Below are 72,089 nucleotides of genomic sequence, written 5' to 3'. Positions count from 1 at the left end.
TCTGTTTCTGTTCTGGTTGTTTGCTTAGTTTGTTTTTTTAAAATTTTTTTTTAGGTTCAGTTGTTGATAGTTGTGTTTGTTGTCATTTTACTGTTCATATTTTTGATCATCTTTTTCTTAAATAAGTCCCTTTAACTATTTCATATAATAAAGGCTTGGTGATGATGAACTACTTTAAATTTACCTTGTTTGGGAAGCATTTTATCTGCCCCTCCATTCTACATGATAGCTTTGCTGGATAGAGCAATCTTGGATGTAGGTCCTTGCTTTTCATGACTTGGAATACTTCTTTCCAGCCCCTTCTTGCCTGCAAGGTTTCTTTTGAGAAATCAGCTGACAGTCTTATGGGAACTCCTTTGTAGGTAACTGTCTCCTTTACTCTTGCTGCTTGTAGGATTCTCTCTTTATCTTTAACCCTTGGCATTTTATTTTATTTTATTTTATTTTATTTTATTTTATTTTATTTTATTTTATTTTATTTTATTTTATTTATTTTTAACAAATATCTTTTAAAATTGTTGTTCAAGTACAGTTTTCTAGATCCTCCCCCCATTCCATCCCTCCCTGCCTCCCACCCTCAAATGTACCCTCTTTGGCTTTGTCCATGTGTCCTTTATACATGTTCCTTGACGGCCCTTCCTCTATTTTCCTCCATTATCCTCCTCCCACCCCCACTACCCTCTGGTTTCTGTCAGTTTTTTCTTTATTTCAATATCTCTGGTTACATTTTGCTTGCTTGTTTGTTTTGTTGATTATATTTTATACTTATAGGAGAGATCATATGGTATTTGTCTTTCACCACCTGGTTTATTTCACTTAGCATAATGCTCTCCAGTTCCATCTATGCTGTTGCGAAGTATAGAAGCTCCTTCTTTCTTTCTGCTGCATAGCATTCCACTGTGTAAATGTCCCATAGTTTTTTATTTACTCATTTAATGATGAGTACTTAGGTTGCATCTAGCATTTGGCTACTGTAAATTGTGCTGCTATAAACTTTGGGGTGCATATGTTCTTTTGAATTGATGTTTCAGGGTTCTTAGGGTATAGCCCCAGCAGTGGAATTGTAGGGTCAAAACACAGTTCTACTTTTAGTTTTCTGAGGAAAATCCATACTGGTTTCCATAGTGGCTGCATTCCCATCAACAGTGCACTAGGGTTCCCTTTTCTCCTTCTGTATGTCCCCCTGGGAGAACTGTCTGTTCAGGTCCTTTGCCCATTTTTTAATTGGATTGTTTGTCTTCCTGGAGTGGAATCGTGTGAATTCTTTATATATATTTTGGAGATCAAACCCTTGTCTGAGGTATCATTTGCAAATATGTTTTCCCATACAGTTGCTTCCCTTCACTTTACTGCTGTTTTCTTTAGCCATGCAGAAGCTTTTTATTGTGATGAAATCCCATTTGTTTATTTTTTCCTTTATGCCCCTTGCTTTAGGGGACATATCATTGAAAATATTGCTGCTCAGAATATCTGATATTTTCCTGCCTATGTTCCCCTGAAGGACTTTTATGGTGTCATGACTTATATTTAAGTGTTTTATCCATCTTGAATTTTTTTTTGTGTATGGTGCAAGTTGGTGATCTAGTTTCATATTTTTGCATGTAGCTGTCCAGATCTCCCAACACCATTTGTTGAAAAGGCTATTTTTGCTCCATTTTATGCCCCTGCCTCCTTTATCAAATATTAATTGATCGTAAAGACCTGGGTTTATTTCTGGGCTCTTTGTTCTGTTCCATTGGTCTATGTGCCTGTTTTTATGCCAGTACCAGGCTGTTTTGATTACAGTGGCCTTGTAATATAGTTTGATATCAGGTATTATGATCTCTCCTACCTTTCTCAAAATTGCTGCAGCTATTTGGGGTCATTTATTGTTCCATATAAATTTTTGAAATGTTTGTTCTATATCTGTGAAATATGTCTTTGATATTTTAATAAGGATTGTGTTAAATCTATAAATCACTTTGGGTAGTATGGACATTTTCATGATGTTAATTATTCCAGCCCATGAACATGGTATATGCTTCCATTTATTTGTATCTTCCTTAATTTCTTTCTTCAGTGTTCTGTAGTTTTCTAAGTATGGGTGTTGGCCTTCTTGGTAAGGTTTATTCCTAGGTACTTTATTTTTCTCATTGCTATAACAAATGGGATTTTTTCCTGATTTCTGATTCTGATATTTCATTGTTGGTATATAAAAATGCCTTTAATTTCTGGATATTGATTTTGTATCCCACTGTTTTGCCAAATTCACTTATTAGGTCAAGTAGTTTTTTGGTGGCATCTGTAGGGTTTTCTATGTACACTATCATATCATCTGCAAACAGTGACAGTTTTACTTCCTCCTTTCCAATGTGGATGCCTTTTAATTCGTTTTCTTGTCTGATTGCTGTGGCTAGGACTCCCAATATTATGTTGAATAGAAGTGGTGAAAGCAGACGTCCTTGTCTTGTTCTGATCTTAGTGTGAAAACTTTTAATTTTACCCATTAAGTATGATGTTGGCTGTAGGTTTTTCATCTATGGCCTTTATTATGTTGAGGTATGCTCCTTCTATTCCCACTTCGCTGAGTGTTTTTTATCATAAACGGGTGCTGTACCTTATCAAATGCTTTCTGCATCTATTTATAAGATCATGTGATTTTTGTCTTTCCTTTTGTTTGTGTGATATGTTATTTTTATTGATTTGTGAATATTGTACCATCCTTGCATCCCTGAGATGAATCTCACTTGATCATGGTGTATGATCTTTTTGATGTACTGCTGGATGTGGTTTGCCAATATTTTGTTGAGGATTTTAGCGTCTATGTTCATCAGCAATCAATTGGCCTATAGTTTTTTTTCTTTGTCGTGTCTTTGTCTGGTTTGGGGATTAGGATGATGCTGGCTCATAAAAAGAATTTGGGAGTCTTCCCTCTTGGATTTTTTGAAATAGTCTGAGGATAGGGGTTAACTCTTCCTTAAATGTTTTGTAAAATTCTACTGTGAAACCATGTGGTCCAGAGATTTTGTTTTCTGGGAGTTTTTTGATTACTGCTTTGATTTCACCAGCAGTTATTAGTCTGTTCAGGCTTCCTGCTTCTTCATTCGGTTTTGGGAGATTGTATTTTTCTAGAAATGTGTTTATTTCACTCAAGTTTTCAAATTTCTTGGCAAATAGTTAGTTGTTCATAGTAATTTCTTACAATCCTTTGTATTTCTGTGGTATCAGTTGTAATCTCTCCTCTTTCATACCTGATTTTATTTATTTGGGTCCTTTCTCTTTTCTTCTTAATGACTCTTCTTAAAGGCTTGTCAATTTTGTTTATCTTTTCTAAGAACCAGCTTCTGGATTTATGGATCCTTTGGATTGTTCTTTTAGTCTCTGTCATTTAATTCTGCTCTGATCTTGGTTATTCCCTTCCTTCAACTTTCTCTGGGCTATCTTTGTTGTTGCTCCAGTTCTTATAGATGTAGGGTTAGGTTGTTTATATGAAATGTTTCTATCTTTTTTTAGGTAGGCCTGTATCACTATGAACTTCCCTCTCAGGACTGCCTTTGCTGTGTCCCATAAATTTTGGGTTGTTGTGTGTTCATTTTCATTTGTTTCCAGAAACTTTTTTATTTCTTTCTTGATCTAATTATTAACCCATTCATTGTTTAACAGCATACTATTCAATCTCCATGAATTTGAGTGTTTTTAAGTTTTTTCCTTGATGTTGGCTTCTAGTTTTAGGCCTTTGAGGTCCAAGAAAATGCTTGATATTTCAATTTTCTTGAATTTGTTGAGTCTTGTTTTGTGTACTATCATGTGGTCTATCTTTGAAAATGTTCCATGTGCATTTGAAAAGAATGTGTATTTTGCTTCTTTGGGATGAAAGGCTCTATATATATCAGTTAAGTCCATTTGATCCAGAGCATTGTTCAATGCTGCAATGTCCCTGTTGATTTTTTGTTTGGAAAATCTGTCCATTTTTGACAGTTGGGTATTTCTAAAGTGTTCATGATCCTTGATTGGTTTTGTTCCACTTAGCAGAATTTCTCTCTTCTCGCCCCAAGAGCAGAAATTTTCAGCAATGACTACTTCCCAAAACTGTTTGTGGTGAACAACACAGTCATATTTTACTGATGAGGAAACTATACAAAATAAGTAGCATTCAAGAAGTTAGTTGAGCTCTGGCTGGTGTGGCTCAGTTGATTGAGCATCATTCTATAACAGGAAAGGTCTCCAGTTCAATTCCCGATTGGGGTACATGCCTGGGTTGCAGGTATGGAATACAGCCAATCAATATTTCTCCATAACATCAATGTTTCTCCCCCTGTCTTTCTCCTTACCTTCCCCTCTTTTAAAATAAAATAAAATAAAATAAAATAAAAAAGTTAAAAATGTAGCACTATTTAACTCATGGCATTTGGTTTATACACTGTGCTGATTTTGTTGTTCCCCAATAGCTTAATAGTACTTTGTCTTGTAGAGAAAAAGTTACGTGTATTAGTGCATCAGTCCTCAAATTGTATCCCAAGTACCATATTTAGCTAATCTAAGTTCCCTGGGGATTTAAACCGTCTCAAAATTGTGTTCCTTGTTCTTTCCTTATATTTGCTCTATAGTTTGAGTATAGGAGATCTTAAGTATGGTAATAAGTAAAATGAAAATGAAGAAATAAAATAGAAATCCATGTTTAATACCCTTAATGTAGTAATTATGAAATTTTAATTTGAAAATGTTTTATTAAATTTTAATTTTTAATTTGAAAATGTCCTATGAATATTCTAGTGGGCCATTGGCTTGATGGAGTATTGAGGTCTGATATTTCCTCTGAGTGGGGAGATCAGCACAACGTGGAACTAATTTCTTAGTCTAAGCAATTATGAAGAAATGAACAATGGTAATCATTCTCCTGAAGTATTTTACTTCAGTTGTTCCTTAAGAGATGGTCCAGAGTTTCTCCTTTATTGGAGCATCATTCCCCACTTACATTTTATTGATCACAGATCTTGAAATGGAGTGTGTATGTGTGTATATGTAAAACTCACTTTAGGTGACAGAATAAATTTTTTGTGACTCAGTTGGGCCAGGTAAGTATTTCGGCATTGATGTGTGAAGGGGCTTTGGGACAAATACATCTGACAAGCCACTGAGAAAAAAAGAGCTTTGTTATTAGACGCAAGTGCTGCTACGTCAGACAAAAAACAAAAAACCTACCCTAAAAAAATAAAGAAAAAGAAAGAGAAAGGGGGAAAACACCACAGCTTAAATTATAGATTTGTAAATGTTCTGCTGTTTTATAATTTTTCAGTTGAAACTACAGTTCCTTTTTTCTTCTTTCTATTTTTACAGCCCAGAAGATAGACATTTGGCAAGCCATAATAGACTGCTCCTTTCCCAGGTATGTTCTGCTTGTTTCCTTTATCTGTGAATAGGAAATGGCTTAAAGGCACCTGTGTGATGAAGGTCCCAGGGGCAGCTGCCTGACCAGTGAATGCCTGATTATGTGTTAACATGCTTTGTCAGATATTGGCAGAATCTGTTCTCTTCTTTTGCCTTTTCAGCGAGGGTACCATTGACAGCCTGGCTACCCATTTATAGAAATGTTGTCCATCAAACTGTGAGGAAGGACAATAGTGTTTTTCTGTGGCCAGTGACTGTGGGAAACTTTCCTTTGGCTATTCAGGCAATTTTTAGAGCTTGCTCTGAAGAGGAGAGACTGATGAGTGCAAAAAGTACAATTAAGCAAAGCCAGACTTCAATTGAAGGCTCTCGTGTAGTCTGCTGTTCGCATTTTTTTTTTTAATTTAGAGGGGAAAAAACCCTATGGGTTTTCATGTTGCTGTGTGGCATTCAGCAGGGGGCTATTACAATCCTAAATTTTTTTTCTAGACCACCTAATTCTAAGTTAAAATTAAATGTAATGAGAGCCACTTGGAGTTCTGAATATTTTAAAGCATAATTCCCACAGAAGGGATTCGACCTAAACTGCAGTGAGCATCAGTCGGCTAATTATAGCTGCATTTTATATTACAGCAGGTGTCAGATGCAGTCATCTCAATAAAGTCCACATAATACTGTGGGAAATAACAAAGACTTTTCTTTGAATGTGGGTACTAATTTCTGCTAGGTGTCATATGAGCCTTGATACTCCTTATTGGCATTAACAAGAGCACTGCGGCACTCAGAAATGCTTTTTGCTTGGGATGAATTGATACTGTAAAGCACTTACCAGTCAGAGTTGGCAGATGTCAGTAGTTAATACTAATGTTGCAGAGGTCGGAATATAATGCAAAGAGTCTTATGTAAATACTCTTAGATGATGGGCTGGTTTTGAGAAGGCGCCTGAGCACCGCACCAACTCACTTAATGGAAGTTAAATAGATAGCAGTGGGGTATCTGCATTTACTTTGGCTCCTTCTTTATTGCAACTCCTCTAGAAGTGAAAGGCAGATGGTAAGGCAGTAAACTAGGTGAACAAAAATACACTGGACTTGGGTAAGGGCTCATTATGCTCACCATCCCTTCCTTGAACTTGTGTGGGTGATTTGAATTACTAAAGTGATAGGGCAAAAGCACGCCTGGGGATAAGGACTCCTGTTGGGTAACAGATAACAAAGAAATTGAATTTAGAAAATATGTCTGTAGTTGAAATACATTTGGATGATGGGCTAGGCAAAAGGCATGTCCCTCGAAAATCATGACAGCTGTTCTGCACTGCTCCATTCTTCTCAGAGATGCACCGTTCTCCCAACCTATTGCAGTCACATTGGGTTGTAGCAAATGCGATCAAAGTGGAGTGCCTATTAAAATCTTATTACAAAATACCAACTGAGATATGACAAATGTGAACTCTTTCACATTCCTCTCTGGGATCAACGCTGCTTATTTTACCAATTCAGGGTTAATAAAGCGAAGGTGGTGTCCTTAGTTATGCTCCCCCGAATCAGTTTTGGGTTCTCATTTTGGCAGGGTACGGTTTATGTATCTCATAGCAAACCCTGTACAGTGCCGTCAGCGATTAGGCAGGACTTCAAGGAGTTTAACATGCATTCAACCCTGGGTCAATCAGCGTTGGGCCGTGGCAGGGGCAAAACTCTGTTCAGCGCCGCGGGGAAATCTGAGATAGAAAGAGGACAATGTCTGTCCTCACGTGCTGACCACTTAGTCACAAAAGCAATGTCCCTCGCAGCTCTTTGGAAGATTTTTGTTAATTTTCACTGAGATCAGATACGTCTATGAATTCTGAAGTTTAGGACAAATTGTAAAATAGTGTACAAAGTCAGAAAAATCACCATAAAGGAGGACAGATAATCTGCAAATGGCAACTGAGTCCTCAATAATGTTCAAGTGTTTATAATACCTAAAGCCTCAACTGTGGGTATTTTATTTCTTATTTTTCTTAAGTGAATGAAATATTTCTTTATTATAGAAAATGTTTAAAACATATATAACATACAAAAAATCCACAATTCTACTACCTAGCTCAGATAGTATTAATACTCTGTTATATATAATGTTTATCCATTTTTCTTCATTTATATACATATAAAATATATATGTACATTAAAATAATGGGAAATATTATAATATACTTAGAATATCTTTATACTATTATATATTCTTCCACAGCATAATTTTTACTGATTAAATATTTAATGCATAGATATGCCATATTTTATTTTTTAATTTACTGTTACTGTATACTTAGCTTATTTCCATTTCTTGCTGCTAAAACCATACTTTAATGAACACTCTTACACCTAGATTTTTTTCTAAGTTCATAATAATTTGCTTATTCCTGGTAGTGGAAATGCTGGATCTAAGAATACCTGCAATTGTTAATTAAAGCTACAGGTTTTAAGGCAATTTTCATAGAGAAGAAAAATATCTTTAGTATGAAATTCTTCATTGTTTTCCACCTCAGTGTGAAATTTTAATTGTAGAAAGATTTTAAAGCAAAGGTCAGGAGTTTAGTTTCAAATACTAAATTGTGAATAAAATAAGATCTTCTGTCTAGGAAATTGACCAGCTATTATGTGATTAGTCAACAGGTGGCTTCTGTAGTTATGAGATTTCAGTAAAATAGGATCTACATACAGTGAACTATAACTATGCAGTGCCTGGCAGCACGGTATGAATGTCCAAGGTGCCAGGGTCATTATTTAGACCTTTATGGGGAAAGAACTCTGCTATATATTTAAACATTACATATGTAAAGAATTCTGGTGTACCTTGAAATATTATGTACCCGTGCATTAATTGGTCCCATGCCTTTAGTATTGTGAAATTCAATAAAGAGTGAAAAGGGTCCTGACCAGTGTGGTTCAGTGGGTTGGGCGTCATCCTGCAAACCAAAAGGTCACCGGTTCGATTCCTGGTCAGGCACAAGCTTGGGTTGTGAGCCAGGTCCCCAGTTGGGAACGTGAGAGAAACAATCAATCAATGTTTCTCTTGCACATTGATGTGTGTCTCCCTCTCTTTCTCCCTCCCTTCCCCCTCTCTAAAAACAAATAAATAAAATCTTTAAAAAAAAAAGAGTTACAAGGCCATTAGTTTTGGACTGCCTCTAATTTAAGCTATTCAGATTCCACCAGCCTGCATTGTGGCTCAGAAATCTTCCTGTGTGTCAATTCTAACCATGCTTTACGTAGTAATTATGCCAAGCCTCCTTCATTCTCCCCCAGGCTAATCCAAGAAAACTCATAAGAGCCAGAGAAAGCCACTAATTTCTATGCTTTGCATTGATAGCAAAACAATGTATGTTTTGATTTAATAGACTATTAGAGATATTAAGTGAGCTTGGAGATATTGTTGGGCTTTAACTGCTTTCCAAGTAGAGTGCTGTAACTATAATCATTGAACTTAAAGAATTTAATTAAAGAACTTGAAGATATTAATCCTACATCTAACCCTCACAGACAGCTGAGACGTTCGACTTTTGAATACTTTCAGTTAAGTGTCCATGTCCTATCTTAGCAATACATTTCAGAATTTAACACAGTCTCTTAAATCCCTGTAGTTATTTCATGCAGTAGACACATACTGAGAGAGCTGCCTGATATTTGGCACTCCTGCATGTAGCAGCCTGTCTGGGCTACCTGTCTACCTGCTTTTGGGGAAAATACTTCTCCTCTAATGCTAGATGTTAGTGGGTGTTAATGGCTGGGCGTGGTCTTGGAAAGAGTGACAGCACGTGCTGAGATACGCTCCCGGAGGAGCAGCATCAGAGGCCTAACACTGTGAGGGAATGTAGAATTCACTAAACTAATCCAACGAGTACAAATAGACAAACAACAATAACAAACCCCGAAGGGGAAGACCAGTACCTGTTTTACGTAATCCTCCTACCTACACAGGATGATTGATTCAGGGATGGGCAAAATACCCAAGCAGGGCCCAAGAAAGCCTTTCCTGGAATGTTTTCTAATGGAGATGTTGGCTGAGATCTCTCTCCTCCCTGTCTGAGAAGATCTGAGGATGTGAGCTTAGGGTTCCTGGCAGCCTCGGCTCCTGCCCTACTCAGAAACTGCCTGCAATGGCAGAGAACAAAGCGAACATGGAAGAGAGAAATAGGCAGAGAGAGAGAATGCAGGCAAGAAACAGCTGCCGGCAGACTGATCCATCTGATTCCACAGTCCCAAAGGCCAGCTTCAGCGCCTCTCTTCTTGTATTATGGCAATATATAAGCCACTTACATTCCTTTTTATTCTTTTACATTAACTGATTAGAATTGAAGTTCTGTTACCTTCAAACTTTAGAGTTCTGGCTAATAAACATACTCAATTGTTTCTTATTTGTGTACCCTCAGTAAAATCTCTAGAGTTTACAGTGAGAAATTAGAAGTGGGTCCTTCCTCCCAGAGCTCTTGGTAGGGAACCAAAGAAAAATACTGACAGGGTTCACATTTGAGAGTTCACACATGACAGTTCATAAGACTTCTAATTTTTGTTTTAGTGACTATGTAGTTCTTATTTTAATTTCAGTTTTTGGATTAAATAATTCTATCATTCATTCTATACTTATTTATTGATGTTTTCCTATGTGGAAGGGACAGTAATAAGTACTGCAGAGTGGTAAATAAAATAGCTCCCCTGCCTTGAAGAGACTTCCAACTTGGTAGTAATCATGATAGCAAATACATATCCAGGAATTGTTCTGAGTGCTTAACATATTTAACCCTCACCGCAACCCTATGAAATAGGAGTTATTATTGCCTGCATTTATGGATGGGGAGACTGAGCCACAAAGGTTATGAGTAGCTTGTCCGTGTTCCACAGCCAGGTGATGGAGCTGGGGTTTGAACCCGGGCTGTGTGGCTCCAGAGCCCAAGCTCTGAGCCGCTACTCGCTGCCTCCTCTGGTAGTAAAGACTAAACTATAACAGAAGTCTTCATATGAGAAAGTTCAAGTTGAGTCCTTTATGTAGTAAGTTTCAGAGTGGCAGATCTTAATTGTACCTGTATAAAATGATCTATAAGTTGTTCAACTATTTATACATGCAGACACATAACACGGAGATAAATGACTTTATTTACATGTTTAACAATTGAAGCTTCTCTTTGTGAATACAGGCTCCTTTAGTGTATTCTAACATTTAACCAACTTTTTCTGATTGCAAAAGGATACATTTATTTTGAATACATAGAAAATCTTGAAAGTCACCTGTAATTTCCCCATCACTATATACCCATTGATAATATTTATTATTTAGATCATGGTATTGTCTTACAATTTTTATTTTTGTTAGGTGGGACAGTAATAACAGTGATTCCTATTTCTGTATTTCACCAAGTATGAGAATATTGATTCTTTTTTGTGTGTCATTATTTTATTGTTGTTCAATTACAGTTGTCTGCATTTCCCCACCACCACCACTCCCCCACCCACCCCAGCCAAACCCACCTCCCTCCCTTGATTCCACCCTCCCTCTGGGTTTTGTCCATGTGTCCTTTATAGTAGTTCCTGAAAACCCTTCTCCCCACTGTCCCCTCCCCTCTCCCCTCTGGCTATTGTTAGATTGTTCTTAATTTCAATGTCTCTGGGTATATTTTGTTTGCTTTTTTCTTTTGTTGATTATGTTCCAGTTAAAGGAGAGATCATATGGTATTTGTCCCTCACCACCTGGCTTATTTCACTTAGCATAATGCTCTCCAGTTCCATTGATGCTGTTGCAAAGGGTAGGAGCTCCTTCTTTCTCTCGGCTACATAGTATTCCATTGTGTAAATGTACCACAGTTTTTTTATCCACTCATTTACTGATGGGCACTCAGGTTGCTTCTAGGACCTGGCTATTGTAAATTGTGCTGCTATGAACATTGGGGTGCATAGGTTCTTATGGATTGGTGTTTTGGGGCTCTTAGGATATAATCCCAGCAGTGAAATTGCTGGGTCAAAAAGCAGTTCCCTTTTTCATTTTCTGAGGAAATTCCATACTGTTTTCCACAGTGGCTGCACCAGTCTGCATTCCCACCAATAGTGCACTAGGGTTCCCTTTTCTCCACATCCTCTCCAACACTCATTTGTTGCTTTGTTTATGATGGCCATACTCACTGGTATGAAGTGGTATCTCATTGTGGTTTTAATTTGCATTTCTCTGATGGCCAGTGATGCTGAGCATCTTTTCATGTGTCTCTTGGCCCTCTGTATGTCCTCCTTAGAGAAGTGTCTGTTCAAGTGTTTTGCCCATTTTTTAATTGGGCTGTTTGTCTTCCTCGAGTGGTCATGTGAGTTCTTTATATATTTTGGAGATCAAACCTTTGTCCAAGGTATCATTGGCAAATATGTTTTCCCATATAGTTGGTTCTCTTTTCATTTTAATGCTGTTTTCTTTAGCCTTGCGGAAGCTTTTTAATTTGATGAGGTCCCGTTTGTTTATTCTTTCCTTTATGTCCCTTGCTCTAGGGGACATATCAGTGAAGATATTGCTGTATGAAATGTCTGAGATTTTCCTGCCTATGTCCTCCGCTAGGACTTTTATGGTGTCACAACTTATGTTTAAGTCTTTTATCCACCTTGAGTTTATTTTGGTGTATGGTGTAAGTTGGTGATCGAGATTCACTTTTTTGCAAGTAGCTGTCCAGATCTCCCAATGCCATTTGTTGAAGAGGCTATTTTTACTCCATTTTATGTGTCTTCCCCCTTTGTCAAATATTATTTCACCATAGAGACTTGGGTTTATTTCTGGGCTCTCTGTTCTGTTCCATTGGTCTATGTGCCTATTCTTATGCCAGTACCAGACTATTTTGATTACAGTGGCTTTGTAATATAGTTTAATATCAGGTATTGTGATCCCTCCTATTTTGTTCTTCTTTTTCAAAATTACTGCAGCTATTCAGGGTCATTTATGGTTCCATATAAATTTCTGAAATGTTTGTTCTATATCTGTGAAATATGTCATTGGTAGTTTAATAGGGATTGCATTGAATCCATAAATAGCTTTGGGTAGTATGGACATTTTGATGATGTTAATTCTTCTGATCCATGAACATGGTACATTTTTCCATTTGTTTGTGTCTTCCTTAATTTCTTTCTTCAATGTTGTATAGTTTTCTGAGTACAGGTTTTTTATCTCCTTGAGAATGTTGTTTCTAATACATCTTATAAAACTTCTATTCCAATTTAGTTTTTAAAAGATGCTTTTCAGAATTGGGTTTTTTTAGTATTTACATTGAGATTGGTTTATGTAATACCAATCTGCATTAACATAATTACTGAAAACTAAGGGTATGCACTAATGGTACATTTCACAGCTATTTCACCTCATTTAATTCAGTGCCTGTTTCCTGATACCCATAAGTAGAGCAAATAGGCCACTCCTTATTTGAGAAGCACCAATCAAATTACTTTTCTTCAAGAAATAATTCTGCATCCTGTTGGAAATATTTTTTTAATTGAAGGTGTTTTATTTTAAGATTTCATTATTAAAACATGAATATTATGGAATCTTAATAGTCCTAGCCACTATCAACCAACTTCTTTTTAGCATATTAACTGGAATTAGTTGAGTTAATTTTTTGGAAAAGAGACCAGTATCTAGAAATGAGGAGAATGAGAATGAATGGAAGTTTAGTCCACTAGTGAAGTGGCCTGGGTTAAAATCCTGCCTCTACTATGGCCTGATTGTATTCAACTTCTCTGTACTTCAGTTTCCATATCCAGAGAGTAGGAGACACCCCTTACCATCCTTGAAGTAAGCTGCCACAAGATAGGTGGCCATGTTGGAGAAGCTCACATGGCAAGGAACAGTGGACAGTCTCTAGCAGCTCAGGGGACCTCAATCCAGCAGCAGCAAGGAAGTGAATTCTGCAGACAACCTGGGGGAGGTTGGAAGCAGATATTTCCCCAATACAGCCTCTGATGAGCCCACAGCACTGGCTGACACATAGAATTCAGCTTGGTGAGACCCAGTTAAGCCAGTCTTGGACTCCTGATCCACAGAAACCTTGGAATTACGCATATGTGTTATTTTAAGCTGCTAAATTATGGCAATTGTTATTCAGTGTAGAAAACAGAATTATGAAAGTCAATTAAGGACTAAAAAACTGTTCCAGGTTAAAGGAGACTAAAGTGATAGACAACTAAATGCTTTGCATGATTCTGAATGGGATTGTTCAGACAACTGGGAAAACTTTAACGGGGTCTGAGAATTTAGCAGCAGTGTATCAATGTTATTTTCCTGACTTTGATGGTTATTTTGCAGTTAGGTAGGAGGAGATGTGGTAATAAATATTAAAGCAGTCAAGAATGAAAAAAAAGTAGTTAATGAAGGTGTGCTTTCTTCCCTTTGAAAGATTGATCATTTTTCTACCAAATTTAAGAAAGGAAGCATTGCTTTCTTCTACCTTTCTCCTAATGGTTAGGAAAGGGGATAAAATAGAGGAAATTAATATTTGGCGATCAATTACTATGTGCCACAAGTATAATGTCCATTTCACATGAATTATCTAAGTTAAACTTTACAACAGATGCTAAAGTAAATATTATTGTCCCTATTTTGTAGATCAAGTAGATTGGATTATTATTCCCTGTTCTTCACTGCCTCCCTCTGCCGTGAGTTTTCAACACCTCCCCAAAGAGTAAGCAGAGTACATCTCCTCAGCCCACTGCTGTGGAGATTAGTCATGCAACTTACTTTGACCAAGGGTCTGTGTGCAGAAGTGATGTGAACCAAGGATTAAATGTACTTGTGTGAACTGGTTTCTTTCTTGTGCTTCTGCTATTCATGGTGAAAAGAACCTGCCTGCATAGCTACCGTGCTGAGGAGAATAAAGAGAAACATAAGTAGACCTGAACCTAATTCAAATCCTGGAGCCAAGCCAAGCAAATCCTTGATAAGCCCATCAGAATCAAATCTACCGAAAGGCTTGGTGTACAAGAAATATATGCTCATAGGCATAAGCCATTGAAATCTTGGAGTTGTCACATATCTTTATTTCAGTGTATCTGACTGATACGCTGGCTCAAGTTCATATTCCCAGTTAGTGAGTTTGTGTGATTCTAAAACCTATCCTGTTTATCCTACCTTGTAGTACTACAACTCAGCTAGGACCATGTTCATGGAAACAAAATCCTACCAGTGCTAGGTGGAATATTTCTGAAGTGTCTTGTAAAGTTACTTGTGTTTCCTATACTACAAATTTATATTTTTAACCATTTTAAAAAGCATCCTCAGGCCTTTATCATAAAATCTAATAATCTTTGTATAGTCAAACTGGTAACTTTAGGACTAAGCTATCTTTGTATGGGCTATATTGGTCACATTTTTTAAATGGGAAGTTTTTAAATAATTAGGATCTATATTATTGAAGGTATGTTATCATGACTAGGATATGTATTTTGGTTACTTAGGATTTTTTAGGATATTGCCAAGGCGTTATGATCCAAAGAATTGAATCTCCAGGTGGCCCATGGGGAGATTTAAAAATTCTTCAGGTGAAATTCAGTTGGTATAAGAGAAGCCTCTGGCACCCCACTTTGCAACCCCCAGCCTGCCTATGATCACAGCCATGGCTGTGGTGGACAAGAGACGCATGTTCAGACTCAGGTTCATATTGTCCCACTTCAAACGTGCACTTGGATGTTTCATTTTTGTGCCCAGTGTCTACTGCAGAGATACAGGAGCTTGCTGGACCTACCTTCAAAGGCAGTCCAGAAGCAGATGGAGTTAATGCCACCAGGACGCTGTCAGCCAGCTGGGGAAAGGGCAGTGGATGAATACTCTGGCCTTCTGCCTTGGGGTGGGCAGCTCTGGAAGGCATTCTGCATATTTCTCGAGGACCCATGTGTAATGGAGCCACGGTTGCCCAGCAACCATCTTGATAACACACCTGTTATTGCTACCTCCCTCTTTCCCGTCCCACACTCATCATTCCTTTACTTCTGCTTGCTAGAATCATCTCCCAAGACAACTTCTGTACCCAAATTCTTAGTTGGGGGGAGCCCAAACTAAGAGGCATTTCCCAGAAACTGAGGTGCAAATACTCTTTCCCCAAACTAATATGAGTTTGAACATGGTAGGGGAAATAGTAATGGCAAGATTAGAGCTCATTGAGGGCACCTCCCTATTTTGTTACCTGGGTTACATTGTCAGATGGCCAGTTGGCAGCAGGAATGCACGGGTTTCTCACGCTGATCTTGAGAAGCTCCTGGACTGCATTAACAGTCACTGGTGCCTGCTTGCCTTTGCTTATGTCGTGGGCATGTAATATGCCGTGACTCCTTTGAGCGATGAGGAGGAATGACCTCTAGTGCTCAAATCTTCTCTCTGTGACTCACTAGATAACTTTGGGCCTACCGTTAAGCCTCAGTTTCCACATCTAAAAAGAGAGGATAAAAATTCTACTCTCATTAATTTCTTGCAAAGACAAAATGAAAATTTTGTAGAAGTGCTTTATTGATTGTAAAGACTTTACAAACATTGGAGCTGGCAGCGTGTGTGCATTAAGGGCCTCAGGAGGTAAACTGCCTTTGCCCAACTTACTGTTGTGTGACTTTGGGCAAATTACTTTTTGTGCCCCCGTTTCCTCATTTCTTAATAGGAATAATAACAATACCTAATTCAGAGGGTCCTTGAGAAGAAAAGTGAGGTAATGTATGTAAAGAATTTAAACAGCACTGGAAACATAGTACTTAATAAACACTAAATATTAGTATTATTACTAAATACTTGTATAATCAAATGAGTTTTGGAGTGCCTACAATAAGCCAACTCTGAGCAGGAAACAATACTGTATTATTGTAAGCAGCTAATGTTATTTATCCAAATGAATATAGCCATGTACTCACACATGTACAGTACCAAGCAGTATACACAGAATATTGGTAGAGGGTGGGAGTTGAGCTGAGCAGGAATTGAGAGATGGTTACTATTTTGATATATGAAGGTGGGAATTGAGTGTTTCAGTAGGTGAGAGGTGCATAAGCAAAGCCACAGACAGGGGAGTGTCCAGAGATTAGAGGTTAGCCAAATGTCTTGGGTCCAGGTTGTAGAGTCCAGAAAGGCAGGCCCTAGAGTCTGGATTCTCTCTGGAGAGCAGGAGAGAGCCACTGAAGGGCTTTTGAGCAAACTGAGCACCACATTAGGAAAATTAATCTGAGGGTGGTTCATGTAAAAGAATAGCAGATGGAAGATTTAGATACCAAGAGATCATTTGGAAGACATGTGCAGTAGATTTTAATGGTGAGGTAACTGATAAAGGACTGATCCAGAGTAGGGCAGTGGGACCAGAGCAATCAGGACAGATGTGAGAGGCGTTTTGCTGAACAAGTCAAGATGCTGATGAGTTCTTCACTCTTGACTCACAGAAAAGAGCTTACCTCCCTGGTTCACCTCAACACATAGCAACCAATTCCAAAAAAAATCATAGCGGGTCGGGGAGAGAGAGAGATTTGTACATGGCTAGATAATATATTCATTCTTATGGTATACTTTTGTGGGATTTTTCAAAAGGTAACCTTTCCACTATAAAACTTATGCTCTATTACTCCAAATTGCTTTGAATGGTGACCCTGGAAACATTTTTAAAATGAGTTAATAATAGGTAGTGGCAAGTGTAGACATTCCTAAGAAGTAACTATTACTTCTGACCTACCCACGAAGTTGGCTTGACCCTGTAATCATTATTGCGGAGTAGCCTGTGACAACTATTAATCCCCTATTTTTCAGATGAGAACATAAAGGTGACCAATGAGAATTTTATAACCCCCTTTATATATCCCGTTCATCCTTCCAGTCTTAGCTCGAATGTCATCTTCCCCCTGAGGACTTTTCAGGGCCTAGAAGCAATCTGAACTCCTCGAACACTTTTTGTCGTCTTTCATGATATTTGGAGCTGGTGTTACAGTCATTTGTATAAATGTTTTATCTCATTTGCTCAATTATAAGTTTCTTTAAGATAGAGGCTATTGTGTTCATGTTTATATTCCCCTTAGAGCATTGTCCTAGTGCCAGACACATAGTAGGGGGCTCGATAAATGTGTGTTGGATTGAATGAAGTGTGAACACTAATCAGCCCTGCTCTGCTATGGGTGTGTTTATTCGAATGTGTGAGTGGTAGTTTCCCCATGGAACCCTTGAAGAGTGAGTTGATACCTTAGCAGCTCTTTGAAGGTCTGGTGCATTTAATTAAATGTGTAATCTTTTTAGAGTTCTTGTACCAAGAAGATAGATTGCAGATTTTAATGTATTCATGGTTCATTGCAAAAAAAGGCCTAGGCATCAATTAAGTATTCAGTTAACAAAGACACCAAAGATAAGAAACAACTGGGGTTCAAGTATTAACCAATTACAGTCTCCCTAAAATTAGATGTTTTATTATCATCTCTGTTCTATTTCATATTCTTTTCCCCCCTTTTGTTCAGAAATGATCCCTTGCTAGATAATGCCACTTGCTTCTATTTTTCTTACTGTTTTTACTTCATATAAGGATTTTTCAAAGAATGCTGGGGTCTGGTTCTCTGAAGTGCAGTTTATCAAGGGGACCTGCTTGAAGCCACGGAGAGTTTGTTTACAAGGGATGGAGCCCAGAGGGTGAGCGTGTCTTGCAGGCCGATGTGCGGCTGCAGCCTGCTGGACTGCTGCTGCTGTGGGGCTCTAGGCTCCCAGCCCTCTTTAGTGAAAGCCATACCTACTGTCGCACGGCCTTCCAGCTGCCAGAATTGTCTAGGCTTTGGGGTACAGTAATTTGGTTTCTCGAGAGGCCTGTGGTATTGAGTCACTGTTTCTCAAACAAGGCTGATCATAAGACTGACTTAGGAGGCTTGTAAACATTTTATCCCCAGACTCCATCCTAGTAGCTACTTCCCAGGGCATCAGGGGAGGGGCCTGGAGTATCTGTTTTAACAAGCACCCAGATTAAATCTTATGATCAAGCGAATCAGGACAGGTTCATATAGTGGTTTAAAATAACTGGCTCCAGTAGCTTTCACTTAATGGCTATGTGACTCATAAGCAAGCTACCTTCCCTCTCTAATTTAGCTTCCTCCACTGTAAAAGGAGGATAATTGTAGTATTTACCTATTATTAGGATTTTAGAGTAAAAGATAATGTATGTTAAATACTTAGCATAATGTCTGGGACATAGTGTTCAACAAGTGGCCGCGATAGAGTGAACTCGTCTCCCCTTTTATGGTACCAGCGCTCTTGCCTCCTGAGGGTGTTATACATCCTTAGGTACCATGACCCAGGAAGTCTTTCCTGTCTAATTCGAAGACATTCGCTGAGGTCCTGTCCTTACCGAATCTGTAGTGTCTCTTCTGGGAGATCATAGTACTTAGATTTGAAAAGGGCGTAGAGGTGTATAATCCAATACCTTAATAGCATTTGCTTATATTTGGTCTACTCCTTACTCATTTGCAGTGAACTCCCTTTGCATGTGTAGCTGTAGATTATCTGTCTAGGGCCATTTCCCTCCTACCTTCTACTTAGACCGGGCAACCTAGATGACCTCCAGAGAGTTCCAGGATCACTCCACACCCAGAAAAGTCCCTGCTTTGCTCGCTTTTTTGATGGTTGTAGGGTTTGCCCGTCCATCCAGCATCTTTTCATGGCATCTCTGCCTCCCCTGCCCAAACAGAAACTCTGTGAATGCTCGTTCTGAATCTTAAAAACCAACATGTTCTCCTTGGTTCTAGCCATCTAAGAGTCAGCCTTATTAAATTTTATTATGTTTGTCTAGTTTTCTGTCTATTTTTCTGAATCAGCGTTGTCTCTATTAGACTGTATGTTTCTGAGAGTTGGGATTTTTACTGTTCTCCATTGTCTTATGGAAAAATTCTACACAACTACGTAATAAATCCACAGAAATATGATGCCGATGTTGGTGATAAATATAATGGCATGTCTCGACTGACTTCAACTATTATATTGTCTTTGTTTCCTTAAAATTCTTTTCATCCTAAGGTATATTTGCCTGATGCCTTTTTACTTTAAAAACAATTAAATGCACAATTAATCTTTGTCTCTGCATTTCTCCAATTTTAAGAACCACTTCTTTGTGTGTGGTGATTTGTCAAGCAAAACTAACAAACACCTCCAGGAAATTTAGAATACAGAATTTAGAGGCATTCATTTGCTTTTCTTGGCATTTACTTCCTTAAAGAAGTCAAAAAATTATCGAAGCATGACTTTTTCATTCCAGACTCTGCATTGGCTATCCTTAATCAAGCTGTGCTTTTCTCAGTGTTCCCCATTTAATCTCCTAAAATACTTCCTAAGACTTTGCCCCCCACAATGGAATCAAAACTAAATGGTCTGTAATTTCCTCAAGTGTTCCCAGATCCTGTTGTAAATAATGACATTGTGCTGGCCACTTTCCAGTCTGAATGAAGTGACCTTATAAAAATGTCTGCTCAGTCTTCTATGTCTTTTTTTACTTTCTGTAGGGCTCTTGGGTACAGCTCGGCAAACAATACCTATTCCAAGAAACGCCATTCTTCACCTCAGTCATGTTATTTCCTTCATATAGGCAGTGCTATATCCAGAGCTAAAGGACTTGTGTATAAAAGTTAATTAATATTTTAAAATAAGGAATTATAGGTGCATTGTGGCAGTAGACTAGACTGAATGACTTATAAATATCTGATTTGCCAGAAAGAAAATCTATTGTGGTTTTGTAAACCCTTTAAGAAAATGTTGAACTTCCATTCAATCATTAGATAGCTTTTATTGTAATCATGTTCAATACCTTTCTTAAAATAAAAAAAGAAACCACTTCCTACTTTACAATACAAAAACATTTAAAATTAGTCATTCCATGCTGGCAGTTCAAAAAGGAATATTTTGCCTTATTGGTAAAGATGGATGTTCTTTCTGAACAATTTTGTTGTATTCAGATGACAAATATTTGATGTTCTGGTTGTCTTAATGCTCACACCCCCTTCCCCTCCCCATCAAAAAAAAAAAAAGACAAAAAAAAAAAAAAGAATCAGGACATCTGGCAAGGCCTAGGGAAAAGCAGCTAAGCTCACCGAAGGGACGGGGTGCTTCTTACATGAAGACAGACTGAAAATACAAAAACCTATTAGTGTGAAGTAACAAAGGCTGAAAGGGGAGAAGTAACTGGGACCTCTGAATCCCCAGCTCTGTGGACCACCAGCTAGTCAGCTCATTAAATGTAGCCACCCCATTTTTGTATATGGCCCACATAAGCATACAAGTTTTATAAATTACACACAAGTACTGCAACTGAGAGTAGTTAAAGAAATGGAGATATTGGCAGTTTTCAATCTGATGGCAGTGATTTTATTATTTTCTTTCAGAAAAACTAAAGGGTAATAAACTTGTGAGAGTGTTTTGAAGTTTAGGAATCAAATAAAAAATAAAGATATTTGGGGGAGTTGTAAAGCTAAGTAAATAAGCTGGCAAAAATGTTTCCTTATAAAGTAGGAGCAAAATAAAAATTACTTATAATTTGGTTGTTTGGTACTGGAGCAAAGTGGATGCTTTTGCTCGCGCTTGCATGAATACACACGTGTTAGTGGGGGTCAGCGTGCATTCATTTACCTTCCCCCGGCCTTGTTCAGCTCTACCGAACACCTATACACACAGCACCCCCTTTGTAGGAGACTGGCAGCAATGTCCTATTTAATTAACTAATTAGATGACTCATCCTACACCTAAATTAGCATTATTAGGTCTTTTATAATGATTGTTGAAGCATTGTAAATTAATTTCCTTACTGGCTATGACTATTATTTGCTGCTATCGCAGTATTAGGAGAGAATGCCACGCACAGTAGGAAATCTCTATCAGCAGAAAATGAACGTGGTCATCCTTGGATCACCAATTAGGAAACCTATTGTGTAGCAAAAACATCATTTCTATGCTGTAATATGATCAAATAACCATTAATTACCTTCACTAGTGAGAATTACCTTCTTTGTTGGAGAAGTAGTGCATTCCATATTTATAGTTCAAAGATGTCAGGAGAAACCAGCAACAAAAACATCAATTTCTAAAAATGATACATGTGATCCAAATCATATTAACCTAACATGGTGCATGTCAGATTAAATTAGCATAAGCATTGTTACTGAGCCTGAATAATATAGCTTACCTCTTAGCCTTTAGATCTATTGATTAAATAGTTCATCTTCACCTGCCTACAAATACAAATATAATCAAACTGCACTGTTCTCTAGGGAACTGAATGGGAAAAAAAAAAAGAGCCCTGATAAGTATCCAATCCAGATTCATGATAACTGAAAGCCTGTTTCCTTGCCTAATACACAGATGACAGAATGAAGATAAGTCCCCAGAGGCTGTTCTTAGAGCTGGGGTGTGCGTGTGTGTGTATGTGTGTGTAAATATGCATGTTTCCTATAGCCAGACTCCAGGAACTTTTATGAGATCCTCCAGGGGTTCTGTGACAGACCCACACCCGCTCTGATGTGCACCCCCTTAGACGTGGAGTGGGCAGACCACTCGTGTGTGATCGCGCTGCTCAGCATCTGAGAACCGACCAGAGCGCAGACAGGAGGCTTCAGGACTGCCCAGGCCTCTGTAGCGCCCTGGGCACGGGATGGTGTGCTGGGCAGGAGAGGGAACCCTGGATTAGGTTGTCAGTTTGGTCCCAGCTCCTACCCTTCACCTGCTGTGTGAAGGCAAGGCACCCTGACTTTTCTGTGGTGCAGTTTGCTCATATTTAAAATATTACTTCTTTTAAAAGTTTATTTTGACTTTATATATTCTCAAGGATATGTTCTGGTGACCTAAATACCAAATGAAAGACTAATAAATTTGTACGAAAATTTAAGTTGCTATAGGACTATAATTATCACAGAAAAAATTACATAAATGATATATGGTATTATAAAATAATGTAGCAGGGAAGAGGAAGAAAGGCATTGCAGGGAGGGGTGGTAATAAGTGAATTAAGTGTGTTTACATATTAATAATGCTGGGTATTTAGTCCATAAAATTTGTTCATGTATTTTTGTATATGAATAAAATTTTCTGAGATGAAACACTTTTTACAAATAAAACATAAAAATATGATATACAGTTTCTGAAGAATAATAACAAATTAAGGGAGAAAGTATAAGACATATACTACTAAGGAGCTATTTCTCCTAATATATAAAGAGGCCATACAAATCAATAAAGTACAAAAAAGCAACATTTTAAAAATAGAAAATGAACACAATTACAGAAAAAAAGAAAAATGTATCAAGTAATTTTTATTTTATAAAATATTTATATCTTATTTATTTAAAATTATGTTTAATTTAAATCAACATTATTTGTTATTACAAGTTTTCATTTATATTTTATGAAATAAAATTTAATTATGTTTAAAATATATTAAGTAATGCTCATTTTATTCATAATAGGAGAAATGCAAATTTGAACTACAGTGAAAATCCATTTTTATCTTATCAGCTTGGCAAAGATCAGAAAATTTGATAGTGCATTGTGGGTAGGAGTATAAACAAGTATAACTTCTTTGAAGAGCAATTTTACAATATCTGTGGGAAGTTAACATGTACATTCATGTTAGCCTATCAATTCCGCTTCTAGGAATTAACTTTCAGATATACGAATTGAAAACAAAACACATAAGGGTATTCAACGTATTTGATTGTAATAGCAAAAGATTTGCAACACCCTAATCATCTGTTAGGAGGGAACAGGTTAGACAGATGATAACATATCCATATGATGGAATACTAAGAGGTAGTTAAAAAGAATGAGGCACCTCCAAAATATGAGTGGACCTCTACTATGTCAAAAATGAAAAGCACAAGTAGAACAATATATTAGTACATGATCATTTGTGTAAAAAAATACATATGCTCCAAATACATAGAACAGGAGTCTCTAGAAGGATATACAAAAAACCAGGAGAGTGGAAATGAGGCAGAGGAAGATATGGCGTGGGAGGGAGTCTTACCCTGCAGTGTATGCCCTCCTATTTTGTTAAACTTTTTTATCACATATGTATATTAGCTATTTATAAAAGTATTTTTAACACTTAAGTGTTTAGAATTGTGTTGGTGTGTATTAAATGCTCAATAAGTGTTATCTACTTTTATTATTATTACTTCATTGTTACTCCAGCCTCCATTTCAGGCTTAATTTTCCGCAACACGGCACATACCTTGTTACAATACCAAAGTGAACAGTAATCAGTCCCCCAATACGCCCTCTGCTCTGCTGCATTATTGTGCTACTTACATTCGTGTGCTAACCTCTTAGATGTTCCCTCTTCCATCTGTATTTATTGAAATGCCATTTGTCCTTCAAGGCCCAATTCAAATACCTCCTCCTCCTGAATTCCATATCAGCTGTGTAATCTCAAAAAATTTCTGTAACTGCTTACACCTCAGTTCTCACATCTATTAAGTGGAAGGTGATAGTAGAAATTGTAAGGATTAAACGTGATAAGGCAAGTAAATCTGCCCCCGCATTTAGCTGACATACAGGTATTGATCGCCTCTTTTGTATAGGCGCTGTGATGCACACTAGCACTAGAGCCACATATAACGTTGACAGTGTCTCTGCCCTCACGAAGCTCAGAGTAGGAAGGGGACGTCGGCACCCTGTTGATAGGTGCTATGGCGAGTGTGAGCACAGGGAAGGGAAGTGCAGAGGAGGGGCACCTACCCCAAACAGCAAACTCTTAGGTGAGAAATAGTTGGGTTGGAAGAAAAGTTTGAAATAAAATCTGATTTTAACTTTGAGTGACCCCAAACAAGTTATAAGCAGGGAGCATTTAAGAAGATTTAGAGAATTTAAGAAGATTAATTTCAGTGCCTCTCATGCCTGCGACTATCTTGGGTCATTGGTCTCTGTGTGTGTGATAAAGGCGATCCCCAGGAAGGAGATGGTGTTCCTCTGCCCTCAGCCCTGGAAGCTCTTTGAGAAGAAGTACTCTTGCCGCCCCAAGCCTATCAGCTTCCATGAAACCAAGCCCTTTGGACCATAAGACAGAAAAATTAAGTTCTGTCCTGGAGAATCATGCCTTTCTCTAAAGGTGTTGCAGGGAGAAATTAAAGTTTGATTTAGATGTTCCTTTGTACCAACCAAGGGATAGGGCCTTCCAGAATTAGGAGTACAAAAGGATAGTGCCCCCCCAACCCCTCCAGCCGCCCACTTCTGCTAGAGGTGACCCCACCTATGTTCCCTTTCCTCCCTCTGGTCACCCCACCTCAGCCCCCATCCCAAACTCCTCTTCAGGTCTCCCAGTTAGGAGATCCCCACTGCTCTCTCTGGGACCAGTCCTCCCTCACCTCGCAGGAGGAAGCTTCTTCCTTTGACTCCTTGACAGCACTTGAAACCTCAAGCAAAGCCTCAAGTATGACTCAGATGTGAGTTGAAGTTCCCCGCTCAGTGCATAGTACTCTTGTTCCCTGAAGAAAAGGTAAGGAGAGTATAGTCTCCCCGCTGGTGAGAGACGTGTCACCGGCAGAGTAAGTGCAACTTGTAATAACAAGCATTTCCTTTATCAGACTAATTCTCCATAAAGGAAAGAATATTTCTCCCATTACCTTGGCTTTGGCTTTGATGTTTAGGGACTGTGACTGTCGCCAACCTCTGTTATCATGATGCTGAGAAATATTTTCTACTTACAACTGAGGCTTGACAGCTTTGCGAAAAAAAACACTTCAGCTAACCAATCATTCAGTTGGAAGCATTCTTCCAATAAGATTATTTTGACTCCAGATATCCTTGTGATGTAGGTAAAAAAACCGTTTGCCAATTCACATGCCATGAATTGAATAACTTTTTAAACAAATTTAAGTTTGCTTTGTCTTTTTGAGGGGAAAGCCGAACACACACAGACGTACATGTACATCCACACACAAAAACAAAACAAAATAAAATAAAATAAAACAAAAACCCCCACCTCTGAGCCAAAACTAAAACTGTAATTCTCCAAAGAATCCTACAGGGAACCCAGCTATCTCCACATGGCTTCTGCAACCATGCCAGCTGAAACAGTAGGCAAGAGAGTTTTTAATTAGTTGTGATCAAGTAGGCATGAACTGGAGATGTGATCAGGTTCGGCAGCACACAAAAGTCACACGCAGCCCAGTGGCTTCTGCCAGACACAGCCCTAGGCTCCTTTCTGCGTTTATACAAAGGTGAAGCCCAAAGCCTCTCTGAGCATGTGCAAGGCAACAGATTTATGCTGCCCTCTACTGGTGAGAAGCTCTACTGCAAATTTTTCATAATGGGAACAGGGCCTGGGCTGATTGACTACTGCCCTACTCCTAGCTCCATTTCCTAGCAGCCTCAAAGAGAAATAACAGGCTAAACTTAGAAGCTGAAAGTCATGGGGCTGAGGTGGGAGTGAAGTGGCTGAGAATATTGTCCAGAAGAAGCAGGAAGACTACAAACCAGAGAAATGTCACTATTAGAATCCAGTACAGCCCACTGAGTTATCTATGTATTTGCTCTGTGGAGGGAAATTTTTATTCAGACTCTCTTGTGACATTTGAGTTACTTAGGTCTGAATGCATTCTGCGATGAATTCAGAAAATGCATTTCACTAATGCTTCCCTAATTCATGGGGGCTGCTGTTTTACCAGGCACCACGATCCTTAATCAGTGGAGTTGTATAGCATGTAGATAGTCTGTAAAAGTGCTTAATAAAAATAATTTAATTCTAAATTACATGAGTGCACTTAACCCTAAAGATATTAAAACTGATTGTTTGATGTATTGCCACGAGTAGGTAGAAATTCAAAAATAAAAGCTTCCTGCACTTAAATCAAAGAGCACCAAGCTCATAGCCACATGCACCAGTGTCGTGAAGCTGGGCTATGATAAACTAACCCATTTTAGGCTTTTAAACTGTAAATATGAAGCACTTGAATTTGATCAGTGATGAGATACATAAGTGAGTTTTTCCAAGCAAAGTACTGTGTGACCTGATAGCCTGACAGAGGCCTGTGGAGACCACATGTCACTTGTTTGCCGACTCGGCGAGGGCAGCGGTGGGGCCAGCTGCCGGTGCTGGACAGGGCTGAGACGAGAAGGCAGTCTAGCCTCCAGCCTAGAGGCAAGTCCTGCGTGAGCAAATAGGGAAGAGCGGTGTTGCCGTGGACTGCGTCTTTACCCTTGGGTTTTCATCGTAACCCGTACTTTTACAGTTGCTTAATTCACTCAGCACAATACCACGCCCGTGAGGAAACTTCTGTCCATTTCAATTATGGATCAAAATAAATTTTGGAGGGGTATGCTTGTCGAATTTGAATTCATTTGAACTAATGCGCCAATAGTTCGATACTTTTTACTCAAATGGTCTAGTTTATATGATGCTATAAATATAGCGAACCGATATGATGTTCTGTGCAATATTCTTATTTTCTAGGTACCCTCAGATTATATCGAGGTAGAGGGTGGGAGAGTTGATGTAATCTGGGTCACATTCGTGTGTCTGTCCCACACGAATGCACGCTGCTGTGATCCCACCAGCCAGGTCAGGGGCTTCAGGCCGTGTACCTAAGGCTGTGTTCGTCTCCCGAACAAGGATACTACATCTTACATAGCAGCTGTGGTTGAGACATGATTTGGTTGAATTTGCCACAGTCCACTGCCAGCTTCTAGAATTCACCTACTTTTTATGTTGAGCCCGAGTGCGAGTTAAAGGGGGAGATGATGGGAACCCCTGGCCCTACATCCTTTGTGTCTGGAAGGGTGACACTAATCTCTGCCACTCTCATCAGGATGTAGTGATGCTGTTGCTTAATAAGCTTGGCAGGTGGGGACGCAGATTCAGAGGCTGTCACTTGGCCTTTCCTACTGTGACAGATCTTACTACACAGAAGAATGAACAAAGGTGAAGGTTCTTCCAACTCCCAAATATGTTCGTTACAAGTAAACATGCAACAACTAACGAAAGGACCACGGGCTGCATCTCAGTTCCAGTGGTCCTAGAATGAGCTGGTCAGGACTCCATTCTTTGTCTAGTTTTAAACAAACTCCCCACTAACGAGAGAGTAATTCAAACACTTCAGGCCTCCAGGTATTAGAGTCGACTCCAACCCTGTGTCCAACTGTCATCTGAATGTCTGTGAATCTCCATTATCTACTCCACACTTGCCTCAGGAATGGCCTCAGGTTCCCCTGGGGGAGTACGGGGGTGTGTGGGGGGGTACCGCTCCCAGCCGTAATGCTGCCGAATCATAGCTTCTCATCCAGTGAATGGACTCAAGGTCCGACAGCTGGCTCAAGTCCAAAACTAGATGGAGGGTCATAACTTTTGTTTTGTTTTTGTTTCAACTTAATTATTTACTGGAGTGGCTGCTTTTAACTTCTTGATCATCCATCCCTGACTTCTCTTGAGTGCATAAATTAAGCAATGCTCTTGTCAGCTGTCCCTTTCTCCTGCCCCTGGGAAAACCACGTACTATTAAGCATCTCCATAGCTCTCTGTGAGTATCAGACCGCGCTGGCTGCCACTGAGACGTGGCGGCTCATTGAAAGAACTGTGGCCCTGGCTGGGTGGCTCAGTTGGTCGGAATGTCGTCCATGCACCAAAAGGTCTCAGTTTCATCCCCGGTCAGGGGGTCAGGGCGCGTACAGGAGGCAACCAGTCGATGTTTATCTCACATCGTCTCTCTCTCTCCCTCCCCACCAACCCCTTTCCTCTCTCTCTCAAATCAATAAACACATCCTTGGCTGAGGATTAAAAAAAATAAAACACACACTGTTCATCTCGCTTTGACAGTTAAATGCCACAATGCAGCCTGTTTTGAGGATATTGTCAGCCCCCGTCTACTGGCACCAATTGTGTAGTAACTTCCTGCTGTGAGCCGTGGCTTACAGAGGACAGACATCACTGAGCTTCTCGGCAGTGCTGGTGGCCTCCTCACCAGCACATCCCTTATCACTTTGGTAAACAGAGTGCACTCCAAGCCCTCTCTGCTTGTGCTGCTTTCCAGTCTTTCAGAGATGATCTGTTCTCACACACTCATTTCTCTGTGTCTTTTGATCCCATCTTGTCAGGACTTCTTGTTTAATGCGGGCTGTTGCTTTATCCAAGCTTCCTAAAGCCTATTAGCAGCGTCTCCTGGGCTCCTTGCCAGGAATGAAATCCTGTGTCCCAGGTGAATGTTCTTGTGCTGGTAAACTCTCCTTTATCCACCTTTACATTCTACCCTCTTTTATCCAGAATCTTTAAGATGAAATCCCATAATACTGTTCTGCCTTTTTCAGTACATTTTGGGTAGGTCCCAAAGATCCTTCAGCTTCCAGGTGTGTCCAACCCACGGCCCGCAGGCCGCATGCAGCCCACCACAGCTATGAATGCGGCCCAACACAAAATCGTAAATTTACTTAAAACCTTTTTTTTGCTCATCATTTTTCCTTAGTATTTGTGTATTTAATGTGTGGCCCAAGACAACTTTTCTTCTAGTGTGGCCCAGAGATGCCAAAAGGTTGGACACCCCATGCATGCTCAAGTTTATATGCTAAAATTATATGCCGAAGTTTAGCAAATAGTCCCTTTCTTCACTTACAAACGCAGCACTTCCCTGGCTGGGCTAAGCTGTTACTGGTCTGGTGGGCAGGAGGGCGGGTGGGTATGGACCCTGAGCAGACCATGTGTGATCCAGCAAACAGGCCCCTGCGTCTTCAGGTGCGGCGTGAGGGGCGTCGCTTTCTGCAGGGAGGGGCAGCTCCCTCCCGCCGGTCGGGAGGGCTCCCTTCTGCGGCAGCACACCCGCACCCTGGCGTGTGCTGTGCGGGCCTGCCGGTAATTCAGCGTGGGAGATACGTGTGCATGGCAAATAATCGAGATTCCAGTACTTTGGTCCTTAAATCTGGAATTCCTTTGGAACTTACTTGGGGTGTGATCTGAGGTAGGACTCTAATTTCATTTTTCAAAAGTTACAATTAACTAATATTTTCTAATTGAATAGACCATCATTTCCTTGCTAGCCAGAAATGACGCTCATCATACCATAATGTGCAGCTATAGTGGGTCTGTTCAGGGGCTTTCCACCCAGTTGTGAAGATCCACGTATCTACTTTGGAATTAATATCCTGTAATTCTTAAATTATGAAGTTGTTTTTCTTTTTCCATGTAAGTATTGTTCTTCCTCAGAATTTCTTGACTATTATCACCCACTTATTCTTCCCGATAAAACTTAAAATGGCTTTATGAACCCCCTAATCTCCAAAAATGATGAGTGGTGTGTCTGTTAGGGTCGCAGGAAATTTATAGGCTAGTTCAGAGAGTGCTGATATCTTTACAACATGAAGTGTTTTCCTCTAGGAACCTGGTTTTTCTCTCCAATTATTCAATTTCCATTTAATGTACTTCAGCAAAGCTTTATAGTTTTCTTTAATATCGATTGTGATGTGCATTTGTGCATGGGGGTCTATTGTGCATGAGTTTTTCTCTATCTTCTGATATTTTATCAAAAAACAATGGGAATTTTTATTGTTTACTTGTTCCCTTACTTAATTTTATTAGTCTAATTGCTTTTAAATGATTCTTGTAGACTAAATAAAATTGACATGCTTCCCTCTCCAAATGCGCATGATTTTCCTGTGTGCTGCCCAGACCCCCCCCCCTCCAGAGAGGTGCCTCACTTCCTTCCCGACTCCAGAGGGAAGGCCCCCGCCGTGTTTACTGCTGGATTTGATGCTTGTACTTCCTCTCTGATACATGTTCTGCATCATTTTATAAAGGTTTCCCTCTATTTCTAGCTTATTAGGGGCTTTCATAAGAATGAATATTGAATTTCATCAGTTGCCATTGGGATATTAAGTTAATTATTAACCTGGAAGGTGAGTGGCAGGGTCACTCATCTGAAGGAAGAAGTACACTGAGCAACACCTTGGGGCAGTAATTACCTTCCTGACTTCCTCCAATGCCTATCAGATGTAGACCCCCAAGTGTGACAGTGCAAGTACCCCACCCTGCACGCTAGTGCGGGGGTGGAGAAAATGCACTGTGCAAGCGCACCTCATTTGAGGGCAAAGGAACGCCAAGAAATAAAGACAGTAATGGCAGCAGCCAAAGATGAAGGAGGAAGGCCACGTGGCCAGCGTATTCTTTTGCCAGAACACTGGGGGCCTCGACCAGAGAAGGAGTTCTGGGGCTGGTGGGAAAGAGACCTGCGTGCATTTATCACGGCATTAAAGGGTGCTTCAGTGTGGCAGCCACGTAGTAGTTCAACCCCCCTAAATCTTCTAAGCTCCAAACTCCAGTCCCTCCCGCCCCTTAGCAGTGGAGTCTATTTCTTGGAGAAAGTGAACTATCCTAGAAATTGAGATTAAAGACAGCCCTCTCCAAGACCTGGTGAATAAAAAGTGGACTTGTTAGTAAACAAAGTAAGTAAAATATATGTGGGCATCACCAAATTGTCCCTGGTGGGAGCCCATTTGAAATTCAGGTCTCTACTATCTTGCCAACATTCCCATTTACTGTTTATATTGTGTGCCTGTACTTACTAAGCTTCTCTCTTTCCATGACTGGGTTATGCAGCCAGAGTTTACACAGACACACACACAAAATTAAAAGCTGTTATGTTTGTAGGGCGAGCAAATATCTTTACTCCTGTTCTTTTAGAAATGAAAGCCAGCCAGGCCTTCCCCGTACTTGATGAGGGTCAAGGCAGCCAAGAAGCTCTGGGAGCACGGGACACCATGACTCTGGTCTGTCCGTGTCCTTCAGCTGTGGTCAGACGTGCAAGAAGGAGCTTAGAAAAGGTGTCAGAGGGAGAGTTGCTTTAGAACCCCTAAAAATGCCTTTGCTCTAGGAAGGGCTGTCTCAGAAACTGAACCCTCTCTCAACTTTGTTTTGGAGGGACTCATTAAGACTTTTGTTCTAAAAAGGTGAAAAATAAACAACAAACCCTGTGCTCAGACATGCTGCTAGGGCGAGAAACAAGGGCACAATCAAGAACGAAGTTAGTCAGCAGGCTTAGCAGTTTCATTATCTAAATACCTCTGACAGTCATCTCCCCTTCTCCTTTCGATTTCTGTTGCCTTAACTTTAGACTTTCATCACTTTTCATCTTTTTTAAAAATTGATTTTAGAGCAAGCAAGAGAGAAACATTGACCTGTTATTCCACCCACCTATGCTTTCCTTAGTTGATTCCTGTGTGTTCCGACCAGGGATTGAACCTGCAACCTTGGCATATCAGGATGAGGCTCCAACCACCTGAGCTACCCAGCCAGGGCAATTCTCATCTTCATAATTGAAATAGGCAACACTCTACAGCTTCAGATCTTTCCCCATCCAGCAGCCTTGTGTTCTCTGCAGAGGTCATGGCTGATCTGAGAAAACACAAACAAACTATCTTCTTAAATCTTGTTACATGTATCGGTTGCAGAGGTTCAAGGTCATGACAGGCTTGAACATTGTGGCTTAACATTAGCCACGTACCAAGTATGCACCTATACGTGTAACAATATTTAAGAAAAGAGTTTGTTTGTATCTCTCAGATCAGCCGCAAGCTCTGCCAGGTTAAATGCAGATGTGATCATGTCACTGCTTAACTAACCCCCCTCACCTGCAGCAGCATTTTCCAAAGAAGGGTCTTGCGTTAGAATCATCTGGGATGCTGAATTTTTAAAATGCTGATTCCCAGGTCTCGCACATCAGGATCTAGTGTCTGGGTCTGTGACATTTTCCAAAGTGCCCCAAGGAATTCCTCAGCACGCAACAATTGGACAACCTGTGATCCACAGTCTCAGCGCACGCTCCTCGTGACGCGAGAGACCCTTCAGAACCTGGAACCTCGGCCTGTCTTTGCAGCCGCATCTCTGCCACTCCCCGTTTGTCCTCAGAGCTGGATCCAGCCGAACTACTTGTGTTTCGTTGAAACATGCCCGGCATGTCTCGCATCTGCGCCTCTTCACATATCATTGCCTCCTTTTCCTTTGACTGCTGAAACCCTTGTGTATCCTAAAACTCACCTCCTCCTTGAAGTCTTCCCTGCTGATGCTCTCCACCAGAGTGGCTTTCTGTCCTTGGGGCTCCCACAGCACGGTGCACATTATTCTGTTCCAACATTCACCCCAAGCTATTGCTCTATCAGTACCTGCCTCTCCCCTAGACAGAAAGCGTCTGACAGAGGGCCTGGGTTTTATTTATTTTAGCACATCAGGCACTCGATAAACATTGGCTGAAGAAATGAATGTATATAATACAAGCATTTACATAATTTTTATCTTTCCGGTATACATAGTAAGAAGAATAAAAAAGAACCCAGTGAAATTAATTCTAATGATATGTTTTTATTTCATTCTATCCAAAATAGCATCATGTCAGCATGCAATCCAAATAGAAAACTATTGGATATTTTACATTCTTTTCTCATATTGAATCTTCGAAACCCCAGTGTGTAGTTTAAAATTAATAGCGCGTGTCAGACCAGACTAAGCCTCATTCCAAGGGCTCAATGGGCACATGTGGCTAGTGGACACTGTAGGAGACAGTGCTGTTCTAGCCTGGACGGGATGCTGTCCAGAGTCTCTGAGAGCCTTTCCACATGCAGAAAGCTGCATTCTAGTCTGGAGGTCATCCGTGGTGGTTACATGTCACCAGAACGGTTTTTACCAAGACCTTGTTAACCTTGGTCTCTGGCGCGCTGCACAGAGTCCGACCGCCCCGGCCCTGCTTGTGAGCCGAGCCCAGTCAGCGCGGCTTTGGGACTGTCAGCTACGGGCAAGCCTGCTTCTCTCCCAGCCACTTGGAGCCGAGACACTGCCGCCCCTCTGGGGGACATTAAAGGCATTAAGGGAGAAGGCTGCATTCCTTGGCAGGCAGAGCCACACCCTCCAATGCCATCATCACGGAGGCTCCAGTCACCAAAAGAAAAAGCCACAGAAATGTAAATACAGTTCATTTGTAGATGCCTGGGTCCAGGTAAGCGCCGGGTATCCACACCCTCCAGGGACATCATTCCATCTGAGGGAGGAGATTAAAAATAAAGTCTTAAGCAGGAAACTTAGAACACTTTTAAGCCGTGAGCTGTTTGTCTTGCTCAGGCCTGTCTGCTGCCTCCCTCTAACTCAGACCGCGGTGAGTGTTTGCTGGTCCCAACCTCTGCTCTCCTGGGGTCAGAGCTAAGAAAAGAAAATGAGTCTCCATCTCCCGCCCCGTACTCTGGTGACCTCAGTTGAGAAACCCGGTGCCAACTGGCACCGAGTGCGGGGTGTAGCTGAGAGTCGGCTGGGCACTCCCAGCCTGGCTCCCTCTCTGTGGGCAGGGACCCAAAGCAGTCTTTCCCTCCACGTCCCCTCCCCTGGGCCCCACTTTCAGTTAAAACAGTCGGGTACACGAATTAGCATCCAAACCAAAACGGTTTCCTGGGAAACTAATGGCAAAAATTCCAGTTTTAAAACATTTTCTTTGCAATCCAGAGAGCAAAGCCATGCTTTTCACAGGCACAAAATCCCTGAGCCAAACTCCGTCTCCTATAAGGCAGCATCATTGACCAAAGACTCTGGAACAGACGAGAAATGTTATTCCTGAGCCACAGAACTGCGTCGCTTATAAAGCAGCACGTGACCAGACCCTGCAACAGACGGAAAGTGCTCTTGGGGGCTTCCAGGATGCGCCGTGTGCATTTCCTTCTGCTTTGCTCCCACATGAACTGTGCCCACCATGCACTCATGCCTGTTTTTACAGACGTTGGGCATTTCCTTGTTAATTTTCTTCTCACAGCATCCTCCTTCCTGCAAGAAGTTGAACTCTATAGAGTGTAAGCAGATAGGGGACAGGTCAGAGGTTTTGCCATTGTCAGCCAGAGCAGACTCAGTGCCGTGCCTCCTCCCATCAAAGCGCCCCCCTTGGAAATTATCCGTGGGAAAAAATTGCATTCCAATAACAACAACGACAACTATGCATTTATATAGTGGTTCATCATTTACAAACTGCTTTCATGTACATATTTTTTCAATTCAGCTTCACAGTATTGGCGTAGGAACAACAGGTTCAGTCTTTCTGTGACGTGCTTCATCGGCGCATTGCTTCCACTGACGAACACGCGGGGGCCTCTGTGTGCCCAGACTTGGGGGATGCACGGGGCACAGAGCTGTCGAGACATCGGTCCTTCCGGGAGGAGCTGGGGCTTATGGGGAAAGTAGAAAACAGACTGTAAGTCCATAGAACCTGACAGAGGTATGCAGCCCGCTGCAGGAGCTCATAAGAGGGACCCTCAAGGCAGAATTTTAATATTAGATAACCCCTTAATCTGAAGAAATTAAACTCCTTAATGATAGAATTTCTGGTATCCTAACAAGCTAGTAAAGGTACTGCTGGCAGAGGGCCTGCCCGGGGAGCCCTGAAATCACAGGGCACTGACTGTGTCTTCCCTGGAAGGTGTGACTATTGTATGAATATGACATGCACCGTATGCACAGTTCCAGCATAAAATGACGCGTAGCAGTCGTCACAACATCAGGAATGGCTTTAAACCGACAGGCCCGAAGCTCTCAGAACACCCCCCCAGACCCACGTGTTCTCCAAGTGGGCGTGGCTCCCGGCGCAGAGCAACTACTGGTGTGGCCTTTGCTTAACTCACTTTACAGTTCCCTTTACTGGCATTTCCTTCAGAATCCGGAGGTAATGTTTCCCCCTCTCTTTTTCTCTTGTTTTCTAGTCACAGGAGCAATACACGCACATACTCACCATAAGCAATTCAGTATTACACAAATACACAATCTGTAATTTGTATAGACTATACAATTCGTATAGACTTCACGTTCATTTAAATTCCTGCATAGCCCTTCTCTGTCCACATGCGCCGTAAGTTATTTAAGCAATCTTCTACTGATGAACACTGAGGGGTTTTTATAATTTTTCAGTCTTGTGCACAATGTTGTAAATAATATCCTTATAAATATTCATTTGCACACTGGTTTGAGTATTTCTACAAAATAAATTCCTACATGTTGAATTGATAGCATATTTTTTACAGATCCTCAGTGAAGGCAAAGCTTTCACATTCAAGAATAATCAGTAAGTTGTCTGAAAAAAATTTGGTCAAAATAAAACTTGACAACACATGGGGAGGGGAGGGAAGCGCTGTGCCATCGACAGCACCAAGTGCTTGCATTATCTCGTTACCCCGACAGATTCGGAATGTATTGACATTGCTGTTCCCACTGCAGACACGGGGAGATCGCAGCACAGAGAGGCTAAACTTTTCCGTGGTCCCACAGTCAGCAAACGGCAGAGCCAGGAGTGGAACTTAGGTCTTTCCAATTCTTTTTACTATGCCACTGCCACCGTGAGATGAGATAGGTTAAAAAAAAAAATGGGGGGGGGATAGCGGGAAACCAGGGGGCCGAAAGAGCGGTATTCAGATACTTCTGTCTCTTCTCTGAATGTTGTGTTTCAGTTACTTCATCTTGGATCATGAACTCACAAGGCAATGCTAACGTTTTCCAACGCAACGCTTTACTTGTATAGTATTTCCTCATCAGCCCTGGGTTTTCCCTTTGTTCGAAGGACTTTCCTGGCACCATTCTTATGTGCTCCCATAGCACCCTCTGCAAACCCCCATCACACTATCACTTGTCACTCCGTGTCTGGTCCCTCGTCCTCATTAGACTGAGAGCTTCTTAAAAACAAAGACCATTCTCTGTTATCTTTGTGCCCTCAGTTCCTAACACAGCACACAGCACATGATAAGTGCTCGATAGATATTTCTTGCTGAATGAATAGCCTGAGAGGCATTCCTTCTCCTAGAGCTTTTGCCTGATACACTCTGAGTCAAAGAAGCAAACTCCCAAGGTGGCCTGATTTAAGGGATGGATGTGCACTCACAACGTAAAGGGTGCCAGGCAGTCTGATGGCAGCTTCCCCCAGATGCAGTCTGTTTTCACCTTTTCCTAGTGTGAACACACAGCTTGGCACCTCTCTAGACTCCCCAGAAAGGATTCATTCACAACACAGGCATTTGTGAGCAGTGTCGATTTCGCTGCAGGTTTTGTAGGGATGTTAGGGAAGGACTGGGGACAAGTTAAAACTCCTGATCAGTTTGTTCCCTGAGGCCATTGTGCTTCAGCCTCGCAAGCTCCCTCCCTCTATTATACGGAATAAGTCATCCTGTCCCCAGCTTCTTCCGTCATATGTGCGTGCCCAGAGCTACCAGAGCCCTCAACAGACATGCGCCTTTTGAAGATGGGTAGTGTGTATATAAAAAAACATCATTTTCCCCAATTACATCAGCATTTGCAGTTGTTAGTGCTTAAATCTGATTTTCCAAACAACTTTTAGCAATCTAATATAAGCAAAAATCATGCCTGTTCCAGGTATACCATTTATAAAATTATCTTCTATTGCTCTAGTTCCTGGAAGAACTAGTCATTTCTAGCTGGTGACTTCCATCTCATGGGTCAGTAAGGTCCTTCCTGCTGGGCCTTTAGGCTGTGCTCACTCCATTACCTCTTGGTGCTCCCTGCTTCCTTGTCCTTGGAGAAGAAGGCCTCTTCACCCTGGCCCTGAGGTCACCTTTCCAGCTGAGGCAAAAACTTACCTCACCTGATGGCTGGTATCTCCCTCTCTGGCTTTTAGGAAATCTTCTTCCTTATGAATCTTAATAATTATAATGTCACACAAATTTATCGACTCATTATTATTATGTGCCAGGCATTGTGTGGAGGACTTTCTACACATCACCTTGCTTAACCTCTAGAACTACCCTGTTAATGGTTATTATTATTATTCCCATTTCAGAAATAAAAATATTTCAGTTAAGGGAAATTAAGTAATTTGCCTAAAGGTGTTTAATTCACATGGGGTTTGAATGTAACTCTGATTCCAAAGCCTGTGCGTGTGCTGGGACCCCAGTCTCTCTGAATATAGATCCGACATTACATCCTTGGCTGCAGCGATCTCAACATTCCCTTCTTCTCTACTATCTTGGGTTGCTCTAGGGTGACCCAGGCCACCAACAGGCCACCTCTGGCCTGGTCTACTGTCTTGCTCTTCATTCAGGCAATGTGGCTTCCACCCTAGCCATTCATACAGATGGCTCTAGACCGTTCTTGAAAATGAATAATTTTTATTGTACATCAAGTAACTATAAAAAAAATCTCTGATTCATATTATTAGATAAAAAAGGCAAAGTGAAGAGAAATGTATATGATATACTACCATGTTTTACAAAGCATAGAAAATCTACCTGGTTCTGGTAGTTTTGGGGTGAAATTGAGATTTTTATTGGTCAGATGATAATTAGGGACAGGAGGAGATTTCATTATATACCTTTTATAATTATTTATTATAAACCATATGAATATATTGCCAATTTTAAAAATAGATTAGGTGTTTTATTTAATTAATTAATTAATTAATTTTACTCTTTAAAATAGATTTTATTTACTTATTTGAGAGGGGAGGAAGGGAGAAAAAGAAGATGAGAACCACAGACATGTGAGAGAAACATTCATTAGTTGGCTCCCCTGTGCATCTTGACCAGGGACTGAACCTGCAACCCATGTCCCCCAACCCGGAATCCTTTGCTTTGCCAGAGGGCCCCCAACCAAGCCACACAGTCAGAGTTGTTATTTATTTATCAGTAAGTTTAAATCCTGGAGGGGTACAGCATTACACGGACTCTGTGTCCAATGGCCTTAGCAGGACGGTTGCTTTGGAATTTAGCACAAACCATGCCACTGTTTCCATGAGCACGAGTTACCTACCTTTCCCCAGATGACTCTGGTTTTGTTTGGTTTACCACCAGGAGTCACTGTGTTGTTCTTTGCTTTGTGCACATAAGCACATCTCTTTCCTAGACAGAATTCAGTTTCATCTCGAGCATAAACACCTTCAATTTTAAGAAGAGCTGTGTGTTCCCTCTGGTTCCGGAGACCCCATTTATAGCCAGCAAAAATGGCCTTGGACCACAGCCTTCCAGACATATTTGTTGTTGTAGAAGTCCTGTCCCTGGCAGGCTCCACAGGATTCAAGATGGCGAAAAAAACAGGTTAGGTGTTTTAACACAAAAGCTTTCGTGGTGGGCAGAAGATAGTATTTTATTACAATAGTTGGTAAACAATAATTAAAAAAATAATAAATGAATAAAATAATTTAGAGAAAGAGCACAAAGACAAAGAACCTCTTCTAGAAGAACATCTCACATAAACCTGGTGATCCCAAGCACCCAGCATTACGGGCAACTCAGGCAGTGGCCTGAGAGCAATGTACTGAGAGCAATCTGCACAGAAAGTACTGATAGGGTCATGTGTGTCCTGTTTCCTACACTACCCATAGCTAGGGGTCAGGGCCTTTCTCATACAGCTAGAGCTCAATAAATATTAACTAGTATTAGGGAAAGATTGCCACACAGAATCCCTTTAACTCAAAGAGGAGCAAGAAGCCATTTTGGTGTGATTCGTTGAGTCCTAAAAAGACATCAGAACCTTTTGGGGCAGAGATGAGTCAATATCAACTCAATTGCTACTTAGTAGCAGAAAATAAAGGGCAGCCAAGTAAGCATCTGTGCCCTCACTCACATTCTTTACCGCAGTCTCAGAGAATGGATAATCTGCCCTAACCCAGTCCCTCACAGTTCCCAGTACAAGTGACTCAAGGAAGCTCAGATCGCTTCTCAGGGACTCTCAGAACTTTGCTAGCTTAAACTTATTACCTTCCCAATACTTGAGCACATCCTGTGATAGAATAAATCCCCAAGGCCGATCCTAGAAGTGACTGGCTTACTCAGTTTTCTTTGGCTTGGAGACAACCACAGGTTGAGACCTCCTGCCCCTCCTCCCAAGATCAGAATGGATTGGACATGATGTCGGGCTTTCTCTACATTCAGATGCATCTCCCCGACATGCAGGAAACAGGATAAATGGCAGCTTAGTTTCTGTCACATCACTCTTGTAGCAGATGGGATTTTTATCCAGATAGTATTTTAAGCCTTATTTTAGAAACCTTGAAATGATGAAAAAAAAAGGAGGGGAGGCAATGAGTTTAGAAAGCTGACTTGCAGCTGTCCCCAGGCCTAAGCCTGAGAGAAAGTCCCTCAGATTCAGTGAGCCCCAAGTCATCCCAGAGTTGGCTCCAACAGGAGCTGGTGACGAATGACTGGGTCCTTTCAGTCCAGCAGCCTGAACCTGAGACAGTCACTGATGTGTCTGATCAGTAATCTGAATTTTCATGTATTTCTTTAAAAAATATTTAAAACATAAAAACTTCCAAATAATATTAGTTCGCACGCAGGTAGTTTGTTTGGAGAATGCTGTCAGTAACAAAACAGTTAAAGAAAAACACAGGCGGGTAAGGGAGGCATGATGGGCAGAAAGAGAAGTTGAACTTACAACAAACTCTTCAGCTGATCCCTGCGGAGCTCTGAACCTGGGGTGACCCTTCAGAGCTTCCCAAAACCGAAATAAGAGGGTGGGCCTTCTATCCCTGTGGAGAGGCGAACCACTGGATATGGGCTACCTTAGGGGGGGAGAGTAACCTAGGGCTGCTCCCTTAGGCTGAAGGAGATTCCTGGGGACGGACTCAGCTATGGATCTTCAGCAGACAGTACTCCTGGTAGCTGAGAGAGTAAGTACCTCAGCTTATGGGTCCTCAAAGGGGATCTGGGCACTGCACAGCCGCCTCTACTACATAATCGAACTCCTAAGTGAATCCCAAACAGATGCGTCGTTGCTCTGAAAGCAGTGTGCAGTTAGCGCAGAGAATACGGTAGCATGGGACTTGGTGGAGCAGTGCCCTGGCTGTGTGTGTTAGGAAAGTTCTTGACACCATACTTGTCTGAGTATGATTACCTTCTGGCTATGAAAATGCCAGCTCAGTAAGCAAAAGGAGGCTGATTAAAAGTCATATCTATTGTAAAACCCTCAGAGGCAGGGCCTCTCAGGGCCAATTCAAAAGGAGAATTCTTGCTACGGATTCTTCCACATTTTTTCTGTTTCTGTGAATTCCACGAGCAGGTGGCCACTACCTGCAGCTGATAATTACAGGCTTTATGTATGCCGTCCCATGAAAGGGACTTGTCTGTGTTTCTGGGACTGACAGGGAACTATGCAGCATATGTTTGACCCGGTAAAAGGGGAAAAATACCCTTTTGTTACAGGCCATAGGGTTTTCAAGGCTGCTATCCATGGCACATGTTCACCACGCTTAAAGGCTAAGGGCCAAGCATACAGCCTTTTAAGAGCTTGTCAATAGAAAGTCCATTCACTGAAAGCCTTGGCTGTCCCACGCAAGCGACAGGTAATCAGAGCCATATTGTATTCCCCCCTTTGTAAAAAGGTAAGCGTTCTATAGCTTCCACCACTGAAAATATTTAATATTGCACCTTTAATTTTCAATGATGATGATGGTGGTAATAATAATAATAAAGAAAATGCTGCCGTGGACTTTGTAGATTAAAATGGATATTTTGATCTTTGGGGCAACATTTTCTCTTCTGGGATGGAGCAAAGCAGCCATTTGACAATACCTGAGAACATGGCACAGCCGTTCTGGGCGGGAATATTGTGAAAGCTCCAATGAAATTATAGAAAAATTGGAACAGGGAATTGGCCCCAAACTGGGTACTTATGCCTTCCCCTCTCATTCCACTCTTAGTTCATGTCCACTGATACCTGCCCAAATAGACATTTATTTAATTATTATGGGCATTCACTAACATTGCATTATTATATTACTATTATTAGAATTTTTGTTCAATATTAATAGTCACTTATACACTTTATTATGTGATGCTCATAATCTAAATTAGGTCACAGAGTGATAATAGGAAAAAGTGGAGTGAATGACTTCCACAGTGAGAGCAATAAATTTTGTCTTTCTGATTCTAAAATGATTATTTGAGAATATGCTAGAAACTACATATTTGTTGAACCATATGAATATTTTGGGATTAGAATGAAATTGTGAAGTTTTGGAATTAGAAGATACCTCTGAGGTTATTAAGTACAAGTCTAACTTTTACAAATGAGTGAAGAGGCCCAGAGAGGTGCAATTGCTCAGGTCCTACATTCAGAACAAGGATCCAGGCTTCCCGATTCCCTGGCAGTCTTCTTTCCACTAGAATAAACATATGCTTTGCTTATTAATATTACCTGTACATGTTAATTGCAAACTTTTATTGATTAAAAGAAAAGAAGGCCTAAATGCATTTTTACTAGACCAGGTTCAGGATTGTTCCTTATAACCCGGATAAAAGTGGATTTGAGACTGTGAAACCAACTTGATTTGAGCCTCAGGCGCAGCAGATTACTTAACTTTGTTGGCCCAGATGAAGCCTGCCAACGTACGGTTGCACAGGCTGGGAGTTTCAGCATTTCTGGCTCTCATGTCATTGTGCCCGGAACACTTAATAGATGTTCGAGGGTGGTTATAACAGCAGCACCCAGTAAAGCTTCCAAAACCCCTAATAGATAACCAAGCCACCTAAGGATTCCAACATCCCATTTTGTTCAGATTTCCACATAATACACAGATTCACATAACGATGGCTTGGACACATCATCCTACTAAGAAGAGTTGAATCATTGTGTTCTGCTGAGACTAACCCTACAAATCTGACCCAACCATTCCAATACGCTAGAAGAGTGGAAAAGACAACTAGAGAGGTCAGAATGCAAGTCACTGTGTGAGAAAGCTTCCACCTCTATATGTGTACCCTTGCAAGGGGTGGAGAGATCTTCAAAACAAAGAAGCAACTTTTCCTACTTTCTGTCACAGGGCTTTTCTATGGCTACTAATTCCTGGAGTGTAAATGTATTTCCCAGTTCTCTATAGTTCGCTCTCTGTCTTGAAAAGTCCAGTTTGGGACATGAAGTCATGCATGAATACCACGCTCTGCAAGGCAGGGTATTGATACATGCTAGTTTGTAGGCAATGTATTTATTTCTTCAAATGAGTGTGTTGCAGATTTGTGTCTGGGGACAGATTTATCAGCTTGTGGCTGACATAATGTCAGTTGAGTTCATGTTAAATCTGAAAACACTGCCTTAACGTGCTTCTATCTTCTGAATGGCTACAGTCCTCACAAATATGCCTTCTTTTACCTCCCCTTTTTGCTATTCCACGGCCTCCATCATAGGAAAGAGGGGTTCTGAGAGAGCTTTATGACTTGTGAGTGTGAACCACAGCCCAGAACCTTTCAGCCATAACTGAGCTGGGCACAGAGTTGGGACCTTGGCCTTAAGTTTGGTATTAGTTAACTAAGACTCTATAATAAAGTACTACATACTGGGTGGTTTAAACAATAGAAGCTTATTGTTAGCTTAGTTCTTGAGGCTAGAAGTCCAACATTAAAATGTGAGAAGAACTGATTCCTTCTTAGAACTGAAGTTGAAACTGTTCCATAGTGTTCCCTAGCTTCCAGTGGATTGCTGGAAATCCTTGACTCTCTTTGGCTTATAGGTGTATCACCCCAATCTTAGCCTTTGTCTTTGCATCGAGTTCTCCCTGTGTGTCTGTCTCTGGGTCTGAATTTCCTGCTTTTGTAAGGATGTGGTCTAATCAGATTAGGGCATACGCTATGACCTCATCTGAACTTGATCATATGCAAAGACCCTATTTCTAAATAACATTCACAGGTACTGGAGGCTGGAACTTGAATATTTGGGGGAAGGGATACAATTCAATTCGTAAGAGAGCTTCTGACATAGGTCCAAGAAAGACAATGAGAATATTGGGATCGGACAGATGCAGCCCTAATCTCCCCTCTTTCCTACCTTATTGGGTGCTTCCTCACTCTACAATCCTGCCTAGCCATTCCCTGGATGGGGTTTCCCAAAGGAAGCCCCCTGTTGGCCTAGGATGGGGTTGGGCTTCCTTCTGCCTGAGGCCTTGGGCCTGTTGCTCAGATTCTAGGCCTAGGTGTTAATGCTTTTGATACCCAGCATCTATGTGGGCTTCTGATCCCAAGTAGTACAGACAGATTGTCTGTGATCCTGGTCCTCTTTATCTAAACTCATAGATGAGGCAATATCAGGGCTAAGAACATGGGCTTTGAAGGCAGACTGTCAGCTCTGAAACTTCCTAGATATGTCTCCTGGACAATTTGATTCAATTGTCTGTATCGGTTTCCTCATCTATAAGCACATCAGGCAGTTATAGCAGTGCTTGGCATATAGTAAACACTCACTAACATTAACTGACATTATTAGCTTATCCCTGGCCCAATTAGCAAGCCCTGGTTCTTTTTTTTTTTTTTTTTTTATGCTGTTTGCTTTATTGATTTCCTTATTGCATTCAGAGCAAGCCCTGGTTCTTGGAAAGGCAGTCAGGACAAGTGCAATGAGTGAAATATCGGGGCAAGGAGAGAGCCCCAAGGACAAGCAGTAGAGGAAACAAGCGCCTGTGAGCAAACACCTATGGTGGGGAGGAGAGGGAGCCATGACTCAACTGTGAAGGAGCAGGGAGATGAGAGGGCAGCAAGGGGTCAGGAACCATCTGGGCCGCAGACCCGTGGAGGCAGCCAAGCAAAGAGTCTGGGGAAACAGTTCTGGGCCTCTTGTGTGTTTCTTTTCTGAAAGTAGAATGATCTGAGTGTGGGCAGGCTTGAGCCTCAGCAGGCACATATGGAGGTAGACTAGTAGTATGGGTGTGTGTGTGTGTGTGTGTGTGAGAGAGAGAGAAAGGGGGGGGCGGGGAGGGAGAGGGAGAGGGAGAGGGAGAGGGAGGGAGAGGGAGAGGGAGAGGGAGAGGGAGAGGGAGGGAGAGAAGTCATCAGGAAATTCTTGGCTCCAGTGCCCTGTATATAAACTGTGGTCCTATATTACACACTTACAATCTAAGAAGACTTTGGGGACCATCCTCACATTCATCCTTCAAACCTGTTTTCTGTTTTCACAATGTCAAGTCCATGTCTTTCATCCAGAACAGCTGCCACCCTGGGCTGCTGCCACCACAGAGGTGCTCTGCTTGCAAAATTCTCTGTTTCATTGTCGCTGTTTGGCTATTACCCCACTGCAAAGGAACAGTTCAACAAATGAGTTTAAACTATTCACTTTTCAAATATTAGGTTAAGACTATCTGAAGTTTGATCAAGATACGGTGGATAAGAAATCACTGCCCCTCCTAAAAATTTAGGTTATGATTCAAGTGCTCTTTTAAGGAGCATTTCAGAATGTTGACTGTATGCATTATCCCAGTGCCCAGCAACCGTGGCATAGCGACATTTCGGCAGGCTTTTGTGATGAGAAATGTATGTGGGTGAAGCGTTTGGTCATTCAAAAAAGCACCAACCTTCTCCTGACCCTGCTATTCCCTTAAGGTACCACCCTACGTCTCGCCTTCCTTCTACTCCTCAAATTGTCAAGAAGCTAGTCCGTGCTTGTTTCCACTGCCTCACCACCCGCAATCACATCGGACTGTATAATCCTTAACTCTTTGCATCCTCATCACCCAGCTAAAACTGCTCTTTGGAGGGTGTAATCATCACGTCACCAAGTCCCATGCTGCACAACAACCTCTAACCTTCCTGAATTCTCGGTAGCATTGTATCAATTTAAAAATCCTCTCCTTCTGAGGCTCCACGACCCTGAGCCACTCTGGGCTTCCAGTTCCTCTGACTGCTCCCACTCTGGATCCTTCTATAGCTAGTCTATCAGCTGTAAGTGAAGTGTGTCCAAAGCATGTGCCCTTTTCCTCCCTCCTGTATCCTCTCCCTGGCTATGTCTAGTTTATTGGATAAACTAGAAGGGCTTCCAGTCAGTGGGTTTTGGAAACACAGAATATCCTAGGCTAGCTATGTTTAGTCCTGGGACTTTGCAGAATCTCCTTATAGGGAATGAGAACAAGCATAAGCCCAAGCGCCAAAGCAAGATGAACCAACGTAGAAATGTGGCACTGGGGTGCCATGCTTGGGTGCAGCTTAGATAGAGGATGGACACTGAAGTGCTTAACCATAGGATAAAGGAGGAGTCCAAAGCGGTCTGTGGGCCAGTGTACTTGAAGAAGCTTATTTCTGATGGTTGTTTCTAGCAGCTTCAGCAGTGTTCCTTATCTCTCCCCGGGGGGTAGATATGCCTATTATACTTCCCCAGCAAGTCTTTATTACACTGGACACAATGTATTATATACTTACTAGTGTGTATCCACCTGTAGTCTATAAGATCTGGAGAGCAAAGACCATATATATATATATCTTATTACTATTGTATTTCCAGTTCCTAGACCAGTGCTTGCCCCATGGAAACAGCTAAATAAATATTTGTAGAAATAGTGAATGAAGGGAGCAAGGGGAGGGTGTAGGAGAGGGTAAAGGGAGCATAAGTGGTGACAGAAGGAGACTTGACTTTGGGGGGGTGAGTGCACAATACAGTTACAGGTGATGTGTTATAAGATTGTGTACCTGAAATCTATATAATTTTATTAACAAATATCACCCCAATAAATTCAGTTAAAATTTTTAAAAATTTAAATAAAAGAGAAATAATGAATGAACCAGGTTATTAAATTTGGAAATCAAATAGGTAGAAAGTATGGGAAAGAAATCATAGGGAAGCCAAGATAAAATTTGTACAAAGCACGTACCATGAAGTCATGTAGCAGTGTTAGAGGTGGGCTGCAGTGTTAGAGGTGAACTTCCTAGCAGTCAGAGCAAAGAAAAAAAATCAGTTACAAAATGTATAGTGCCTAAAGGATTTAAAAGAAAAGTTGCTCAAATGATGCACAGCTATCCTTGTGTGGACTGAAGAGAAATGTCTCCATGGATTCTCACAAAGAGTCACTGGCTGGGCTGTAGACAATGTACTCAAGGCTATCCCTGTATCAGATGTAACAGTGAATGCTGTAGGGCTCCTTTTTACAATGTCTTTCAATATGGGCTAACCACATACCCTAAAGTAATTCTGTGCCAGGAAGGCCAGAGTAAGGTAGCCAAGTCCTCACGACTTCGATGAAATGGCTTGATCCAAGGATAAAATGTAGAATATGTAGAACAAGGTAAGATTTCTCTGGTCAAGTTCATTTGGGAAATATTGTATACTCAGATTATGTTGGACATTTGCATGCACATTAATATGTATTAAATGTTCTAAGAAGTCCCTTCAATAAAGAAACTTGGTCTACCCCAGAATTTTACCAAAATAATTTTATCTTTTATCGCATAATACCTGTTTACATTTCAGGGAAATTAAAAGATGACATTTTGGGAAACAGTTGTCTAGGGAGATTACCTTCAGGTGACACTCTGTGAATATTGTGTCTCAGAACTAAGTTAGATCAGAATCTATCCAGAGTGCTCCAGGTTATTCCTTTGGGCAAGAATTCGGAGTGCAGATATGCTGTGCTGCCAATTACAAATGGGCCTTTTGCTTTGATAGTCAACTGATTGGCAGGTCATCTAAGGAAAATAAAAGCACCTATCAATCTTCTTGCCGGCACCCTCCTGAGGGAGGCCCCAAGGGCAGGCCAAATATTGTCTTAGGAAACAGTCATGACTCCAGCCTATTCAAACCCGGAGATACGCTCTCAAGCGACTCAGTGGAGCACAGACTCAAAATCTAACTCAGTCTGAACTTCAGTGACGGGATTCTTCCCAAGGACTCCGATGTGCTTCTAGCAGTGGTGAGGAGCTCACTGCGTTGTTTTTAAAAATAAAAGCTATCAATTATCTTAACAAATGACTCTACTCACCATAGGTTAATGTGACAGTAGTTCAGGATGCTTGATTTTTCCACTGAAACTTAAGATTTAAACCACTAAATCATAAAAAATCATACAATGTGTTAACCCTTCTATCTGGGCAGGCATGCCTGAAACTAACAATAATGGGTAAATATAATTTCCATGGCAAGAGAGAGGAGAAATGAAGCTTGTGTCCTGGTATATTCCTTACTTCGAACCAAGTGAAGACCCCCTCTGTAGTATGCCCGCAAATTAGCGGGTGAATGAGGAACCATAGACACTCACCGTTCAAATTACCCGGGCCACATGGGAGAGAGCCCTAAGACGGAAGAGGAAGACCTAACTTTCATTTATTTTTCTGTTACTAATCTCCTAGAAATCTCTAAACTATTTTGTGCCCTAACTTACTAGGTTTCATAAAATCAAGAAAGATCAAGCATCATATAAATGTATCAGGTAAGTGAGCTGAAATCAATTTTACATTCTATTCTGGAGTTCATTATATTTTTGGCAGCAAATTTATCTCCCTAATTATGTTTTACTTCAGCTGAAATTAATTTTAATTGGTATTTCCTCTGAACACACTGAATAGAAAGCAGGAAAATCTGCCTGAGATTAAAAATTGACCTTGAATAATCCAAAATTCACACTCACTATGGATGACCTCATCTACACCCATGACTTCACCTGTCCCTGATACTCTGAGGACTTCCAAATCAGCATGTCTCCTCCAGCCCCTCCTGAGCTGTGCATCACATCCCAGCTGTCTCTTGGACATCTTCACCTATATGTGGCATGTGCAACGTGAGTTCATCATCTTTCCTATGGTTCTTCATCTCTGCCCCCCCACACCTGGCATAATCCCAACCTCAATGACTGGAACCACCTCACACCCAGCTGCCCAATCCAAGATCTGGAAGCCACTCTAGATTCCTATTCTCACCATTGTCTTTCCTGAGACTAAAGTACAAATCCCCTTGGCGTGACTTTGAAGGGCCTTCACAGTCTAGCCCAGTGTTTCCCAGTGAAGGCTCTGTTGACAACTGGGGCACAACAATTTCTTCTCTGTGCAGAACGCCCTTCTTATTCCTGGGCCACCTACTAAATGCCAGTAACAATCCCTAGTCACCATCACAACCAAAACAATTGAAATGGTCTTTTACATTTCCTGACGCTCCAGTGGGGTAATTTTGCCTGTAGCCGAGAATCGCAAGTCTAGCCTTGCTGCCTCATCTCCCACTACGCTCCTCCACAGAACCGGCATTCAGCCATATAGAACGATTTGCTCTTCCCACGTCAGCCGTGCCCTCTCAGAGCAGGCCTCCGTGCCTTTGCACGTGCTGTTTCCTCTGTTGGTAACATCCCCCTTTCAGCCCTCTCCTTACTGGGTCAGACAGAGTTCATGGTTTAAGATCCAGTTCAAGCTCCTTTGTCTCTGTGAAGTCTGGCAGCCAACCCCCAACCACAGCGGCCCCTCATCCCTGTAAACGCAGGGGGTAACCACTCCCCTTTGGACAGTTCTAGGCACACCAAGCCTCCAAATAGCTGCCATGCCCACATTCCGCTTTGAGGGAAACTGCCCTCCCCGGAGCCCTGACCTGTGTAGCCGGCTCTGTGTAGACCCTGTGATTGCCTTGCAACCGGCAGACTCGCAGAGGCTCCAGGTGTGAGGGCAGCCCACCCTCGACCACTATTCCATGAGGTGTCCTACTTGAAAGAGATAAAGATAAATTAGGTCCGTTATATATTCTCTCTCTCCGTCTTTCTCCCTTGAAATACAAACAGAATGAGCCATTTGTCAGGAGCTGCTGCTGCTCAAAGGTCATGGGGTAGGGCACCACGAGAAAAAGATTGAGTCAAAGTCCACGTGGACCGTGAGAGAAGGAGGAGACCAGCAGAGTCACTCATGTCACACGTGGCCTGGAGTCCTCGCCACCATGCCGCACCAGTCCCCCCAGCGCTGGCAGCAGTGCCGGGGGGCCCAGGGAAGAAGCACGGAGGGAAAGCAGGGCTCTAGGACTGCTGAGCAAATGAGAGTGACTCCTAGAGCGGAGGCAGCGCTCTGCACAGTGAGCTGCCTTTAAAGACCCTCCCCAAACCGAACGTGACAGGTCCTTTTCCCTTTTGAGGCTGCACGCAAACCCAAAGAGGAACGGGCTGACTGAAGGCAGAGCTGTTCCTACTCTGCTTCCACCCAACCGTCCCCGTGGTTGTAGGCGAGTGTTTCGGGAGCACTTTTTCCCACGTGTGAAACAGATATTTGATACCAGCCCTGCCTGAGATCCTACTCAACTACCAATTAACAGCATGACCGTGAGCAAGTCATTTGGCCTCTGTGAGCTCAGTTTCCCTAATTTTAAAACAGGATCAATGAAACCCTCTTCACAGAAAGGACACCATAATCAAAATAGAAACTGAATGTAGAAAATACCTTATAAACGGATAATTACAATATAAATCTATACAGTCATTATTATTTCCTCTTTCCCAGCCTTACAAGCATCATGGAAGATGTTTTATTGGTATTTATAGTTGTACATACAGCATATTTACTAGCATTATTCTAAGTCTTACTCAGTTCTACTGACTTGGTATTACTTAAACCTCAAGCCTCCTTTTACACTGCTTTGTAACTAAAGGTTATCATTTAAACTCAGCAGTCCCAGTTATATAAGGGATTGCTATACTTACAAGAACATTTATCATTTGCTTTTTTATCACAACATTTTGAAATCCTTGTGCAGACTATAAATCAGTGCCTTTTTCTGCTTGCTACCCACTGTTTCAGTTTAATAATAAATGCTTTAGGACCGTTACATAGCTGTGGAGCAGTTTTTCCAAGATCGTTTATTATATGACTCCCGTTAGTAACCACTGATATTTTTTCAAGTTCTTTTGTGCACCCAGAACTCCGAGAGTCCCTGAAACCTGAGCATCACTCTTGACCTTTTTCTTCCCTACCCTCCAGTCAATAGGATTTGTCTGGTCCATCTCATAAATATTACTAGAATGAGCCCGCTGCTGTTATCCTAGTCCGGACCACCCGTGCCCTTCACCTGAGAGCCTGCAGTGGCTCGGCTCCCTGGCTGGTCTCCCCTGCCCCGTCTCCCGTGCAGGTGCTGTGGACGACACAGTGAGTAACACAGGCAAGTTATCATGTTCCAAAGCCATGGAGATATTTTATACCAGCGGAATAAAGAAAGACAGGTCTTCAAGAAACCCCCAATTTGCAATTTGCGATGAATGCTACACAGAGAAACAAGCAAAGAGCTGAAATAGAGAATATAGGGGAAGGGGCCTTGTAATTATAAAAGGTAGTCGGGGAGAACCTCTCTGAGGAGATAACTTTCAAGCTAAGACTGCAAGAGAAAAACTGTGCCAGGAGCATGCCAGGCAGACACAAAGGATCCAGGAGGAAGGCGTATTTGAGAACCTAGGAGAACCTAGGCAGTTGTAGCTGTCATTCTTCACATCTGCAGGCGGAGGCAGTGCCCCTCTACCCTCAAGCACATGCAGCAAATTGTGTGGAAGTGAGAAGAAGGCACCCACCTAGGTGGGTAGTTGCCCGTTTTACAATGTAAATGTGATTACGTTACTTACACAGCGTCATGGCTTCCCGTTCTCCCTAAATGACAAACATCCTTTTGTGTGTGTGTGTCAAAGATTTTTTATTGTATTTTTTCTATTACCATTTATCCCCCTTATGCCCTCTTCTACCTCACCCACCCCCTGCCCCTGCAATAACTGCACTGTTTTTTCTTACCCGTTTCCCCAGTCTCATGGGTTCCCGTTCTCTTTCCCATTCTGCACTGACTTTCCCATGGTTCCCTGAATGCACCATGCTTCTCTGTGTCCAGAACTTTCCTCCTCTGCCCTGCTGACTAGACCATTCTTCCCCTTCCCCTCACCTTATCGCTCCTTCGTCACGTTTGAAGCCTTAGCTTAAACATTACTTCCTCTGATAAAACCTCTCAAAACATGTGTCTAGGAACTTCTGTATCATTCACACTGACCTTTAGCTACTGCGTATCTGATTCCAGTTACTGCGTTCACTGCAGATCTCTAGGAAGGGGGTTCATGGTGTGTTTTATGACTATTTCCAGTGTGGTTGGCATTGTACCCCTTAACTATTCTTCGGCTGAGGATCTCAAATTGTTCTTCAATAAACTCATTATCTTTTAAAACCCTTTCTGAATGGAGTGCCCTCTACCTTGCCATTACAATACTCAGAACGGCAGCTCTGTCTACGCTCTTCTCCAAAGCGGTTGCAGATGTACCAGAAGACGACCTCCCGAAGTAGACCCCAAGACAGAGTAATAAATAGTATGGCTACCAAATCTTAACATTGGCAAAGTCCATCTGGAGGCTGTAAGCTATAGAAGGAGGAGAAGGGAATCCAGGTGCCCAGTATCATGTTCCCAAGCTAACAGAGAAAAGAAGTGCTGACATTCACCTTTGACAGCAACCTTCTACAGAGAGAATCCAAAGGCAAGGGCATGGATTTAAGATGCTCAAAATCCTGCTACAGTGAAATGCTGCTTTCTATCAACTTCCTTTCACTAATGCTTGTGTGCAACCAACCTCTTTCTAAAGCATCTAGTTTTCAAAAACATGAGAGCACATTTGTATACCCACATTTTTTAACCCACATGGATGTGTACTGCTGGAGACTGAAGCTTAAAATAATAATGAATGTTTATGCTTCTGAGCAGAAATGTCATGAAGTAATGCAAATTGTAATTAACAATTTATTAGTTAACAAATATCTTACGCTTGACATTTTGTCATATTGCATATTCAGAAGAGATGAAGGAAGAGTATGATACAGTGGCTGCCTTAGGTTACTACATGGCCCCAGAAGCCTGCTTATCTACAGTCTACGAGGAAACCACATCAATGTTACATTCCGAAGGTGGCTTGTGAGAGGTATTCCTACTGAAATGTCCAGCTTCTCCCATTAGTTCTAGTTATCAACAGTATGAGTGCTGTTTATTTTATGTACACAATTACTTGTTTAAAAAAAAGAATTTGAGGTAATGTCGGTATATGTATGCAACAAGACCAAAAGCAAAATTGTAGGAAAGTAGAGGCAAAGGAGTAACAAAAAGTAGAAAAGCAAGATCAGTGATTTTCAATGGGTGCGCTACAAGAATGTTTACAACATGCGATACCTGACTATTTAGTCAGGGGCACTGACCTCTTTCCCCTTAGATTGTCAAATAAAAAAATGACAACAGCTAGCACGACAATAGCTGTCCAGTGTGAATGAATAAAAATTACACCTATAGTATACCTATTCTTTTGTCAGATCGGCAAAAAATACATTTTTTGGTGTACCACAGAATTTTCATAATTAACTCATGTGTGCCATGAGATGAACAAGGCTGGACATTGCTGAGTAAGATAAAGCTAGTAGTGAGCAGTTACACTGTTTCCAGGGTTTTCGGTTTCACTGCTATTTGACATAATGCGATTTTTATATGTGTTAGAGAGATTCATCATTAGTCCCCACTATGCATATCATTATGTTTTTAAATTAAAAAACACCTTTTTCTAGAATTGACCCACCTTTTTTTCCTAACTTTATTTGTAAACTCATAAAAGTAGACCATAGTTGATTCTAATGTCAGCTTTGGGGTCATTAGGAGTAAATATTCTTTTAAATTCTTCTATATTTAATAAATATGGTCAATGAATTTAATGTTGAAAATATTCTCAGTCACCTGAATGGCATTCCCTGGTGAAGGTAAAAGAAGTGTGACACTGTCCATCAAATCGTTTGGTTCTCCCAACAAAGCCCTACAGCTCACACTTCCTGACAAGGGGCCATCTGCCCTCTGCGGAACGGGCGCCTCTGAGCAGCCCACAGGGTAGCTTCCAGGGCTACGTTTTCCCAACCAGCCAAAGTGCAAACTGCATCCAGGTTTGAAGGCACCATAACAGCGATATCCTAGGAAACCAGTAGGTGGAAGGGATTTGTTTCTCATTTCACAAGACCTTTGTTCTCTCAACCCAAGCCATCCCCTCCAGTGTCCCCGAGCTTTAGATTAAGTATTTGTTCTGATTTCTTGTCACTGCATCTTCCAGATGAGTTTGTTCTTGTTGTTTTCTCGTTCAAAGAGACTCATTTTGCAGGGCTCATGAACACATTCTCACCAGCTGCCCTGAAAGAGAAAACACTGTATTTGAAATGAGAAGGGTTAGTTGTTCAGACATGCTCCTCTATCATGTGTGGGAGCTGTCCCCAAAGATAGTTGCTTGGGTCAGAGGTCAGCAAGCAGGTTGTGTGTGACCCGTGAAGGTGGGGTCCCCGTGGCCGTGGAAAGTTTATGCCAACAGTGCAGGCAGGCTGGTCCATATATGCAAGCGTGAATGCGGTGAATTATAGGAAGGTTTCCTTGAAGGTGTGAGTTTTGAGCCATGCTTTAGAGGAGGACACGGGTGGGGGCAGCAGCTTCTTGAGGCCAAAATGGACATCGCCAGGGTCAAAAACAGGAAAGGTTGGGGGCAGAGGTTCATCCTACCATGGCACAGGGCAGCTGTTTCTGAGGGGGAGTCAGAAATATAGCTCCGGCCCTGTGGGCCACAACCACCCAAGATCAAGGCAAAAGTAAGAAGGATATCAATTTCTAGATGGGATGGGTGTCACTCAGCATTATGCATGAATAAGAGTTCTGTAGCTCTTGTTGCCTTGGTGATGAGGCAAGAGGTCTATATTGAGGAGCAATAAAAACAAGGATCACAATATGATTAGAAGGCTGGCCTGAGTACATGAGTTTACATTTGAAATGATCAACACCAGGAAGCCCCTGGAACTTCTTGAGAGAGAAGTGACGTTATGCAGAGGGATTTGCGGATGAAGCCTATTCCGATGGCTGTGTCCGATGAATTGAAGAGGGGAACTGTGTGTGTATGGGGTGGGGTGAGGGGGGGCAGCAGATCAGGAGTTGTATCTGTAGCCCAGGAGCACTACTATCTGACCCTAAAGCAAGTTTGCTGATTTGGTACTAAACCACAGGATTAAGCTTCCTGGTCCACTATAGTAGGCATCAGCTTTTCAAGTTTAAAAAAATGTAAAAAGATTAATGCAGTCTATTGGTCTCTTGCCTCAAGAAATAGTCCACAGTGCCCTGACCGGTGCAGCTCAGTGGGTTGGCTGTCCTCTGGCAAAAGTGAAAGGTCACCGGTTGCATTCCCAGTCAGGGCACATGCGTGGGTTGTGGGTTCAGTCCCTGGTTGGGGCTGTATAGGAGGCAGCCAAGCGATGTTTCTCTCCCTTTCTTTCCCCCTCCCTTCTCTTCTCTCTAAAAGTAAATAAATAAAATCTGAATGGAAGGAAGGAAAGAAGGAAGGAAGAAGAAAGAAAGGAAGAAAAGAAGGAAGGAAGGAAGAGAGAAGGAAGGAAGAAGAAAGGAAGAAAAGAAGGAAGGAAGGATGAAAGAAAGAAAGAAAGAAAGAAAGAAAGAAAGAAAAAGAAAGAAAGAAAGAAAGAAAGAAAGAAAGAAAGAAAGAAGGAAAGAAAGAAGAAAGAAAGAAAGAAAGAGAGAAAGAGAAAGAGAGAAAGAGAGAAAGAGAGAAAGAGAGAAAGAGAGAAAGAAAGAAAGAAAGAAAGAAAGAAAGAAAGAAAGAAAGAAAGAAAGAAAGAAAGAAAGAAAGAAAGAAGAAAAGAAAAAAAAAACACCGAAGTTGTGGCCTCTCGGTGTCATCCATTGTTTCAAATGAAATATTTCTATGGGGCCTGAAGTTTACTAAAGATGAGGGCTAAAGCAGGATCTTTATCCAGAGGGAATAAATGACCTCGTAAAGAGAGCGATTGCATTAATTAAGGCAGAGTTCTATCTTCGCTGGAGTTAGCAGTGTTACCGTGAAAAGCGGCCTTATTTTAGGTATCACCCAGTGCTCACGTCCAGCGCATGGACAAGGGCGCCATGGCAGGGCACCACTCCTTTCTTTGACTCCTGGATAACAATCCAAGTGCTGAGCAGCCTCACAAAATTCCACCTCGGTGCGATCCTTTTGAAAAAGAATGGATGTATGTGCACATGGAATTAGTGGCATCCACGCAGAGAAAGAGTGCAAGATAGAATGTGATGGCTGTAGAAGGTCTGTCTACTTTGGCAGAAAGCGGTGAACCGCCTGAGAGCTGCGGGGAGGCAGCGGGATAAGCTAATAAAGGAGGGGAAGTACACCACCTCCCCGCCCCTTGGGTAAGGGGGACCCTAGGCCCTGCGCTGGCTGGAGGCTGATTTTCGTGTTCATTCTTCTTTAGTGGAAAGTTTATGTACTGACAACCTCTTTGTGAAAGTATCTAAAAATAAAGAATTGGCCCATCCTAAAAAAAAGTGGCATTGTTTTAGAAACAAACCCGAAGCAGCGAATTTAACAGACCCAAGAAAGCAATGACTATAGCCTATATACGCAATCCACCTGCCTTGCAGCCCCTCACTGCACTGTGGCCTGCAGCTGAGTGATGCTCAGCAGAGCACAGAACCGCAAGCGGAGCCAAAGCTATTATGACGAGGGCCTCCGGGGCCTGTTTTTGCTTGGACATGTGATTCGCAGCCTGGTTGGGCATCCTAATCTCCTGGGGAGCTTCTCAAAGACAGGGGATGCAGGGCTCTCACCAGAATCTGAATCTTGAAGGATGGGGCCTAAATTTATCTCTATGTATGTCACTTTTTTTTTTTAGGTTCCTCGTATACTCTGGCACGCAGCTGGAGTTGTGAGCAGCTGGAGTTGTGAGTCACTGGCTTAAATGGCAAAGCTGAAATGGTCTCCACAAAGCACGTGCATACCCACAAACATTTCTGCGATCGCCAGCCAAGCTTGCTCTTTTTTTCTCACAGACAGGAGTGTTCGCAGGTATTCTGGGATTGTCAGGTTCTCCAAATCTCCAAATTCTCCAATTCATAGTAAGTCTCCAGGGTTTTCTTAAAGCTGAGTGCTATTGCAATATAGTACCTTTCCCCAAAACTTCAAAAGCAGTTTTTCTAAGTGAAGATGAGCCCTCACTCACTGCCCAGTGAGATAACGGGAACCTTTCTCTTGTAGTCCTCATTGGTAGTCTGTCCGCCCAGCGGTGTCACTGCGATCCACAGTCCCTGTTGGTCTCTCTTCCAAAAATTAAGAAAGAGGGAAAGGAATAGTTTCTGGAGCCTGGGGGAAGAATTAGCCTCCCAAGAACAAAGTCACAGGGAAACTGCTGAATTCTGAAATAATCTCTATTGAATCAAACCACAAAAAGAGAGGCTAATTCAATTAGCAAGTGGTTCTTTTTCTTAGAATCAACTTCTCTCACTACTAAGGATGGGGGGCCGCCAAGGACTGTTGCCCAGACTGCACCCAGAGAAAAGATTGGCAGTGCTGGGCATCCGTCACCCAAAGGGCTGTGGCTGTTCACTTTAGTATTATTTATTGAAAAATTAGCAAAGTGGTAGGCTCTGTAGGACCTGGAGCTGTGTTCCTAAGGCAAAGTACGCTGATCAAACGTGGAGAAAGGGAAGGGATAAAAATATTCTTCAGGGAAGTGGGGATCTAAAGTACAAAGGTTAAGAGCTTTAGGGGAACATTTCACGTTCTGGCTTTCAAGTGAATTGAAAACACTATTCCTGAAAGAAATGCATCTTGAGAGTGCACTCGGCACAGAGCAGGGAGTTCTTAAAAAACAGTTTTGGGGGGAAGGGGAGGTTGTTTATTAACATCCAACATGGTATCTTGTATGTAGTAGAACCAGAGAAATGTTTATTGAATTGAACATTATTTCAATATAGATTGGAGTCATATTTTATTCTCTACAATTTGAAAAAGATACTGAGAACACGAGAGCTGATTCTTTGAGTTTAATATTGTCAAACATCTTACCCAGAGTCCGGGGGCCCACTCTGTCTCCAGCAGATGCTCCTGGGAGGTGCAGGTTCTGCTTCTAGCCCCGTCCTCTACAGCAGCGGCGCCTGAGCAATCTTGAAGAAGCCCTAGGGCTTGGGGAGCGTGGTTTGGAAGCCTCCAGTGTAAGACCTCTGTTTTTATAGGGAGGAATGAGAACCCAAAGAGTGTATGAGCTGGAGCTCTTTGCACCGTTACTTAGGTGAAGTCCTGCTAGAGGTATTCCTATGTATCTTCTCCCACGTCTGTGGATGTTTTGTCTTGGACCTGTGAGGTACAGTGAAAAGGGCATAGGTTTGGGGACCAGACAGACCTGGGTCTGAATTCTAACTCTGCACTTATTTGCCCTATGTTCTTAGCAAATAACTCCGTGTCACTGCGTCTCCACTTCACTTACCAAGTGTGGCTAAAATGCACATTTTAGATCTTAGCAATGTGTGGAAAGTGCCTGCTGTGTGGCTCAGTATATGTCAGTGCCCTCTTCCAGGTAGGCAATTGAATATCTGAGAGTGCAGACAAGAGAGGTACCATCATCATAATAATAATAACAACCATACATAGCACTTACTGTGTGCCGTGTTATGTACTTGGCACATCAGTATGATAACTCATTTAATCTTCAGGACACCCCCATGCAGTAGGTACTATTTTTTTACCCCCATTTTACAGGGAAGGAATCTGAGGCATAGACTGGTAAATTAACTTGTTCGAGGTCACAAAGGTAAGAAGTAGAGAAGTTGGGATATAAATGGTGATGACATGATTCAGAATCATCCTTTTTTTAAATCGTTGATGCTATTACAGGTGTGTCTGCATTCCCCCGCCCCCCTCTGCTCGCCTCCACCCAGCCCCTGCCCCGCCCCCCAGCCTTCACCACGTCGTTGTCCGCGTCCAAGGGCTGTGCACGAGCTCATACACATTCTTCGGCTGATCTCGTCCAGTCCTCCCCTCCCCGCTCCCTCTGACAGCTGTCAGTCTCTTCCATGTATCTTTGACTCTGGTTTTATTTTGTTTGTCAATTTATCTTGTTGATTAGATTCCATGTATGAATGAGATCATATGATGTTTGTTTATCTCTGACTGGCTTATTTCATGTAACATAATGTTCTCCGTCCATGCTGCCACAAAGGTTAAGAGTTTCTTCTTTTATACAGCCATGTAGTATTCCACTGTGTAAATGTACCACTGCGCTTTTTTATCCACTCATCTACTGGTGGGCACTTGGGATCTTGGCTATTGTAAATAACGCTGCCTCATGCTTTTAATTGACATATCATTTCTGCAAAGGTGAGGGATAGGAAGCAATGGTGGAACAGCGTGGGCAGGGGCATGGGGGGACTTGGTTGGTCTGGGTGAGAGGAACATGTAGGTCTGGCATCAAAGGTATGTTTACACAGACAGAGGCATCTAGAGAGCAGACGGCTCAGGATTCTGGAGCAGAGAGACCTGAGCACTCTCTAGATATTAATAGATGGATATTTTAATACACCAAACCACCACGTATAGAGCATCTGCTCTGTGTTGTGTAGAGCACAGGCACTGTCTTATTTGATTTTCACAAGAGAATCCTGTGAGAGAGGGCTGTTACCCAGAACCTTAAAGGCAAAATCACTTGCGTACAGCCACATGCTTACTGAACAGTGCTAGTATGTGAAGCAGCTAGTGGGCCTTTTCTGCTGCATGGGTCCCCCACTGTTCTTTTTTTTTTAATACTAATTATAACACTCTATATTTTCATAACTCCCTTCAAAGTATTTTACCCATCAGAACTAGCGTCATCTGTAGACGTTGATCATTATGTAGTTCTTCACTTGGCCTCTTTCCCAAGTTTACAAGTGGCATCTTAATATTTTCCTTTGCTAGGGAGAGCCTCTGTGAGCGGGCCACAGTTCCAGCAGGCTTTACACAACACAACGACCTTTAGCCTGTCGTCACTCTCCCGTCTAGTGCCACAGTGATTCAAATCATCTCCCCCGTCCATAAACAACTGCACTTGCGGAGCAGAAACGACTGTTAAGAGGACTGGTGCAGGCCCCCTGTTGGGAGCTCTAATAGGCTCGGCCAGGGACCAGGGAACATACTATCACGTCCATATGTGTCCTCTTACGGGGTTGGCCTCGTGGAAACAGGCACAATAATAGGCTCAGACAAAAGCTGGGAATGATATTGAACTCACTTTCTCAGGAGAAACCTTTCTCAAAAGGCCACCACATTCTTGATTAGGGGCAGCAAGCCCAAGGGGAGAAACGGACTTGAGATTTTATTTTTCACGTCAAAGCTAGTGAAATTAATTTATATATGCTCCCCCAGGGCTTTTTTCTTTTTTCCTTCAAACTGGGCCTTTAGTTTGGAGGCTCCCAGTGAGGGGATCATCATTATACACAAGGACTGTTCCTTTCCCCAAAGCCTGTTTTTCTTTTTTTAATTGCAAAGAGTATAGCAGAAAATGTTATTACCACCTATTGTTTAAACAAGGCAGAGAAACCTAAAGGCCTCCTGCACGGAACATGTCACTCACCTTCATTCTCCTACTATATTTGCAACGCCATGGGTTTTGCTTGATTAATTAGATATTAGGTTTCCAAAAATGTTTAAAGATAAAGTAAGTTTGGGTTTTTTTTTTTTGCACCTGGTTAAAAAAGACCATTTGATTTAAATTTAGGCATTAATGATGGTGAAAAGTAGAAACCTGAGTGATATGTCCATTTCTATGGGATACATGAAGCAATTCTGCAAGGGCATCTTCTGTGTGAGTCTAGTTTTCTTTTCTGTTGCAATGAATGTAATTTTAGTTGTGTGTCAAAGTTTATACTCCTGCTTTAAAGCATCTCTTCAACTTTAACAGCATAAGTGAAATCACCCAAGTGTATGGCCTCACTGGTAATATGGCTTTTAAAATATAAGCCCTTCTCCATTATTCCCCTTGTCATTAACTGGTAAATTACTAATTTATTTCCTATTAGAATTTATATAGTTTGCAGCAATTAAGAAGAAAGGCATAATTGCTGACAAACCCAGGGCACTATTTAAATCACTTCCTTGTTGACAACATATTTCTCTTTCCTCAAACTGAATGTCACTGAAATCTGATTTGTGCAGAACCCTTGTGGACGAGCATGCTGCACCTGTCACCTGGGCGCTAGCATTCTGCTAAGGATCAATTTACATAACCTCATTTAATGGTTCATAAATCATACCCATTAAGCCCAGCTAACAGGAACCAAGGGTTCTAATTTATGCTGCCTTTCATAGCAGAAAATTGGGAGGCTGGAGCCTGTGGATAAAGAACCCAGGTCTTGCCTTTGATTGTTGATTGTGATGGTAAATGTATGGATGATGAGAACAGATTTTCACTTTATTGATTTCCTGCCAAAGCACAGCATGCTTTATTGTGAAAGGGCGCCTTTTGGCAGCAGTGCTAAGAGTGGCAGTTGTTTAGGAGCCCTTTGCCAAGACGAGGTCTAAGACAATGCAGAGTGGTAAATACTAAAATAATATCAAGCTGAAATGCCATTCTTTAAAAGAAGAAAAAAGAATCTCTAACCTTTCGGAAATCAGTGACCTTTTCTCTTCAGCGGTACCACCCCCCACACGCCCCCCACCCCCCACCTCCCACCGCCACCCAACCCCACAAAGCACTCAAAACCAAGAATTGGGACAAGATGCTTTTTAAGACATGAAAAAAACAATACTTTGCATCCTCTACCCTAAGTCACTTGCTGATGGAGGCTCATGCAAAATAATGCAGGTGTCTAGAACCCTTCAGATAATGACATTTCAACCAGCGCGGCCGCAGAGCCGAGTCTGCAGCCTCTGCGCTCTCTCTTCTGCCACGTTCTGCTTTTTGGTTGAAAACCCGGAAACACCATTTTTCTCTTTATTTTTCCCCTTTAGGTCAAGATATTGTATCCAACTATATATAGTTCTCTGCAAAATGCGATGTATAAAAGGTCATCTTCTCACAAGTGCTTGGGCTGGATTTAAAAATAGCGAAAGTGGTCCTAAGATCATTTTCCAGATGAAAAACATCTCTTACGCATTGCTGAGGCACATTGATTCCCGTCTCTCACCTCAGTTCTGCCCCATAATGGACATTGTATATTCTCATTTTAGCTTGTTCTCAACATTTTTCTTAAACATGGTGATTTTTTCTGATAAAATGCGATACCTTTCCCCCCCATCTCTCTCCTCAAGGCAGGGTTTCCTGAAACATTTCACTTTCATTCCAGGTTGTGACATCGCTGTGGGGGCTTGTTTGATGTGGACTCCTCCCCACCCCCGTCTTTAAATTCTAAACCTGCCATGTAGAAAACTCGTTGGAGCCAGGCAAGAGAGTAGAAGCCCGTTTGGCAATCACTTCTGTCTGCTTCTCCATTCACCGTGAAATGTCTCCTACTTTGTTAGGGGTCCTCTTTTCCTAGGGGAAAATCAATGGTGTGTATGTCTCTTCTATTACCGGGAAGGGTTTATCTACAGCTGGTTACTTAGTGCTACTAACAGAACGAAAGTGGACGTGCAGAGTTTAAGCGTATCTGGAACAACTTGTCTCCACCATCCTGGTAACAGAACCCTCCTTTCCCAGGGGAGCCCTTTTATTTGAGGAAGATGGGATTGACCCCGCTCCCCACCTCCATCCAAAGGGATAGATTCGCATCCCAGGCCTGGCCAACAAGAGGATAGCCATGCCACTACCCAGTGATGAGTTCAAGAATGGGCACCAGATATGACCCCAGGAATTGTCTGCAGTTGCTGTCAGGGAAGACTCTCTCTGTTCTCTGGAGTTATTCATCTGGCTGTATTTAGAGTCTGTCCAAGAAATGGAGAGAGAGTGACAGAGCTTCAAAGATGTCCTTTTAAGGCCCTGAATCCAGCCATGTCTGAAGGAAGTTGTACCTCTGGGCTTGCTATTTTCATGATTCATAAGTCCTCCTCTGCCTGCCCCTCCTTTTTTAAAATTAAACTGGGTGTCTGTAACTTGCTTTAGTAGTTCTATGCAATATGCAAAGGAGTTTAATATACAAAAATGTGATGGAAAAATAGAGCTTTTTAATACTAGAAGTCAGAAATCCAGGTTCCTGGATCTTAAAATTGTCACTTAATCTCTCTAAGTTTTGGTTTTCTCACTTAATAACGGGAAATTCTATATTGGATGATATGTAAGGCCCTTTCCAAGTCTACATTTTACTCATTCATTTATCCAATTATTCATTAATTTATTTAACAGATATTTATTGAGAGCCTACTGACTGGCCCGGTACAAGGCAGTGGAGATTCAGAAGTGAACAAAATAGAGAAAATCCCTGCCCTCGTAGAGTTTACATGCTAGTTAGTAGAGGCAGACACACAAGTCAAGAAGTACCAGGGAAGGTCAACAGAGGGAAGGTCCGAAATTTTAAGCAGTTTTGTACTTACTTGTGACTAGACAACAAACCTTACACTTAGTGGCTTAAAAAAAATAAGCATTTATTATTTTTCACAATTGTTTGGGTCAATCACTGGGTCTAAGCTCAGCTGGGAAGTTCTGCTGATCTTGCTGGGGGCAATGCCTGTGACAGTGGTCACCTGGCTGCTTGACTGGGGCTGGAGAGTCTACGGTGGTGTCACTCACGTGTCTAGGGCCTGGCTGCAGTGTGAGCACTGAGAGAGAGCGAGGGCAGATGCTGCAAATGTTCTTGAGGCCTAGGCTCTGAAACTCACCTACGGCACTTCCACCGCTTTCTGTGAGTCCAGACTAGTCACAAGTCCAGCTCAGATTCAAGGAGCAGCAGAACAGAATCCCCCTCTTGATGAGAGGAGCTGCAAAATAGTGTGGCCATATTTTTCACCCTACCAGAGGTAGGGTGGCTAGGGAAAGCCTCACTGGAAAGATATTCGTGTAAAGACCTGAGGGGCTCAGGGAATAAGCCATGTGTGTATCTAGGGGACGAAAATTCAAAACAGAGGAAATAAGTATTACCCTGAGGTGGAAGAGGGAGGAAATGCAGGGAGCAGGAAGAAGAAGGCCAGTGTGGCTCCAGGAAAATGAGCAAGGTGGAGAGTAGGAGCAGATGGACTCAAAGAGGTCACGGGGAGCTGGTCCTTGTAGAGGGTTTTAAGGCCTCTGCCTTTTACTCTGAGTCAAAGGAAGGTCCCCTGCAAGGTTTTGAGCAGAGGAGTCATAATTTGACTTACATGCTGGGTAAGGACCACTCTAACTGCTGTGTTTTGAATAGGTTAAAGGGGTCAAGCGAAGAAGGGGAAAGAATAATGAACAAGCTCAGAAGGTAGTTTGGAGCCAATTTGTGGAAGACTTGAAATGCCAAACAGTGGGTTGGTGCAGTACTGGGTTCCTCCAAATTGGGACCCAGAATTTCTTGTCATCTACAAAGGAAGTAAAGGAAGACAGGAAGTGGGGACTAGTTTCGTTCTATGAGCTTTATTCACTATTTCAGAAAGTTTAACTAAGACATTGCATTTCTTTCTTTTTGGCTAGAGTTACATAGCACCTTTTCCTTAGGAAAACCTTGGTTAGGTCATAGGGACACGAGACTTGACTTGTCACTGGCGTCATAGGCATTTTGGGGATATGATTGGGATACTTGGCTTTGTTATTAAACCCACAAGCTAGGCAGTACTGCAGTGGGAGCATTTCACGAGGACCTGTGATGGCATGGCAACCACTATTATGGGGCAAACAGTGCTTATCTATGCTTTCCTAACTTATTATTGTTTTTTCACATTATAGATCGTTGATTTTATAATATTACTCTGCAACCCTGATAGCAATTGGTTATTGATGAAATTTGACTCAATACTGAAGTGGAAGTTTTGCCAGCACTTACTAAATGCTATTTGTTTTGTGCATAGGAGCTTTCAAAACATGGAATTTATAGGCAGAATATATGTTGATTGTTTTTAGTTTAAAAGGAACAATGGAAGTTTGGTGGTGTGGGGCTTAACATAAGTGGCTCCATTTTTTCAGTCCGTTGTCTTGTTTTCAACAGCTCTGTTAGAAAAATCTGTAAAAATAACTTTAAATGGATATATATCTACATATCTAAATTTGTGGGTGATTGACTAGCTCACCCATCAAGATCATCTTTCCCTTTCATTCTCCTTGAGCTATTTGACAATCCTTTAAGTTGTATAAAGCTTATATTAACGCAAGTGAGTCTTTCTGTACTGCAAAGTTGTTGTGTCTGTTAGAGTGCAGTTGACTGCTCCGTGTGGGTGGATAAGCTTTCCTGTCTGTAAGTGAACTCATTTAAGCCTTCCTTTACCTCCTATAAATGTGTTTCTTTTATTTTTTATTTCTAATATATTTCATTAAGAATTCATTTCCTTTTTCTTTTGCAATAGAAGCACGTTCTTAGATTTGGATTTACTGATGGCATTCTTTGTTCATAACCTTATTCTGTGGTTATCCACCAAATCTGGGGAATATAGAGATGGGTTCCTCCGAGTCAAGAGGCTGCGGAAGCACCTGCGTGTCTCAGGAGTTGAGTCACGTTTCGGGTACAATGCAGGAGTCAGTGCCATGTGCTCCATCCTTTCCTTTCTCTCGTGGCGTTCACTTACAGCATTAGCACGATGTTCAGTGTTATCTGATAACTAACATTCTCTATTGGTATAGGTATTATTTCATTAATGTTGATTTTCTTTGATCATGGAAAATGCATTCTTTCCCTTTAGGGAAGGATTTTTAGTCAGCTGATTTTGTGAGAATGTAGAGGCTTGAGATCATTGAATTGTCTGTGTTTCTTCTTTTAAATCAAAGTAGCCCTGATATTGTTGAGCAATTGGATGATATTAAAAATCCCAACAGAGCATAGCTCTTCTATTGAAATTGGATTGATTTCTTTAGAGACCATTTGATCTCAGCAGCAGCCTGCAAAAATCTAAGAAAATATCCCTTCTCCCAGTAATTTGCATCTAAAAACAAAAGTGAAAGTATGCATGTCTACACATATTAAAAAACCTAATACTTCACTCTTGTGCCGAACTTTCTGATTTCTCTATTTACTAGAGAGAATTACCATATGTCAAACATGCTAAAATTTTCTTTGAAATATCTCACCAACCCATAAACCCAAAGTTCTCCAAATTGCATATACTTTTAAAAAATGTTCAGTGTTTAAAAAAGGAATTATAATGTGCCTTCACACTTAAGGTGTGCAGAAACTCATTAAGTGTCCCTCCAACCCTAGGTTAAGGTCCTAACCGGAAACACGTATGTTCTTCTCTTGAGGCAACTTGAAGCCAGACCATGAAATTTTAAAAAATTACGGTGATGGTTCAAGTTACAAAATGATCCATTATAGGGCCTTTTAAAGTAATGACCTCTGAAAGCTTTAAAGCAATTTACTTTGAAAACATTTGGTACTTCTTAGAAATAATGTATTGTTGGAAGCAAGATTTCCCAAATTTTAGTCTTTTGCAAACCACATTTTTTTGCCTTATCTGCACATCAGTTCTTGATTATTTACTTTATGGTTTTCCTTAAAAGGACTTTAAACCAGGTCCCTGTCCCTTTTGTTCTTTTTTTTTATCGTAAGACTTATCCAAAGAAATAATATCCATAATATTATGGGCTTGATATGTTGATCATTAATTTTTTGACTCAAAATAAAGGTATAACCATTAAAATAAACATCTTTATGTTTATAGCACCAAAGAAAGTGGTAAATAGGGGGAACCAAGATGGCGGCGTAGGTAGACACACTGCGCCTCCTCGCACAACCAGAACTGACAGAGAATCGAACAGCAAGGGGGACCGACACCAAGGAAATAGAAAATAAACACATCCAGACTGGTAGGAGGGGCGAAGACGGGCACCGGGGTGGAGAGGACTCGCGTGGCTGTGGCGGGACTGAGACTGGCAGAGTGTGGGACAAATGGCGCAGGCAGTCCGAGCACTAGCAGACCCTGCGGCCCCACATTTGCACAGATAAACCCAGAGGGCCGGACTCAGAGTGGCGGAGAGTGGGGCAGGCAGAGTGGCGGGTAGCACCCTGCGGCACCACATTCGCCCACAGATAAACCTGACGAACGGCGGGCAGCGAAGCAGACCGCTGCGCAACCCAGGGCTCCAGCTCGGGGAAATAAAGCCTCAAACCTCTGATTGAAAGCGCCCCTGGGGGTTGGGGCGGCAGCAGGAGAGACTCCCAGCCTCACAGGAGAGGTTGTTGGAGAGACCCACAGGGGCCTAGAGTGTGCACAGGCCCACTTACTCGGGAACCAGCACCAGAGGGGCCCAGTTTGATTGTGGGTATCGGAGTGAAAGATTGAAACCCGGAGGACAGTGAGGCAGGCGCCATTGCTCCCACTCGGCCCCTCCCCCACGTACAGCATCACAGTGCAGCGACCAGCATTACCCCGCCCCAGTGAACACCTAAGGCTCCGCCCCTTAAAGTAACAGACGTGCCAAGACAAACAAACAAACAAAAAATGGCCCAAATGACAGAACACTTCAAAGCTCCAGAAAAAAAACAACTAAGCGACAAAGAGATAGCCAACCTATCGGATGCACAGTTCAAAGCACTGGTTATCAATATGCTCACAGACTTGGTTGAATCTGTTCGAACAACAGATGAAAAAATGAAGCCTATGCTAAGAGAAACAAAGGAAAATGTACAGGGAACCAATAGTGATGAGAAGGAAACTGGGACTCAAATCAATGGTATGGACCAGAAGGAAGAAACAAACATCCAACCAGAAAAGAATGAAGAAACAAGAACTTGGAAAAATGAGGAGAGGCTTAGGAACCTCCAGGACACCTTGAAACGTTCCAACATCCGAATTATAGGGGTGCCAGAAGGAGAAGAGGAAGAACAAAAAATTGAAAACTTATTTGAACAAATAATGGAGAACTTCCCCGATCTGGCAAAGGAAATAGACTTCCGGGAAGTCCAGGAAGCTCAGAGAGTCCCAAAGAAGCTGGACCCAAAGAGGAACACAACAAGGCACATCATAATTACATTACCCAAGATTAAACACAAGGACCTACATCCAAGATTACTGTATCCAGCAAAGCTATCATTTAGAATGGAAGGGAAGATAAAGTGCTTCTCAGATAAGGTCAAGTTAAAGAAGTTCATCATCACCAAGCCCTTATTATATGAAATGTTAAAGGGAGTTACCTAAGAAAAAGAAGATCAAAAATAGGAACAGTAAAAATGACAGCAAACTCACAGTTATTAACGGCCACACATAAAACAAAAACAAGAGCAAACTAGGCAAACAACTAGAACATGCGGGTTGTCAATAAGGGAGTGGGAGGGGGAGGGGGGGTAAAGGTACAGAGAATAAGTAGCATAGATGATAGGTGGAAAATAGACAGGGGGAGGGTAAAAATAGTGTAGGAAATGTAGAAGCCAAAGAACTTATAAGTATGACCCATGGACATGAACTATGGGGGGGGGGGGATGTGGGAGGGAGGGGGGTGGGCAGGATGGAGTGGAGTGGGGGGGAAATGGGACAACTGTAGTAGCATAATTAATAAATATATTTAAATAAAAAAAGAAAGAAAAAAAAGAAAGTGGTAAATATATCACGGTTAGAAAATACTGGCGTGAAGAAGGCATTACGGTTTCTCTGTGATGGGTAATTTTATGTGTAAACTTGACTGGGCAAAGGGATACCCAATAATTTTATTTCTGGATGTACCTGTGAGGGTGTTCTTAGAAGAATTAGCATTTGAATTAATGCGCTGAGAAAAGATCACCTGCATTTGTGAGTCATCATCCAATCCTTTGGGGACCCTAACAGAACAAAAAGGTGGAGGAAAGGCAAATTCCCTCTCTTTTCTTAAGCTGGGCCAATCGTCTTCTCCTGTTCTCAGACATTGGACATTGGATGGGTTCTTGGGCTTTCAGATGCTGGGACTCACACCAGCAGCCCCCCTGGCTCTCAGGTCCTTGACCTCTGACTGAATTATACCACCAGGTTTCCTGCTTCTCCAGCTTGCAGGAGGCAGGTTGCAGGATTTCTCAATATCCTCCATAACTCTGGGAGCCAGTTCCTATAGTAAATAAATAGGTAGGTAGGTAGGTAGGTAGGTAGATGACTAGATAGATAGAGAGGTAGTATCCCATTGGCTCTGTTTCTCTGGAGAACACTGAGTAATACAATCTCATTGCCTTTTTTCTAAGCGTCAATGAGTCTTCCTGTTTGCAGGTGGCAACTAGGGATAAGTCTTGTTCTCCACCTTCCACTATCACAGTAAGGTCTGCGATGCAGTCCAGTCTTCTAGGCTGAAGGCTCACAGAGTTCTTGGTATAAAGAAAAGGCCCTGTTTGCCAGTATGCCCAGAATAGGCTCTGCATACCACCAGCAGCTTTCTCCCCCTGCAGTTTTTCCCTGCCCCGGATAGGGACTCCCACTCACTTGGATACGTGTCTCACTTCCCTACCGTGACTTTTGGTACCTAAGGCCTAAGATCAACAACGCCAGTGGCCCACTTTTCTAGGTCTCTGTAACTATCTTGCATGTCTTTTAAAATAGATCTAAACTAAGCTAATGCTGTGTGTCAAAAGCCTTAAAATGCATGTTTTTTAACTTACAAATTCTACTTCTAAGACTTTATTTTAGAAAACAATGAGAGATTTGGACAAAGATTAATTTATAGGATGTTGATTGTAGTGTTGTTTATAATAATGAACATAAAGAATATGATCTAAAGTATAAAAGATTGATTAAACTATTATATATACATGTGGTAGAATATTATGAAATGTTTAAGAAATCAAGTTACAAGACTTATAAAAATGTTCATGATATAGTTAAGTAAAAAAAATAAAGGTATGGGGATATATGAGCACACTGTATTTTTCATTTATTTTGCTATAAATCTTAAGCCACTCTAAAAATAAGATATATTAACCCTGGCTGATGTGGCTCAGTGGATTGAGCTCTGGCCTACGAACCAAAGGGTCGCTGGTTCGATTCCTAGTTAGGGCACATGCCTGGTTTGCGGGCCAGGTTCCCCAATGAGGGGTGTGTGAGGAGCAACCACACATTGATGTTTCTCTCCCTCTCTTTCTCTCTCTTCCCTTCTGTCTAAAAATAAATAAAAATTTTTAAATAATAAAAAATAAAAATAGAATTTATTAATTTTAACTAAAAATTAATAAATAAATAAGTTACAAAATAGTATGATTTATATGATCCCTATTTATAAAACAAAAAACTATATATTAAAATAATAGTGTTTTTTTTTCCTTCCAGCATTGAGTAGTGCTAATTTTCTTCTGTTCTCCAAATTTCCAAATGATAAACATATAAATGATTTTTAAAAGAAAGAAGAAAATTAAACAAGCAATATGTATTGTTTTAAAAAGTCATTAAAGCGTGGTAGGTTTGAAAAACTCAAATTCTGCGTAGTTCAGAGCTAGTCCAGGCTACAGGAACCAGATAAAGAAAACTTAGGACTATGTGAATCCTGCCCCTTAATTTAGTGAAATTTTTTTAGGACAAAAAAATCTTCTAAAGAACAGGTTATTGTTCCTGGAGGAATTTCTCAGGATGTCAGACTACGTTGAAGACCTGGATTCCATTTAAGCTCACCTCATGCCTGCTGCAGCCCCTAACCTCCCCTATCCTCCTCTGCAGTGACCGTCTAGAACGTCCCATGGTGTCTCCAAAGACGTTGTCTCGGGCAGCAAAGGCACAGCACACACAGGGCTAGGAGCCCACAAGCAGGAGAGGGCTTGTTACAGGCTTGTTCTGGGGTTAAGGGAGAGATTCCAGTTTCCCTCTGCTCTGCTCCACCCAGTTCCCCTGAGAAGGAAAGGAGGCCAGGATTCCTGGAAGAAGCGCTGCTCAAGAATAAAGCTTTACCTCTCATGCTGAAATATCTGTACTGGTTTTGAAATATGTCTGCTGTATGTTGTTAAGGCAGAAGCGCAAGGGTCATAACAGCATAGAGTATGCTACCTTTTGGTTAAGGAAGAGAAAAAAACTGTAAATACATAGACGTTTGTTTACATTTCCTCAAAGAAAGATTGGAAGGATATATAATAAACTAATGAAAGAATTTACTGAAAAGGAGATGGGAAATAGGGGGGACTGAGACAGACCTATGAGCAATTCTCAATAAATCGATTTTTATATCATTTCTATTTTTAAACTACGTGTCTATATTGTCTACTGAAAATAAGTAAAACGCAAGCGGAAATGGGAGAAAAACAGGAAGTTCGTTTCTTTGGGGAGATAGGGAATAGGAGGCAGGAGCGCCGGCAGGCAGCAGGCTCCAGTCGCGTTCAGCCCCAGGCGGGGGAGTGATCGGACAGCTCTTTCCGTGGACAAGCTGTGGCCCCTTGGGATCTGGAGATTGACCTCAAAGTTTGATGAGAATTCACTTGGTATCTTACCAGGTTCTGACCCTTGTTCCCAGTCAGGTATTGGGGCCCAGAGCCACTCCTTCACTAGTGGGGTAGGGAAGGCATTTGGTACCTGGGATATAGGCTATCGACCTGCAGTTCCGGGGTGCATAGAACCTGGGGTCTAAGGCAGGACACACCTATAGCTGGGCCAGTTCTAGATCGGTGGCCATGACCTGCAGCCTCCCCTGCTCATTCAACAGTCCCTGGGGGGCCCACTGCTGCTGATGTGCCTTATGTGTTGATGTGTTTAAAAGCATGAAGGGATTGGAAAACATCACACATATATCTGCATGTGTTACGTTTACAGGAACACATTCAATTCTTGGTTTTCCACGAGTGAAATTACCCACCAGGCAAGGATGGGGGCAGCCAGGAGGGGGCTGGAGCTGGATACAGAACATTCAGATACACACGTATAAAGGATAGAAAAGTGAGTGTGGACAGGAAGAGGTTGGAGGGGAGGGAGACTGCGTGCATGCCCAAAACTATAGAAAGCATCTGCCTCTCCTTTCACTCACCTGGATATGGAGAGGTCAGATCAGAGGCCACGAAATTTTAGGGATCGAAAGGACATTAGAAATCAATTAGTGGAGCTGCTTCAATTTACCAACATGGGAACTGAATATAAGACATCCGTGTGGTAGGTGGAGGAAGGCGCATTTATGTACATGATATAACAGGATGTGGTATCTACTCACACGGAGATACACTGCGGAAGCTTTTCCACTTCCCGGGCAACTTAATTTACACTCGCTTCCCTTTAAAATATTACTAGTTCATTCTCATTGCTGCAATGAGCCATGAACACCAGACTTCTGTGTCTGTTTAGTATTTTGAAGCAACCCTTAAACACTGTGGAAACGGTTTCATTTATCTCAAGAATTTGCCAAAAAAAAAAATTAATGATGACTGCAACCAGTAATGACTATTTTCTACTTTCTTTTCCTTAAGTAATTGACCATTAATTATAATATCAATAGGCAGTGGGTAAGAAAAGCAGACCCATGTTAGGGCTACATTTCATTTGTCACTGTTTTGTATATATCATAAATCTCTAATATTGGGCTATTGTCACCCATGATGAATTATTGTAAGCATGTCAGCACATGGTGGAAGTCAAGTACATTCAAATACTACTCAGTCAGAATTGAATTTGGCATGATAGTCTCATAAAAGGGGGCTCAATTGAGAGTTTCCACTTGCCTGCTCTAAACTTGTCACTTGTAGGTGCTAAAGAGCTTGTTGTGTTGGTTTAATTAGTCAACAAATCGGTCCTTACTTGATTGCGTGGTCGTATCACATATGTTAACACTTCAGTGTTTGATGGAGATATTAACAAGTGACAAGAGTCTCTTGGTCTGTGGACTTTAAAGAAGAGAAGCTCTTCTATATTATTTCATTTGGCCCTGCCAATATTTATTAGATCATGCAGCCCGCAGGCTGCCAGTGAAAGAAAGACAACACAAACATTTTTCAGGGTTATGCTCATCTGTATCCCAAAGAAGGGTCACTGAACAATTGATGGGAGAAGAGCATAAGTAAGATAAGTGTTTTCTTCTACAGCTTACAAATTCATTATTTGATACAGTTTGCTGCAGACCTCCTTTGAGCTTTTTTCACTTAAAGATAATTTATGACGAGAACAGAGAGGTTCTTGAAAATGCTATAGCAACTGAAGCTGAATGATACCACACTGGTGCAAGACGCGAGTCACCAGAGGCTGGTGAAGAGGAAGTTTGCATTTGTATGAAGAACTGTATTAGTTAGCATTCACCCATGGTGGGTAAAATTCTGATATTAATAGTCAATACGAGATTCAAAGAAAAAGCTCAATATCCAAAATGGTTATTCCCAG

The 72,089-nt window shown here is 41.6% G+C and overlaps 1 pseudogene; it reads right to left on the bottom strand.

Annotated features, from left to right (window-relative positions):
- Nucleotides 1-37,965: 37,965 nt before the first annotated feature.
- On the bottom strand, nt 37,966-38,313 carry LOC112296596 (large ribosomal subunit protein eL33 pseudogene; annotated as a pseudogene).
- Between the last annotated feature and the right edge of the window lie 33,776 nt (nt 38,314-72,089).

This window comes from Desmodus rotundus, chromosome 7, assembly GCF_022682495.2.
Source record: "Desmodus rotundus isolate HL8 chromosome 7, HLdesRot8A.1, whole genome shotgun sequence".
In the NCBI taxonomy this organism is placed as follows: domain Eukaryota; kingdom Metazoa; phylum Chordata; class Mammalia; order Chiroptera; family Phyllostomidae; genus Desmodus; species Desmodus rotundus.
This window is presented reverse-complemented; position numbering and strand designations above follow the sequence as displayed.